We start from the raw sequence: 72089 nt of genomic DNA on the forward strand, positions 1-72089 counted from the left end.
ATTATCATACATGTCTGTACTTATACGTCTTTTAGAAATAGGTGTTATTCATGATAGCATAAATAAAATAAGTGATTAAAAACTATTACATCTGAAATCTATTATTAAAGCAGTATAACTTAGTGGAAGGGCTATCACATTTTGAGCCTAAAAACTCCCACTAATTTCCAATTGGAACCACAATACATATTTACTTAGTAATTTTGGCCAATCTATTTAGCTTCTTGCTTTTATTTCACTTATGTGTGAAAAGCACATTATAAGAAACTTCTGTTTGAAGAGTGAGGTTCTAATAAATGGATGAATATTAAGACAATAGTTTAAAACGACATTATTATACATTTCCTAGTTAATGGAGTTAATGCTTTCTTGCTTTAGTTCCTAACAAATTGACATCTTTAGGTCTTTCAACCTCTCTCTGTAGGCCAAAGTGGGGGTTTAGTGTTAAGTTGATGCATTAAGACTGATAAAAGCTGAATAATATTTACACGTTTCCTTCTTCCTTATTCCCTTATGCATCCTCCTGCCCCCTTCTACTCACTGCCTATTGCTACATGCATTGCTCACTGTGGAGAATGTCTGTCCACGTCATTAGGATGACGTTTGGAGAAAATGTCTCATGACAAAAACACTGCAAATTCACACATATTTTAGGGCAGTTATATTATTTTCATATTAAACTGTAGAAGAATGCAGCAGTTTTTAAATTAAAACAAAACTTTAACAGACCATGAATATGATGGCAATCATGAAATAGCAAGCTTCATCTGACTCTCTTCATCAGTCTGCTACCTAAGTATAATTAAGATTCATTTAAATGGTATGCCATTGAGCAGTTACAATATGTTTATAATTTTAAGTATGGATTTTTTGTTTTGCAGTTTTGTGACCACTGTCATTAATTTCTGCATGGTCTCAATATTTGCATTGTCCTTGAGTTTTCATTTAATAAAACTCTTAATTATTTCTGAGAGATAAATCTAAATTAAATGTAATAAAATGTTTTCCATGAACTAATCCTTATAAATAGTTATCTTATCTAATTCTGAGCTATAAAAAGATTCAGAAATAGTAAGGTAGCTACTGTAATATATCTTATTAATTTCTTCCTTTCATATACTCCAATTTTATACAATGAATATAAAAAAATCTGATATTGCAAAAATATATTTTATTGGATTAATTTTATATAGAGAGCAAATGCATGTGGGCTCAAGGCTTAATATTTAAAATGTAGTTTAGATTTCTTTTTATCATTAGGAATCTAGAGTTGGAGTTTTACAAGATATTCTCTATTATAAGTGATGCTTTATGTCTAATGTAAGAAGAGTTTCTACAGAACTCTACCTTGTTTTTTAAACTAGATTGATATCCTGGACAAAAAGCAAAGTAGGGAGGCAAGGGGGAGAAAGAGAGAGACAGAGACAGAGACTAAAGGATCACAATGAAACAGTAAAATATAATGTTGGAAAGTGAAATGATGGGTTAAGATATAACAGGAAAATTTGCAAAAGACAGAGAATAGGTAAATTTATTACTAGTTGACACTTAATAATGGAAGAAAAATGCATAATAACTGCATTTTTTCTTATCCAAAAAACAAATAATATATAAAATAGTGAAAAATCAATACAAATTTGTAGACATAAAATGGTAAATGAAGAGCATAGCATTTTGGTGCTAAGTTAATAAGACTTATTTTAAAATTAAAGATATATATTTGACAAAGGAGGCAAGAGCATACAATGGAGTCAAGACAGTCTCTTCAATAAGTGGTATTGGGAAAATTGGACAGATACATGCAAAAAAATGAAACTATAATAATCTTACAATAAACCAGAGGCAGCAATATCTCAGACAACTCTCATAGCAATATGTTTGCAGATACATCTCCTAGGATAAAGGAAACTAAGGAGAAAATAAACAAATGGAACTACTTCAAAATAAAAAGCTTCTGCAGGGTAAAAGAAACCATCAACAAAATGAAAAAGGAACCCGCTGTATGGGAAAATATATTTGGCAATGATACGTCTGATTAAGGGATAATTTCCAAAATATGTACAGAACCCATACAACTTAACAAAAGGAAGACAAAAAATCCAATTAAAAAATGGGCAAAGGACCTAAATAGACACTTCTCCAAAATAGACATACAGAAGGCCAAGAGACATATGAAAATATGCGCAGTCACTAATCATCAGAAATATGCAAATTAAAATGCCAATGAGGTATCACCATATACCTGCCAGAATGGTTACCATCAACAAACCAACAAACAACAAATGAAGATGTGGAGAAAAGGGAAACCTAGTACACTGCTGGTGAGAATGCAGACTGGTGCAGCCATTATGAAAAACAGTATGGTGTTTCTTCAAAAAATAAAATATTGAACTTCCATTTCACCCAGTAATCACACTTCTAAGTATATATCCTAAGAAACCTGAAACATCACTCAGAAAGAACATACGCACACCTATGTTCATAGCCGCACAATTTACAATAGCTAAGATCTGGAAACAGCCCAAGTGCCCATCAGTAGATGAGTGGATAAAAAAGCTGTGATACAATTATACCATGGAATACTATGCAGCAGTAAAAAATAAAGACCTCTTACCATTTGAGACAGCATGGAGGGACCTGGAGAGTATTTTGCTAAGTGAAATAAGCCAGTCAGAGAAAGACAAGTATCACATGATCTCACTCATATGTGGAATGTAACCAACAAAATAAACTGATGAACAAAATAGATCCAGAGTCATAGAAGCCTGGGACAGATTTTTGAATCTCAAAGGAAAGGCATGGGAGGGTGGGTGAGTGGAAACAGATCAACCAGAGAGAATTTGTATGAATATATGCATAACCCACGGATATAGACAATAGGATGGTGAATGCCTGGGGTGGAGGGCAGGGACAGGCTAAAAGGGTTCAATGGAGGTAAAAAGGGGATATGTGTAATATTTTCAACAATAAATATTTTTTAAAAATAAAATAAATAAAATTCTGAAACTACTCTGTATGATACTATAATAGTAGATGTCATTATATATCTCTTAAAACCCATGGAATAAAGAGTACTAAAAATGAACCCTAATGTAAACTATGAACTTTGGGTGGTAATGAGGTATCAATATAGATTCATTGATTGTAATAAATGTACCACTTTGGTGTGGGATGTTGATAGTGGGGAGCTGTGCATATATGAGGGTAGAGGCTGTATGGGAAATGTTTTTACCTTCCATTCAATTTTATTATAAATATAAAACTCCTCTAAAAAGTAAAGTTTATTTTTAAAAACTTAAAGCTATAGAAGAATAGCATCTACCTATCTACTCACCAAAATCCATATTTTCATTGGCAAAAATTTATAAGAGGATATTTATTATTACTTTCCTTGCAGATTGCAGTATCCATGGAAAGCCTAAGATTGAGAACTGGTTGTATTCTTGCACTGTTTAATCTGAAAATTATGTAACTGACCTAAAATATACATGGAGAATTTACAGTGACCAGTTAAACTATGCTATAGTATTATAAAACAGGTTTTGAGACTCCCTAAGTCATTACTCACCCAGACAATTTTAATTAGGAGAGTCTGGAGGTCTGACCTAGGGAAAAGAAAGAAACTACAGAGGCTGCAGAATAAGAATGAATTTAAAGAGTTACCAGGTACAAAGGTAGATGGATCCTTGAAGAGAACTTAGGCTTCTTCTTCCTACTTTACTTATAACATTGACACCAAGGGAGCACATAAAGAGTTTGGCATAAATCTTTTGGAATGTAGACATTACAGCAATTGTTATTTAATTGATAAGTAAAAATCTACAAACGAGATGCTGGCTGGCAAGAAGGGAACTACTTTGAGAACTGCCTGCACATTTCAAGTTTGAGCAAGCTACATGACTTGCATGCCATCTGTGAACATGATATAGACATTGAAGAAGGGATATGGATGGGAGTCATTTTACAAAGTACCACCCTCAAAACAACTGCAGTCAGAAGACTAGGCCATTGGAAGATAGGGCCTATAAGAGGAGGTCATAATAAGATGAGATGAGAAAGAAGGCATTGCCCATCCCAGAAAAAGGATTTATATAAGGAACCCAAAAATATCCCCTGTAAGTGAAAGCATCATCTTTGGTGCCTATGATCTGCCAGATTCCATCTCTCCTAATTGTATAAGTCCTTTCCCATTAGGCCTGACCACAAATGGACCACCGGCAGCAGCTTGAGAAAAGGGAAGGAATGAAACAGCACAAGAGAGACCAGTCATTCTTCTTCACACACTACCAGCGTCCAGCCTAAAGTAGCATCGCCCTGGGTGAAAGATGAGAGTTAGAAGTATTGAGAATAAACTGGATTTCTGGATTTCCTGAGACTTACCGCAAAAGCCCAGGATTTTATCCAGGTGTTTTTTTGTTTTTTTTTTAAAAAGGCAAAATAAATACATAAATACATAAATAAATAAATAAAATAAACTCTCCTACAAAAAAAAGGCAAAGCAGCAATTTAAAAGAATCAACTATGAAACTAAATAAATTTGCTTTAGTATCTTATTGAGAATGGAGACCATCTCCTTCAATGCACTAGGAAAAAAGTAAGGTAAGTATTTGTGAAGCAAGCAAACAAACACACAAAAATCTTTCAATATATTTTCAAGAATAAATAAAACTTAGAAAAAAATTTAAATTTATTTTTACTCATTTTACAGTGTTTAGGAATGGAAGATATATAACTAGTAATTAGCGTTAGTATCTGCTACCATAAATTTCCTCTGTGTGAAGACAAAAGGAAGAAAGGATGATTTTATTCAAAACCTTTGTAATAGGGCAGAGAGACCAGAACTTAGATTGAGGTCAACTCCATTGAAACAAAAGAGGGTTTTTAATAGCTGGAGTGGGAGGATCAGAGGCCACTTGTGTTTGCCATTGGCCTCATCCACACACAAAGTAAACTTTCTCATATTTTCATGTTAGGAGATTTCTTACAACTTGAATAAAGGCGCTCACCCAATTTAGGATCCTCTCCTCCCACAGAAACCCTGATCCAGGGGTACTATCTTCCTTAATAACTATACTTCAAAGAGATGGGGCCCAGGTACTTGAGAAAGATAATCCTGGGTGTTAAGACTGGCAGGAAACTATTAATAAACTTGACTACCACAAAAGTGGTAAAACATATAAAGAGCCAAAAAATAAATAAAGCTAAGACATTTTTAGCAAAAGACAATTTGAACAGATACATATTATAGTTCACTCTAAATTTTGTTATTTCAAATAATTATAATTTTCTTCTTAATGATGCTTTATAGTTTATGTTTCTACATTAATTAGTTTCCAAGGCAGTATATTCCTTTCCAAAGGTTTCCATAACAATGTTCTACAAATTGGGTGGTTTAACAGTCTGACAATTCTGGAGGCTAGAAGTTTGAAACCAAGATGTGGGCACTATGGGAAAATCTGTCACATGCCCTTCTCCCTGCTGTCAGTAATATTTGGCATTCCTTGATTTAAACACACCTCACTCCAATCTCCACATGTCTTCACATGCATTTCTCCCTGGGTGTGGCATAGAAGGACACCAGTGGTTGGATTTAAGTCCAACCCTAATCCACTATAACAACTTGGTTACACATGCAAATGTCCTATTTCCAAGTAAAATCATATCCATGGTATCAGGTGTTGAGATTTTAACCTATCATTTTAAGGGACACAATTCAACATACCACATAATATAAATATATACAATTTATACTGTAAAAAAATATTTTTCCCAAAAGGCAATGTTAGCCTTCTGTTTTGTGCCAGCATCACACTCAGAGCTCATGGAACATTTCCCATGTTTAATTAGTAAGGATACATAATGGTACATTAACCCACTAAAGCACCTTCTGAAATCATTCACCTTCACTTTTGTCTCTTGATTTATTGTTACCTGCGGTTGTCAATATATTGGGTACATTAGGAAGGTAAATTATCTCATAGTCTAGGCCAGCGGTTCTCAATCTGTGGGTCGCGACCATCGGAAAACACATATAGCATATCAGATATTTACATTACGATTCATAACAGTAGCAAAATTACAGTTAGGAAGTAGCAATGAAAATAATTTTATGGTTGGGGGTCACCACAACATGAGGAACTGTATTAAAGGGTCGTGGCATTAGGCAGGTTGAGAACCACTGGTCTACGCAATGACTGTACATATATTGTATGTACACATTTTCACACGCAAGAAAGGAGTACATATAAAATACCTGCCATGTGTTTAAGAAATGCTTGGAGAGTGGGAGGAAACTTCTAGAGATGATATGTTTAGGGCATAGATAGTGGTGATGGTTTCATAGATATGCACTTATCTCCAAACTCAGCAAGGGGTACATATTAAATGGGTACAGCTTCTTGTGTGTTAATTAACCTCAAAACAGTGGTTTTTAAAAATTGCTTTGGATTAGTCATTCTTGCATGTGCTATTTTTTCTTTCAAAAATAATCTAGAGTTTCTTAAAAGTATGATATCATTTAGTGTTGTTCATTGATGCAACAATGTCCCCATCTCTTGTAGCACACTTATTTCCATGCATTCTCAATCTCTACATGAAATGGTGCTGATTTATTCCGGGTGCAACTTAAGGTGTTTTTATGATATTATCATAATAAATAAATGTCAGTATACTTTGTAAGACATTTGTAAACACATAATCTTTCCAAACATTAGCTGAGTTACTGATCTCATATTCTAGAAATTTCTCTCACTGACATTTGCCAGAACAGGACTAAGAGTATTAGAATAAATTGTTCACAGACATGTTATTTTTAAATGTTTTCTCACATACAAATGTGTGGAAATTCTTAATAAGAAGCAGTGAAAGTGAAGCCTAATCAGAATAACAGGAAAAAACACTATGAGACAATGACTATTTCTGGTTAACTTTTCATAAAATGATATTCTAGAATAATGAAGGAAAATAGTTACTAGCAATACCATTTTATTTAAAAAAAACAAGACCTTTAACCTTAGACGCCAAGTTGTGGACCCAATGATGTGTCCTAAAAGTCCTTGCTGAAAGACTGCTGCCCAAACAGTCTACAAGGGGCAGAGAGCCTTGCATCTGGATATGCTGGATGCTGAGCAACAGAGAAGAGATGAAATCCCTGTCAATCACCGAGAGGTCTGTGTTTGCTCTGAATAGAGAGCTCTACTCACTCAAAGCTTGAGTCCCTTTGTCCCTTCGAGCCATTCTTTTACATCCAAACCTTGTGACAGAGAGAAGAAAATGCAGGAAGACCCATTGTAGAATTTGTTTTATAGTGCAGCTGTGCACAGATTTAGAAATCATTCTTTGATTTTTCAATTAACTCTCCTCTAAGGCTGATAATGCTTGAGGCTTGTGCTGAACAGAGATTAGAGACAGGAAATGGAAACTGCAGAATTTCCACCACTTATTTTCTCCTATGGTCAATATGAAAAAGTATCCTATTTGGTGAATGGAAACCTGATGTACTGAGAAACACAGCCATGTGACAAAATATAAATTAAATGACTTCTTTATACGTAAAGGAAAATTCAAGTTATGTTAAGGATTGGGTCCTCTCCAAATGCAACTGAAAGACAAGCCCCTATTTTTCCCAAAAGAAACATCTTCTATAGACAGATAAGAGGAGTAAAGCCTATTTCTTTATTTCACTTTTTATGCTACACGGCAAAACTTTTGGAAGCTAACAATTTTTATGATCCATAACTGCTAGAGTCGCATTGCCCAACCAGTACTCTGAAAACTCTTATTTTCTGAAAAATATAAGGAGCCACTAGCCACAAACTGCCAGTTTAAAAAAAAAAAAAATGTTAGTAACACATTTCTTCTAATAATTTGTTTTTCATGTTTATAATGTGCATTCACTACATGATCGGAAGTTCTCTGCATGTATTAATTCCTTTAATCTCATAACTTCGGAGGTGAGTGTTAAATAAATTAAACCAGGAGGCCATTACATTGAGGTGGCTCTGATCCTCATGGTGGCCTACAGAAGCAAACGAAAATCTAAGCCTGTAAATGCTTCTGGGTTACTAAATTGAAACCTAACGAAACCAATCACAAACCGACAACTAGGCTTTAGGTAGAGCCAATCCAATCAAATAAAATCTTTGCTTTGCTTCTTCCTCTTCTCTACAAAAGTCTTTCCCAAACCCTTGTGCGGTGGATCTCTCCTAACGACTTCTGGTTTGGTGCTGCCTGATGCTAGCTGATTGCTGCTCAACTAAACTCTTAATAATTTTAATATGTCTCAGTTGTAGCCTAGGTGATGTAACTTATCACCATTTTACCAAAAGGGTGAAACAATCGACCCCTTGGTGAAAGAACTGAAATTTAGATCAATGGATCAAAATAGACCAGAAACATGCCCACACAACATAGTCACCTGATACTTAATGAAGGTGCAAAGTTTGCCCGAATATCCTTATCAACCAAAGGTATAGAAAAATATTGAACCTCCAAATGAAAAACTTGAAACTTCATCTATCTATATATATAAAAGCCTAAGTGACCGTCTGACCATCCGACTGGTAGCTATGATGCACAATGACCACCAGGGAGCAGATGCTCAATGCCAGAGCTGCCAAGCTGTGGTGACTTGGCATAGCTGCAGTTCTTGGATGACACACCTGGAACCAAAGAGGAGGGAGCCCAATTCCGGGGTGCATCACCCGGGAACTGCCCTCTCGCAATCCAGGACTCCTCGGGGGATGTCGAAGAGCTGGTTTCAGCCTGATTCCCACAGACCAGGCTGAGGGACCCCACCAGTGCATGAATCCATGCACCGGGCCTCTAATAAACTAAGAAAACTCTAGAATGGAACAAAGGAGCTCTCTCTCTTGCTCTCTTGCTTCTTAGTTCACACTCCTGGCTTGCATTCACACACATGGCCCACAGCTGTGTGGACCCTACACACAATGAACTAATGGACTACAACTGATCTGATGCTAAACCAGGCCCAGTTCCATCATGGAATGGAAACTTTGAATGCTGGCTTTGCTTCTAGCCCTGATGAATCCACATCTGGATCTCTTTCAGGACTGGGACTAAGGGAAATGGGACTTTATAAACCCAGGGATATAATTCCATGCAAATAAAAATCACTCAAACTCCCATGCGGGTCTCAGAAAATTCTTTTCTTCAAGGCATCATAAGGACTCAACCGCAAGCCCCTAGTGGGGAAGGGGATCCCCACTTCTACCTGTGGATACTCCACTTTCACCAATAACACTTTCTGTTGGGAATGTACAAAAAGTTTTAAAATGTTGATTTTTTACTTCATAAAGGTAGAGGGTGCCATTGATAATTCCCCAGTAAACGCAATTTATGCAAACTAGCTAATATGAGAGATGAGACAGCAAATAAGTGATTCAAAAATTCTTACAAAATTCTCAGTTCAATTGTAAAAAAAAAACAAAAAACAAAAAACAAAACCTGAGAAAACTCCCTGACTTTTAACATAGGATCAGTTATTTATTTGACTAGTGCAAACTGACAGAAATTACATTATTTGACAGGAAGTTCTTGTTTATATGACTTAAAGAAAATGAAAAAAGAAATCAAATAACTCAAATAGAAAGTCTTTATTTACACAAGAGGCTTATGAAAATCCATGCTATGTTCTCAGTCAACGCAAAGCTCCCATGAATGTATATTTATGGTTATTTAAATTTTCTTTCTTGATATACATTTCCTAGAGAGAGGACACCTCAGCCTGATGATTCTATGTATGAATGCTGCAGATATAAAGGCTTTTGATTCTATTCACAAATATTTCTCGCTTTAGAGTGGATATATAGAGAGATAAAACAAAGCCCATAATTATGAAACAATCCAGAAATCAAACAAAATACAAAAGGGAAAAATGTTTTGCTGTGTCTCATATTTTTATTTTTTATTCTTTTAGAAATATTACTACTATTCTGTATCATTTTATTGTATTATATTTATTGTTTTAAACTTTTCTTTGGAGAATTTATTTATTTAATGTATTGGGATATCATTGGTTAATAAAATTATATAGGTTTCAGGAGTATAGTTTTAGAATACATCATTTGCATATTGTATTGTGTGGCCACCACCCCAATTCTAGTCTCCCTCCATCACCATGTAGGTATCCCCACTTTACCCTCCTCTCTCTCCCCCCACCCTCTTTCCCTCTGGTAATCATCATAATGTTGCCTGTGTCTATTAGTCAAATTTTTATGTGTTGTGTGTGTGTGTGTGTGTGTTTCAATTAATCCCTTCACCTTTCTAACCTGTATCTCATTTTTTAAAATAACTTTTTGTGGATAAAAAAGCATAATAAAATTAAATTTACTCATGATATATTCCAAGTAAGGTCACATTCTAAGGTATTAGGGGTTAGGATTTCAACATAAGATTGGGGGAGGGCGGTGCAATTCAACCCATAACAACTGTATTATATATTTTGGAAAAATATATAGATTCTTAGTGGTACAACAAAGTTGAAAATAAATTGCACTATATTTCTTTAGGAAACCAAAAATCCCTTTGCAGACCCCTTGTGGTCAGCCTGAATTCTAAGTGGTAGAATGCCTGAGGACTTCGTTGTAGCCTTCATTAAGTTCCTATCTTCCCTCTTTGCCTCGTTAATCTCATCACTGCTGATGACCATTAGCCTGCCTTTCTTAATATCATATTTTGAGGAAGTAAAAAGGTTCTCCTACCACAGGTATCTGTTTATTTTCCTTTCTGTCTCCTTTCTCTTTTTCATTTTTCAATCATTACCACTGCTGGTGACCATTGGCCTGAATTCACTCTGTTGCATATGTCTAAGTGTCCTTAGGATTAAATGAGTGAGCATCTGTGGGGCTTTTGTTGGTACACTGTGAGTGCTAGATGAGGTTGGGTGAATATTATTACTCTTTAGTATGAAAGAGCATTAACTTAAGTGATATTTAAAAAATAAAATTTAAAGGAGCTGTTCTATGAATTCTAAACTGAGGTTTCTCACTTCCTAGTATTTTTTTCTCCAAATAAAATCAGTGTAAAGAACAAAGTATTCTGTGAAGTCGATACCAGTAGATGTCACCTGATGTGACAAAATAAACAACACTAACAAAGTGATAATCACCAAAAAAGCAGAATGTGAGTCATCCATGTAAAGCAATGGAAAATTAGGGCATATAAAGAAAACCTGATGTAATAGTGCTTTATACAAACAGTAATAAAGATAAAGGGAAAAATCAGACCAAGTTTTCTCCAGAAAACCTTTGAAGGCCTTACAACACATGAACTTTCTAAATTGGTAAGATTATTAGTAAGGGAAGAGCTTTTGTGTCTACTTATGTTTAGGTTTTTAAAATTGATTAACAGATGAAATAATATAAAATTTTAGTTTTAGGCTTCTCAAGGATTCTATTCTCTGCACTGTACACACACACACACACACACAAACGTTGAGCTTGAAACTAATTGAAAATCAGAAAAATTGGCATACACACACATATATGTATGTGTCTTATTATTTAAAATTATGGAATGAAGAATTTTAAATTACATGTGGTTAATCACTAGACAGGACAGAGCCTCTTAGAAAAAGTTTTATTTGCATAGCAATATAGCTCACTAAAGGTTTCTGCCTCATATGGGCAAAAGAGAGGGGAATAAAAGAGAAAGAAAGTGAGATGCATGAGAAGAGATAAGAGATAAATAAGAGAGGAAAGAAAGAGAGAACGGGGCTGATATAAGAATGATGATTATGGGCTTGATGATGACAGAAAGGAGAATATGGTTAAACTATAATGTAAATAAATTAAACCATCTATGCCCAGACTTGCTGAGCAATTTATTTTCAGGTAAGAATCTGATAATGATACTGCCCATTTTAACAAAGTGGAGGAAAATATCTCCTATGTAAAACAAGGCCATTCAGATAACATGAAGAATAAAAAGAATAAATTTGACCTTTGGAATTCAATGTGCATGTATTTAAAAGATATATACTAGAGGCTCATTGCAGGAAGATTCCTGCAAGAATAGGGCTTCCTGCGGCTGGAGCAAAGCAGAGAAGGGAGTGAAACCCGCTGAGATGGGCTTCGCTCCCCCTCCCAGCGCTGTGGCTGGGTTTGCCCTCCCACTCCCAGCGCTCTGGCTGGGTTTGCCCTCCTGCTCCGAGCCGCTCTGGCTGAGTTTGCCCTCCCGCTCCCAGCCGCTCTAGCTGGGTTTGCCCTCCCGCTCCCAGCCACTCTGGCTGGGTTTGCCCTCCCACTTCCAGCCGCTCCGGCTGGGTTTCCCCTTCCACCTCCCTCCTCCCGCCTCCGCAGCCTTGGCTCTGTTCCTGTCTCCTCCGCCTCTACTTAACTTCCTTCTGTAACGCTTCGCTTCCATGTTGTCTTCAGTCTTCGCTTCCAGCCGGTATATGCAAATTAACTGCCATCTTTGTTGGCAGTTAATTTGCATATCACACTGATTAGCCAATGGGAGGCGTAGTGAAGGTACGGTAAATTACCATGTTTGTCTATTATTAGATAGGATAATTGAGCAGAGAGAGAAAAAGAAACCATACCTGGAGTACTACTTAAAGTAAGCCACCATAATCTTGCTGAGAATATAAAAATATGCCAGGTAACAGCAGATATACTACTCCTAGACATATAACCAAAGCCATATTGGACTCTATAGATCAACAAACCCTCCAGCTTAGTGTACCCATATAAATGAAGCCAGGAGAAATGAGTGAAGAAGCCATTCAACCAACACACACAATAAAAAAATGGTAAATCTTTGTTGTTTATAGCCATGTTTTAGGCTCTTTTGTTATGTAGCACTTGAAAACCATGCACTAACTGAGCCAGGCATAGAGTGAAAATAATGTAATTTATGGATATTTATTCTTTTTTTTTTTTAATATATTTTATTGATTTTTTACAGAGAGGAAGGGAGAGAGATAGAGAGCTAGAAACATCGATGAGAGAGAAACATCGACCAGCTGCCTCCTGCACATCTCCTACTGGGGATGTGCCCGCAACCCAGGTACATGCCCTTGACCAGAATCGAACCTGGGACCCCTCAGTCCGCAGGCCGACGCTCTATCCACTGAGCCAAACCGGTTTTGGTTGGATATTTATTCTTTAATAAATCTAAGTTGGCCACTTATTTTCACCATATTATCAGTTATACAACAATATAGAAAAGAGTGTTCCTACCTTCATAGAATTACAATAGGATCCAGCAATTTCACTTCTGGGCCTGTGGGGAATGGGCCGAAACCGGCAGTCCGACATCCCCCTGAGGGATGTAGTAGTGTGTGAAGTGGCAGGCGGCTGGGTAAGAGCCTGTGCCTGGGCCAGGTGCTGTGCCTCTCCTGCTCATCCTGGCCCCGCTGTGCCTGCCGCAGCCTCTTGGTAGACCTAGCGCTGGAGGGGCTCACGTCACTGCAGCTGTGCTCGCCAGCCATGAGCCCCCATTGGTCAGCTGAGCAGGGCTCCTGCTGTGGGAGTATACTGACCACAAGGGGGCAGCTCCTGCATTGAGCATCTGCCCCCTGGTGGTCAGTGCACATCATAGCAACCAGCTGGTTTTCCATTTGTTTAGTTGACCGGTCACTTAGGCTTTTATATATATAGATACATTATGTCCAACTTGATTTCTTTTTAGCTATCAAAATTCCTATTTAGAATTCAAAACCCAGTGCATAGTTCATTTCATCTTTAAACCACTCCCTGAATAAAGGTTCAGTGGGTTTTTCTTTTTTGAAGCATTTGTAACTCTGCATCTCCAAGAAAGCACTTAAAATATATATTGGATTAACGTGTTTAGATTTATTTGGTTTAGATTTTTTTTTTCTATCAGTAGACTAGGTTCCTTGGAATCCCAAACAATAATTTTCTCAAATATGTCTGACACTCAGTATCTGTCAGAGCATTTTTGTTGTTGCTATTGACATACCTTACATTTTTGTCTTTATAAAGTTCTATTTTTATTGAAAAATATTTGTACAGGGAAGCACTATCTACACTGCAGTTTCATATATATATATATATATATATATATATATATATGTATATATATATATATGGGTTTTTCACATATAAAAACTCCATTTAGGCAATTACATTTTACTTCAACCCTTATCAAACTGAATTCAGTCACATAATCAAGGAATGACTTTTGTAACCCCAAATCAAAGCCTTTCTTTTGCAGAAATAACACAGTCCCTGCTCTAGTCTACCCTGGTGACCCTTGCAGAAGCTTCATTATTTGTAGATGCAGCATGCGCTAGAGGAACGCAAGAATATGCTGGTTTTAGCAGTTCTATTGTGGTTGTTCTTTATCTAAGACTTTCTCCCTTTACAGAGTTTCAAAGATTATGAATCCCATACCTGTGGGCCAGCACAAGACTGAGCAGAAAATATAAGTCCACTGTTTAGGTTTTAAACTGTAGAAGTGACTGAACCTTTATTACTTATACCTAAGACACTTAAATCTATTTTCCAGTTTTTAGATTTCACTTAGGGCACGAATTACTGTAAAAAGTATTTTGGTAAATTAAAGCCTAGTGACCCCTCAAGAAGTTTACACGTTTTTCCTCGTATCCCTAGATTAGGACTAAATGACAGGGATACCAGTAATTATTATTAAGTGTTATTCATTTTAGATAACAATGCGATGAAATCCCTTATTCTATATTGCATAAATGCAAAATGTAGGACCATGTCTTTAAATGTTATTTTTCTTTTAGTCCATTGTTATATGTTTTGCTTCTCTAAGCATTTTTTTCTACCTATTTTTCTTCCACAAAGGAGCACTTTGAAAATTAGCTAAACTTATTTCTGTAAATATGATTTAGATTCCTTAGGGAGAAAGCACTCAGAAAATGGGGTATGTAATACCTTTATTCAGTAAATTTTTACATCAAATCATAATCTAGAGAGATGTTTATTGAGTTTGCAAAGTGCAGAAACCATAAATATGTCACCTTAAAATGAAATCTTATAAAAACAACTTAGGAGGAAATCAGCCACCATTAATATTACCTTTTATAAGCATCTATCTTACATTACTTTTAGCAGCTAGTGTCTATCTATATCTGCAATTCCTATCATATAATTGAGATTAAATTGATTATATTTTAATTTTTTATATTAGGGATTTTCCTTAAGACTATTATATAGTGATATCCCTTTCCTTTCACAAGCACAATTATTACAACTTCCTCCAGCTTTATAAACATTTCCAATTTATGATGACTAAAGAGAGAGCTTTCTTCTACCTCAAATTAAAATTATAGAATACACCTAAATATTCACTGTAGTATTAAAAAATCGTGAAGCTTATGAGCAAGCCTTATGCCTGAAAATTTCTCTATAGGTAAGACTGATGAAATCAGAATAAATGTAAAACTCAATGAAACTGACTAACAGCTCTATGTTAGCCAAGGAAAAGCCCTCAGAGAAAAGGAGCTTGAGCAGTGGCCAGAGAGATTTGGGGTCTGAGCCGTGGGCCTGGAGTAGTTGTGCAAACACCTGGCTGATCAACAAAAGGCTGTGAAGTCACTGACTCAGCTCCTCCTCTAAGAACAGCCAATACCCAGTATTTTCAAAGAGGCCAAAGCTACCGGCAGCTTCCGAAAGGGTCAGTTTCAAAATGGGAGAAGGGCAATGCCTCAGGTAACCTAGACCACCGTCAAAGCAAAGGAACTCTACACCCAGAATATCATCTCCCTAACAGAAAACCTGCATAGCACACATACAGCAATGGAGACAAGCAATTTCTCATAGAAATCTGTATTTTTCCTCAAGGAATAGAGATTATTGTCTGTGGATCTACAAGCACAATTAAACTATCAGTAGTAATCAAATAGGTGGTTATCTATAAACATGAATAGCCAATGTAGCTGGAAAATATATATAAAATGAAAATATGTTTTATATATCATTCATTTAAATGAGATTAGACTATCATCTGTTTAAATACAAAAAATTCATTTATCTTATTGTTTTTGCCCTTTTCCATGAGGAAGAAAAAAGCATGTCAATTATCTACTTGTGATTTTCAAAATAAACCTTATTACTGCTTAAAATGTTTCTTCTATATTTATATTCTTTTAAATTTATATTAAATTTCTCATATTATTTTCTCTTTTCAGAAAATAGAGGTTTTTAATTTAATTTTTAATATGGCTCCATATTAAGAAAACCGATATAAATTATAAACTTTTTGTAAAACTTAAAAATTACGCATAAAACAAAGATAGTGTGTCATTAGACTGTTGTTAAAAATAATTTTTGCAGGAATAGCTTTACTTAACTTTTTTCAAGAAAAAAAATTTTTTTTTTTCAGAGAGAGGAAGGGAGACGAAGAAAGAGAGAGAAACATCAATGATGAGAGAGAATCATTGATTGGCTGCCTCCTGCACAACCCTCCTGGGGATTGAGCCTGAAACCTGGGTAGGTGCCCTGACCTGGAATGGAACCTTAACCTCCAGCTTCATGGGTTGACTCTCAACCACTGAGTTATTTAGGCCGGGCAAGAATAACTTTATAAATGTTAAGTAGCATATACCTTTCCACAGCATATGAAGAGAAGGAAAAATTGCTCATTTTTATCTTGTGAGATATTTTTCACAAGGAGGTAAAAAAGCCTGTGCCCTTTCCAAATCTCAAAGTGCTAGCATTCATTAATTAGCAACGAGAGTCAAACACAATATGATTAAGAACCTCACAACCTAAAATATGGAAAGGGCAAGGGCAGAATCAGTCTATGAGCAAATGGATTCTAAAAAAGGGTATGCTTTATATATAAACCCTTTGAAAGTCTTGCTAAAAACTTAAATAGGTGGGTCTTATGAGGATTAATTTTTAACATTCAACCTAGTCACTGAATAGCCAAATAAACTTAAAACTTTGACAGTAGAAACTGGAGAAAGCTCAGTTTCTCTACATAAGACTTTGGAAGAGCTTTTTAAAGGGATGTTTTTGCTTTTATTCCTACAAGGAAAGAGTTAGAAATCAGGGATAGGAGAAAAAAATCAGAGAAGGAACTTTGGAAAGTTGAGAAATATTCAAGGAAGCTTGAACCTTGTGATAGAAATTGCCAAAAGAATTTCTAAAGCCGGGGATACTTCATAGTAAAATTCAGTAGGTCTTTCTGATGTTGAGGTTATAGTAATTATGATCACCTGGTTCCAAATCCCAGCTCTGCTCCCTAACTCTATGACCCTGGTAGAACCACTTAACGGTACCTGTCTGCTCAATTTTCTCATCTGTAAAATAGTGATAATACTAGGACCTACTTCAGAGAGTTGTTGTGAGGACTGATTGACCGAATGCATTTTATAAGCTTAGACCGGTGCCTGTAAACATTCAGGAGACGGGCATACTGCTTTTGATTCCATACATTCGCCTTGTGTGGATGGCTGACGGGGTTGGCACTTTGTAGAAGGTTTGGGCTAAGCAGACTGCCCTCTACTCCTCCCCTTGGCATCGGCCTAAAAAGAGAGGCTGTTCAGCCTCTGACTACGTTTGAAGCTTTATCTGTGTAGTAGCTCTTGTTCTTAGGTTCAAACACTTACCTCGTATCTCAACACTGAACTTTTCTCGAGCTAGCTTGTGTGATCCATGCTCCTTGTATTCCAAAATGCCATGACTACAACAGTTACATAACAAGAATGAGGCGTGCCATGTACGCTAGGCCTGAGATACTAATTTGCCATGTGTTAATTTGAGCTGACTGTATGCAGATATAGATGATTCATAAGTTTGATTTTTTTTTTCTGTACATTCAAGAATATTTCAATAGGAAGATGAGAAAATGTAAAATTTTGCAACACAGAAATTTCCAAGTGTTGCTCTTCTATTGAGTTCTGCTAATGTGTTATAGAAGCATGGCCATCAGTTTCACATTTTGCTTGATTTTCTGCTGATAATTCTGTGATTGAGCCCAGATGACTCTGCTAATACATGCAGTAGAGACAGGTGATACACATCTAATGATAGGTTATCCAAAAACAAACAAACAAACAAAAAACAACACATGTTTTTTAAAGATTTAGTCTAAGTTCTGTCTGTTCCCTAGCTAATTTGAAAAGGTAAGGGGAGCTGAGTATTGAGTTGATAATAATAACCACACCACTGATTTTGCTTTGGGCATCCAAACGTTAAAATTTCTGACACCTCATCTCTAAGAAAACAAATAAATATCACTATCTCCTAGCTAACTTGAAGACTACCATTATGTACCAGTACTCCTAAAGAAAATGAGACCGAGTCCAGCTGGTGTTGCTCAGTGGTTAGGCACCAACCCAGGAAACAAGAGGTTGGTTCAATTCCCAGTCAGGGACATGCCGCGTTGCAGGCTAGATTCCTTGTGTGTGTGGGGGGGGGGAGGGGGGGGGAGGGAAGGGGGGACAAAGGGTGCAGAAGGCAGATCGATTATTTTCTCTCATCACAGATGTTTCTATTTCTCTCTCCCTCTCCCTGTCTCTCTGAAATCAATAAAATTATATATACATATTTTAAAATGAAACCTAAATAGTGTTGATACAGTATTGATTTTCATGTCCTGGAGAATTCATAGTGATGAAGCACAAATCAGTGGCTGCCCGGGATTAAGGCTGGAGGGAAGTTTTGACTATAGAACAGTAACATGGAGTTACCTTGTGACAACATCCATATAGTGATTGTGGTGATGGTTATATGAACCAATACATGTGGTAAAATTTCATATGACTATATACCCCTACTCCAAAAAACAAAAACAAAGAAAAAACAGTACATGTAAAAATTGGTGACATTTCAATAAGTTTTGCAGCTAATGGCAATGTACTGATATAAATTTCCTGATTTTGATAATATACTGTGGTAACACAAGGTGTTATCATTGGGAATAGCTGAAAAATGATACAAATGAACTCTGTATAGTATTTTTTGTGTATGTGTGTTTTCTTAAGAATTTTTATTGACTTTTTGAGAGAGACGAGGGGAGAGGGGGAGAGAGAAACATCGATGTGAGAGTGCAACACCCATCATCTGCCTCCTGCACACCCCCACCAGGAATCAAGACCGGAACCTGGGCATGTGAACAAGCAACCTTTCAGTGTGTGAGAGGACACCCAACCAACTGAGCCACAATGGCCAGGGCTGTATAGTTTTTTAATCTCTTGTGAGAATAAACTATTTCACAATAAAAAGAAAGGATAAACATTTAGAATATAGGTACTAAAAATAATTTTATTTCAGAATAATTGGTTTCAATGATGACTTCTGGCTCAAATTAAATTTTAATATTAGTTGGTTATTAACACTATTTCTACTTTATGACAATAAAACCAAATTATAAGCATATGAACATTGTGTGTGGTGTGTTTTTCCTGTTTTCCATAAAAAGGTGGCAAAAGGAAGATGAAAGGTCCTAGATAATGTATAATGGATGATATATTACCAAGTGATTCATATAATGAAATAGTCCCTGGGTATGTAAAGAAGGAATTTGTGGATAATATCTAGAAAGCATCATGTTCTATCTCAAATTTTGCATCTGACTGTTACTTTTTATTTAAAACTAGAGACCTGGTGCACAAATACGTGCACCAGTGGGGTTCCCTCAGCATGGCCTGCAGGATCGGGCTGAAACCGGCTCCGACATCCCCTGAGGGATCCTGAATTGTGAGAGGATGCAGGCCAGGCCAAGGGACTCCACTGGTGCACAATCAGGGCCAAGGAGGGATGCGGGAGGTTGGCCAGCTGGAGAGGGACTGAGGGAGGGCTTCAGGGCATATCTGGCCTGTCTTGCTCAGTCCCCATCGGCCAGACCCCAGCAGCAAGTTAACTACAGGTCAGAGCATCTGCCCCTTGGTGGTTAGTGCATGTCATAATGAGCAGTTGAGGGGCCTTAGCATTTCATTAGCATATTATGCTTTGATTGGTTGAATGGCCAACCAGTCGGCTGGACACTTAGCATATTAGGCTTTTATTATATAGGACAGATTCCAATATTATTTCAAACTTGAAAGACCATACCCAGGGCCATAGTGTATATGTGTGTGTTTTCCCTTATCTGTCCAAACAACTAGAAAGAGGAAATGTCACTCTGCATAAAAGTAGCTCTGTGTGAAAAAGTCACAATTTTCTCATTGTATCTATATATGAAGAGATAATTATACATCATTATCCATTCTGTGCATAGAAGAAAAGTACCAGAATGTGCTTCAGAATAAGTATTTACAAGCATTTACTGCTCTTTCTTTCACTAAATGGTATCAATTCCCTGGACAAATCATTCAAGTTCTCATGTCTTTATCTGAATAATGAAGATTATGGACAACTTCTATTGTCATTTCCAGGTCTAACATTATATGATTATGTAACTTTAAGAAGAAAAAGTACTATGCTTAAAAGATTATGCTTTTTTACAATGAAGTTAAGTCTTAGCACTATTAACTATGCAACTGTAGGAAAATTATTTAATCTCTTTCAACTCTATTTCATCATTTCTAACACTGGTAAAATAATGTCTATTTCACTGATTTATTGTGAGAATTACATAAGATAGCATATTTAAAGTATATTGCATATAGTAGTCATTATGCATTATCATTATTAATGAAATAGATATCTGCTATGACAAACTGTATAAGCCAAGTTTTAACCCTTGAAATAGTTAACCTCTAGAAAATAAACTGATACTAGAGAAAAAACCATATCAAGTTCACTAAGAGAAAAATCTGATTTAATTAAAGACTTTTCTTTAATTTGGTAGAATTTGTTTTGCACTTCATTCATTTTCTGAAAAGCCTTTAAGCAGCACTCTGGCTCAATGAATTTTTGAGGAATGAAGAAGAGAAGTAAAAGCAAATGCCAACTAAAGAAAATATGTTCTTCATTGGGGAAAATAAATGCCAGGAGTTGTAAGCTGTCCCTTCACTCATTCAATCTATATAACTGCGCTGCAAATACTTGCATACAACTGATCTAAAACCCTGGAGTTACAGCAGTAAACAAAGCAGGCGCTACTCCCTGTTCTCCTGAGGCTTACATTCTTGTAGGGCATACAAACAAAACATGGAATCAATAAGAAAAACACATGATATAGTCAATAATGACAGGTGCTAAGGAGAAAAGCAATCAATACAGGGGAAGGGAACAGGAAAGTAATAAGGGTAATGATTTTTAATAACTAGTCAGGGAAGTCCTCCCTGAGAATGTTACATTTGAGTACAAGTAGGAAAGAAAGGAGGGAAAAGAGCAAATGCCAAGTCCTAGACCCAGGGAATTACTTTCCAGGCTTGTGGTCCAGGAGCTTTAACGAGACCACGATGACTAGAGCAGAGGAGGAGGAAAGAAGATGGGAGTGTAGGGGTAACAGTGGACCAGACCCCGTGGAGCCTCATATTTGTTGGTTGAAAATAAGAAGGCAACATCTACTTCAACGGATGCCAAGAGACTCCTGAAATGTCACACACAGAACAACACACAGACAGCTAAGTAGCTTGTCTATGTGTCATGTTTGTTTGATTAATAAAAGTCACTTGAAAATGGCTTATACATGATCATTATTTTGCTGCAGATTATTACTTGGGGAAAGCAAATGAGGACCTATTGGAACATAGTACTTTCTCCCTGGAAATTTAAGATGAGAATAAAAAGAAGTATAAAGAAGAATCCCTTAGCTTTGTCTCTAAGGTCCATGAATTGCCTGATGGGCAGGGTGCTAAAGAAAATTATCAAATGCACTGGCATTTTATTTTTATATTTATTAGTTGATATTCCATTATAGAATGATGGAAAAAATGAGGGCGCTTTTTTTAGAGAAAATTAGTGTGTGTTTTTTTCTCACATGGGTGCAGCTCATGATGGATACAAAAATAAATATGTCATGATTCAAGGCCCAAAACAAGTTTTAATCTAACTGACTGCTGTTATTTTTAGCCAAATAGGTACTATATATGGAAATACTTATGGAGAGCTTCAGTTGTTAACATTTGGAAAGCAGGAATTTTTTAAATCATTTCTAAATTTTTCAATTACAGCTAAGATACAACTTTTAATCTGGTAATTTAATTCATGGAGTACTTTAAATATATCCTCGTATTGCCTTTTTTTTTATGCCTTACCAAGTTAGTAACTTACACAGCTAACATGTGGCACAGATGGGGTCTGAATTTCGTTCATCAGAACCCTAAAATCCTTGTTCTTACTCTACACCAAAATCTCTTCCAGCTGCAGATGTGAAAAGAAGTGGGCTTCAACCATTGTCATTCTCATTAAGAATCAAACTGGCTCATAGAAACTGAAATCAAACTGATGGCTTCCAGAGAGAAAAGTGGGGGCAAGGATGAAATAGGTGAAGAGAAATATAGTCAATAATATTGTGCTAAGTTTGCATGGTGACAGATAATTACTAGATGTAGGAAGGTGATCACATTGTAAAGTATATAAATGTTGAGTCACTATATTTTATACCTGAAACCAATATAAAATTATCTACCAACTATTCTTAAATTTTAAAAGAGAACCAGATTTGACTCAACTGACTTATGTCATGGCAGATAGCCTCTTTTTATCTAATAACTTCAGAGTGTTTCTACTGAAACTACAGAAAAGAGGTTGATTGTTCAAGTTGGTAGAAAGTAGTCAATGGCATACGAGTAGCTCCAAGGGGTAGAGAAAGAGACCTAATAGAAAGAATGGGCGTGTTATTTTTCTGATATGATCTAGGGAGACTCATCAATCTTCTGAACCAAAAGACTGGGACACATATTTTAACCCCTAGAGTGCCAGGGAGCGCGATCGCTCTCCGCCTGCAGTGTCACTATTAGATGCTGGTAGTTCACTCTTTATGTGGGAAAAAAAAAATTTTAAAACCTTAACTCAAAATGCCTTGGCAATTTTAGCATAGTTCCTAGGATATTGGTTGGCACTCAAAGGGTTAATAAACAGGAGTCTATTTTTAGTGTAACACATTAACTATTGTAAGTGAGAACTGCAGAATTCTGCAGTAAGATACAGACATATGCCATATTTTAATGTTGAAATGAACAAAAGAATAAAAAACGTACGCTGGGACACATGACAGGTTAGAAAGAGAAGAATCAAACTAATAATCTAGAAATGGCTTTCCTCATTGAAGGATCATAAGGTCAGATAAACCAGCTGCCATTTGTAGCTGGAGAGCTAAATGCATGCACAGGCAGGTCTACAAAATAATAAATAGCAGGTTCAAAATTTTATGTTCTTAGCTTATAAAATTTTATAAGCTAAGAATATTTTGATGTGTACTGGATTATTATATCTATGAACAGCAGAGTGATGTAATTTAACTCCAATAGTCACCAGTTCCACAGCTTATGACTTATTTTATACATTATGTGTCATTTTGAAGACTTAATTCTGTTAATATGTTGGATTTTATTTTAAAATATATGTTCTTCTGACAGCTAAAATGGAGTGAACTTTTTTTCCATAAATAAAATCTGTGATATCAGATAGTTTAATTCAAAATGTCATCAAATTAAGTTTTGTCTCTTGTTGTGGATCAGAAATTCATGAATATACCGTTCTAAACATTTATCTAGAAATGTTTAATACAGAAGTTTTAAACCTATTAGTTACCAAACCAACAACTAACAAGTTCTTTACTTTAAATAGAAAGTTTAACAACTTTAAGAAGTTAAATGACATTTTAATCAAAGTAAAAAAATTCCTCTTAACAATGTAAAATAAATAGTATATTCTCAGGAATCTGGAAATTTAACTTTGTGGTGATAGTAACTGTTGATATTGACTGATATGTTTCCTACAGCTTCAAGTTTATTAAATCATAGTTTTGGTCTTTAGGTAGGCAAATGCATTTTAGGTGATTCAAAGAAAAAGTAGAATGTTCTAAAATGAGTGCTTTGAAATTATTTGTATCATATTAAAAGTTAAAAGGACATATTTTGCAAAATTTTCTTAAATGAGCCAAAGAAAAGTAATCCATCTCTGAAACTATGCACATAATAAAAACAGCCTACTATTTTCCATAAGTACTTAAATAAATCTCTAATATTTGCTTATACATCAATTAGATTCCAGAGTTTTAAGACATACACTGTCTTCTCTACTTCTACTATATCTTTACTATCCCTTAGAGAAATTGATGGATATACTTTTGGCCATAAGAATTGCTTTTTAGATTAAAGAAGCTAGTATTATACTGAATACTGTTTCTAAAAAGCAAACATTACAAATTTTATGTTTAATCATTTGGTTCCAAATGCATTGCTTTCTCAGGCTTTTGTCAGTGAAATAACTCAAATTATCAACTCTCTATGTATAACCTATTATTAAGAACAGCTAAAATGTTTCCTACTTTATATAATTTATTTATAAAGCAATCTAATTTTTATATAATATTTTATGCAGAAATGTTCTAGTAACTTACATTTTATAGAATAGGGAACCAATTAAGTTGTTACATTATTGTCTAAACAAAGATGTCCCTCACCTTTAACCATTAATACCACTATAGACATACTAAAAAGTCTGAAATAAATATTATATATGTAAATACTAAATGTATATATTATTCACATGCATATATGCAAAATTCATATGCTCACACAAACACATTAACAATAAAAAATGCTGGCAACAGTGTAGAGACACTGGAACTTCTGTACATTGCTGCTGGGGGAATACAAAATGGTACCTCACTCTGTAAATTAGTTTGGCAGTCCCTAGGAAGTTAAACTAACAGTTAACAATATGCCCCAGAAACCCCACTGCTATGTTTTCACACCAGAGAAATAAGAGGCCATGTTCACACAAATACCTGTATATCAATATTTACAGCATCTTTATTCACTTGGGAAATTTTAATTTTATGTATTTGTGAAATACAAATGTCTGTAACTGAGTAAATAGATTTTTAAAACTATTGTACATCACCTGACTCGGCAATAAAAAGGAACAAACCATCGGTGCATACAGCTTGAATGAAACTCAAGGCATTATGCTGAATGAAGAAAGCCAGTCTCAAAGACCCACTGCATCTAGTATATGGCGTTCTCCAAGGGGGTGACTATAACTGGAGCACAGATCAGTGACAGCAAGGGTTTAGGCGCTGGAGGAGCAGGTGACTATCAAATCTAGCAAAGAGGATGTTTGGAGTGATGGCACTGTTCTCTATGCTGACCTGTTCTATATATCGTGATAGTTACACAAATCTAAATAGTGTTAAAACTAAAAGAACTATAACCTAAAAAAAACAAACTAGCCAATGTTACTATGTGAAAATGTAAAACAATCAAATCAAATACAGCCCGGCTGGCATGGCTCAGTGGTCGAGCATTGGCTTATGAACCACGCAGTCATGATTTGATTCCCGGTCAGGGCATATGCCCAGGTTGCAGGCTTGATCCCCAGTGCGGGGTGTGCAGAAGGCAGCCCGTCAGGGATTCTTTCTCATCACTGATGTTTCTAACCTCTATCCCTTTCCCTTCCTGTCCTGAGATCAATAAAAATATATTTTTAAAAAAATGAAATATATATGCACATATTATATTATATACACATGTAAATACATGTGTATACATATAGACAGTTACACAAAGATTATAATGCTAGTAAATAGTGAGTCCAAGATTAAATATTGTTCTCTGATTCTGTGTATAGCACAAACTTGATGTATGAAATATATATATATATATATATGATGGACCTATAAAAAAAGAAGAAGAATATGCTAAGGGTAATGTAATATATAGAGTTGATACACAGGGATATGAAATTTGTAATGTAAAGTGAAAAGAATACAGAGACCTATAAATAAGCAAAATAAAATGAAAGTCTAGGACAATAAATAAAGAATTCTATTATTTTTTCATTAGCTCCCTTCTCCAGAGAAGCTAGACAAGATAAAGAGAATACACAGAGTATATCAGTCACTGCCATGAAAATTATATGAATTACAAACTGTTTTTTCCTGAGCAAAAAACAACTTATATAATATAGAGATCAAAGAAAAAAGAATGGGTCAGAAGAATTATAGTTAAAATTAATATTTCAAATGTATGTCATAGAGATATTTGGTTGTTGTTTTTTAATTTCTGTTTTCTCCCTACCCCTGAGGATATAAATAAACAAATCCTGAAAAATTCTCCAACCATTTCTAAATCTAAAACATAATGATTTCTAAAGAAGCAGTCTAGAGACTGCCAAATAAATTTCCCAAGGTTCTATTATTTGGTTCGACATTAATGTGAATTTAAGTGTGGCTAAGAATTTTATCTATGTGCAACATTAAGGAAAATACCCATTTAAGAGTGTAAATTAGATAAAAATACTTAAGAAACCAGATTATTAGGTTTCCTGCAGTTAATACAGAATTAAACTTGGCTGTTAGAATTGACTAAAATGTTCAGGAAAAAAAATGTTTCTGAGTCTACTGACTTTCCCACTGCGTTCTATTTTTATTCAAATGAACAGAACATTGTAGGATGAGAAAGCAAACAACAAGGATGTAGGACTAGCCTTTGACTATTACTACAATAAATCCACAACTGAATTTGCATCACAGCAGGAACATCAAGTAACGAGGGAGGTCTCAGTAGAATAGAAGAGTGACAAGGGTTCTGTAGCTCAGTTTGCTCCTCTGTACCAGAACATAGATAGCGTCAGTTATCCTAATGCTGTCTGCCTACTAAGTAAGCGGTTCCAGAATTTGAAAAGGAAGCCGGAGATGGTGGGATAGGAGCATCCAAGTGATCCAAGTGACAGAGTCAAGGAGAGTTTGATGCAGGATTTATGGTTATTTATGACATTTAGTGACTTTCTCATCTAAGACAAATCACAGAATCTCTCTAAATGTCATTTCTTCCCTTAACATCTATATATCTATATCTATATCTATATCTATATCTATATCTATATCTATATATAAAAGGCTAATATGCAAAGTGTCTAACTGCTTGACTGGTAGCTATGGACACGCACTGACCACCAGGGGCCAGATGCTTAATGCACAGGTATGAAAACATGGAACAGACTGATGAATCTCAGAGGGAAAGGGGGAGGGGGAAGGGTGGGAAGAGATTAACCCAAGATCTTATATGAATACTAGAGGACTCGGCCTGGCCTGCAGGGATCGGGCAGAATCTGTACACTGGGCCTCTGACATCCCCCAAGGGGTCCTGGATTACAAGAGGGTACAGGCCAGGCCGAGGGACCCCACTGGTGCATGAATCCATGCACCGGGCCTCTAGTAGGGAAATAATAGTAATCCTTACCTTACAATGCTATTGAGAGGATCAGTTATAATTAATGGAAAAACACTGTCAATTACAAATAAAATATATGTACTTTATTTGCTTTTTAAAAGGTAATCCTATTGTTTAAAGAGACGCAAATACATTTAATAGGAATTTTGATTATAATATAACTAGAAGCCTGGTGCACAGATTTGTGCACATTGAAAGGAAATTAATTAGATGGTGGCTGGCAGGGTGGGACTGTGTGAGATGGGCCAGACACACCCTGGAGCCAACTTCTGATGGTCCCTCCCCGGCCAGCTGCACCTGGGATGGCATTGGGGCTCGAAGGGCATCTGCAGAATGAGCAGGGTCCCTCTGGCAGGTGGGGTCTCTTGGCTTGGCCTGTGGGGATTGGGCTGAAACCGGCAGTCCAATAGCCCCAAGGGGTCCTGGAGTAAGAGAGGGCACTCTGTAAAGTTGCTGTCGCTCAGCAGCTCCTGCGTTGAGCATCTGCCCCCTGGTGGTCAGTTCATGTCACACCTACTGGCCGGTCAACCGGTCACTTAGCCTTATATATATATATAGATAGATAGATAACAGTGCATACAAAAGAACACAATAATAGAAAATAAAAAACTTTCAGTATTTAATTATATATTAGCACACATAATCTATAGTAAGCAAAAGGTTTTAATTTGGTAACACTTTAGATAATAATAATTAACACTATAGGACTTCACTTAAGTCTTTGGGATTTTCTAACGAATTAGCACATCCCAAAGACAAAATGGTAAAATAACGTACCCTTTCAAAAATTGACCTTAACCACTGGGACCATTTTAAAATTATTCATAAAAATTTTGATTTAGGGAGATACATTTCATTAAATGCCAAGTAAACAAATTGCAGTGAGAAAAACATTTCAGAAATAGTTGGCTAATGTGGACACACCTTCTGATATTCACAAAAAGCACTTAGTCTGCATTTTTTTCTCTTAAATCCTATGTGATAGTGATTAAGATTTAGTTTCTTATCTTAACTCACTTAATGATTCCAAATTCTCAACCAGACATACTTTTCCAATTAAAATGTTAATCAAATTAGATACTATCTTTTATTAGTAGCAAACTTATTCAATTAATATTTATAAGGTGGACTAAGTTTCCAGGGGGATAAATATAAAGAATAAATGATGAATTCTTCTTTCAAAGGGTGATACATGAGTGTGGACTGCAAGCTGAAAATAACCTAAGAAAGTTTCATGGAGGAAAATTACTAAACTCAATACTTAGACAACAGGTGAGCAGAGATCATGCTGCACACACAGTTTGAGTGAATGGTATAAACATCTCAAAGGCAGAAACATACAGGATTTACTGAGAATGACAGGCTAGTTTAATGACTTCGAGAAGGTGGTTGGGGTCAAGATTCCTTAGATTTTGGAATGCTAGGTTTAGGTGTTTTGACTTGATGCTGTTCTCAAAATAGAAAGTCACTTGAAATTTCTGAGAGGATGACAGTTTTGTCAGAGGCATAATGAAGAAAATAGAAATGTAGATATCAGTTAATTTTTTCTTTTCTTTTTAATGATGCCTACTATTGCAACTATAGTAGTATTAGTAGAAAGAAAAGCGAATATTTGTGTAAGAAATCTGGAGGAAATGGAGTCATTAGGACTTGCGAACTCTGGAGTTCAAAGAGAAGACACAACTAACCCCAAAGAAAAAAAGCTTTCAGGTATAGGCATCTCTAAGAATTGAGATATTAGGAAGATGAACTTGTCTGAGTGTGTGAAGGGTGTTATTTTTAAAAGCCTGTTGAATTTGAGGAAGCAGCACATTTACTTGTAAGTGGGAGTTTCTGGGGAATCACTGCAAATCAGGAAATACAGACCAAAGCTCCAAACCAAACAAAACAAAACAAAAAAACAGTCAGACTAAAGAATAATTTAAGAGTTCAGGGCACAGAAGTGAGAGTTGAAGTTGTGGACCTGAGTGAGATCTCTGATGGAAAACTAACAAAGAGAATGTTACCCCTGAGGAACTTGGGAAGTGTAGATACAGGAGAGTTCCAAGAAAATGCATCAAAGAGATTTATATAATTTAGGGGGAAGCAATATTTTTAACAAGAATGAAATGACCAATTGTGTTGCCCTCTACAATGAGGTCCAAGAAAGTAGGAGAAAAGTGGATTGATAACTAGAAAGACTCACTGAAGAGATTAAACTCACAGAAGTAGGGATGAAAACCGGATTAAAAGAAATTAAAAAGAAACTGTGCCAAGGCCGGTTTGGCTCAGTGGATGGAGCGTCGGCCTGCGGACTGAAGGGTCCTGGGTTCGGTTCCGGTCAGGGGCGTGTGCCTGGGTTGCAGGCACATCCCCAGTGGGAGATGTGCAGGAGGCGGCTGGTCGATGTTTCTCTCTCATCGATGTTTCTAGCTCTCTATCTCTCTCCCTTCCTCTCTGTAAAAAATCAATAAAAAAAAAAAAAAGAAAGAAACTGTATTTCATGAACAACTGGATGCAGCAAATCATATATTATGCTTTCTAGAATGGTTGCTATTGAAACTTTTAATTAATCAGACAATTCTTGAGTGAGTTATACCAGCCAGAAATTGGAATTGTCATAGAAGCCTACATTACACACAGCCAACATTAAGGACTACATGCTCTGGATGTTGAAGTAGGATAGGTTGGGGGCATGGAGAGCAATGAGTGTTGTGAGAGCCACAGAGAGCCCACCTAGTCTGTGAAGGGAAGGTTAGGCCTTTTAGAAGAGGCAGCCTGGGAACAGAAATGAAATACTGCTTTCATTTTCTTGGAGAAGTGGAGGTGAACATGGGAAAGGATGAGTGCTTGATGTAGGTTAGGTATCACAGAAGAGAGCAGAAGGAGGGAGGGTAGGAAGAAGGGAGAGAGGGAGGGAGGGAGGGAGGAAGCCATCATACAAGGGACTTTATTTGAGTCTGAGGCCCAAATTAGCATGACTTTAAGCAAGCCAATGGGAACAAAAAGAAGAGCTGCTTAACAGAAAAGTTCAGGCCTAATGACAACATCCAACCACAGTGATGTTAAAGCGAACTCTTCTCTGAATTTGAAGGTATCTAACTAATAATGTCTGCATGGCAGTAGGAAACATTCCTATCACTGGACTATACCACAAATAAAAATTGACTAATTAAAGTGCAAAGTAGTCACTTGAGAGTCACTTGCCTACACAGGTAGTTTACAAAATAAAAGAAATTCAATATAAGTTTCCATCCAATTATTTAATTTGTTAGTGCTTCAGAGTTCTGAAAAAAGACAACTTTAAATATTGATGTGTAATAGGAATAAATATGTCAGTATAGCTGTGCTATATATTTTCTTGGATCCTGAATGATATATCAATACCCATAATTTTCAAGAATTACTGCCTGGGGGCAGGGGGGTATTACCAATTTTAAAAACAAACAAACAAGCAAACTATTTTTTAAAATCATCAAGAGCTGGCAATAATAGACATGGTTTCTTTTTTTTTCAATACTCACTCAAGGATATTTTTTCCATTGCTTTTTAGAGAGAGTGGAAAGGAGAGGGTGAGACATAGAGAAAACCAATGTGAGAAAACCACATTGATTGGTTGCCTCCAGCATGCCCCCAAACAAGGCTGGGAGCCTGCAACCAAGGTACATGCCCTTGACCAAACTCAAACCCGGGACTCTTCATTCCATAGGCCAACGCTCTATCCATTGAGCCAAACCAGCTAGGGCAAAACATGGTTTCTTGAAATAAATCATCACATTTAAAATTCGTGACCCAAAACTGTTGCTCTTCTCACCTGTGAGATTGGCACCCACTAGCACAGTGTGTGTTGGGGGAGAGATCCTTTTTATAAGATGTTAATTTTACTCACAGAAATTAATTGGCTGAAACATGAAGTGAGTGTATAATTTTAACATCTGTGTAGCTTTATTAACTAAAAAGTCAGGTGTTGAAATGCATTTAAAGCTCTGTTATTCTGTTCTCTGCTGGTGTAATGTGGGCAGATTCTCACTTGCTAATTGCATTGTGTATTAAAACAAAAAAAGCAGAAAAACTAAATTGAAAGAAATAAAATATCCTTTGTCAGTACTTTTGTGGATGGAAGCTTATGCCCATAAAAAAAGATATGGCACTTGCTATTACAAAATTAGCTTTGTCCTCATCAGAACCCCATGGCCACAAATTATTATGACAGAATTATCTCCTCTTTCAAGCCACTGCTTTCTATTGTAAATAAAATCTCCTACTGCTCTAACATCAGCATTCAGCATGATGAGATAGCTACTTAAAGATGCCGACCCAGAAACTCTAGAAAACCTTAACAGACCTCGACTCTTGTCATATTCGAAAGCAACTTTCCAAAGTGGAATTACTGACACCACTTAACAAGAAAGTCAGGATCGCCGGGTTTTCAGACTATCCATGATCGCAAATTCTGGCTTTAGAGTTATCCCTTCCTTTCCTCCTTACTCCATTGTTAGATGGTTACATTAAAAGACTGGGTTTCAATTCACCAGTTATTTCTAAAATTTATAATGATGTTTACTTGTGAGAAATGGTGGTATTACAACTAATATTCATAAATCTGATTCCTCAAATATATTAGAAATGCAGTAGTTTGTACCCCCTACTGTTTATATACAGTAGTTTATAAACCCATATATTTGCTATGAATTTTAGACACGAAAATATATTTCTAAAATTCCTGTTCTATGACTTTGGTTGGAATGCCATCCTGTCCACCAAAAGGTGGTATTTTCAATTTCTGGTCAGGGCACATACCCAGGTTTTGGGTTTGATCCCCAGTCAGGCATATACAGGAGACAACAAGCTAATTATCCTCTCTCACATCAATGTTTCTCTCTTTCCCTCATCCCCCCCCTTACCCTAGCTCTCGCTCTCCCCTGCCTCTCTCTAAAATCAATTTTAAAAAATAATTTAAAAATATTCCTGTTTTGATTTAGATTTAATAAAGAGTTGTGTACCTAAGTGTTATATATATTTATCAAACTAGATGTATCTTTATACCTCTTTATTTCAAGATTTTAATCTTGAGAATCTTTCTGATATATGTAAAAGAGGATACAATGTTTGCTTGGAAATGTAGTTTATTAAAAGGTAAAATGAGAATAGCAATTCTTATATCACATGACAGCAGCTAGAAAAATCATGACCATGATGTTTCAGTAAGTGTTTTAAATCAAAATACATGAATAAGGATGAGAAAACAAACACTGCATCACTCTAAGGGAGAGAACATATTCTGATTTAAATTGATATGAAGGGTCTTGAGGACATATCTAAGAATTAAGAGAGATAAACTCAATACAAAGATAAGTAAAAAAGACATTTATTAGTTAAGTGAAGGAAGAATGGCAGAGGAGTGAAAGCTGGTGACCAGTTTGCAGCTGAGGTATTGCTCCTGAGTGTTAGTGACTCGAGTCACGGTCATCAACAAGGCAGGCTATGTGGTGCATGCCTGAAACAGAGGCCAGGTACAATCAAGACAAATAAGACATCCATCATGCTTTCAATACCCAGAGACTCTGGGCTGTAAATTACCTCTGCCTCAGACTGCAAAGATAAAAGGCTTAACTGCCCTCGGAGAAAATATTGCCACGTGTGGACATGGCTCAGGAAGAAGTCTTCCCTTGCTCAACACATTGGAAAAATGCTTCTAACTCATGCAGATGAGGAATGACCAAAAGGCAGAGGAGTCTTCCCTAATCAGGCCACTAATATCTCTCAGGTAGATCATTTTGATAGTTTCCAATTGAACGCAATTTCTCTACACTGCACCATGAAAGTGTATCTCAACAAAAGAACTCTAAGTCATCTGATACCTTTTCTCTTCTCAAAACTCCCCAGCACCTCTGAAGTATATTTGAAATGTAATCCAGTATCTCAGCTGCTGCACATTATATTTTCACAATATCTACCATTTCATATACTCTTCAGCAATGTGATCTTGCCACTTTCCCACTAAGAGGTTGCATTCATGAATCCATCTCTCCATTCCCTTGACTGTGGGTTGCTAGTGACAGCTTTAAACCAATACAATATGGCAGAGATAATGATGTGCCAGTTGTAGAAGCAGCCCTCACCTAACTTGGCAGTTCTCCTTCCTTCCTGCTTCTTGAAAGGCACGATTCTGAAAATTTTATTCCTGGAACACTCCCTCTTAAAACCCAGAGCCCACTTTAGAATAAGCTTAAAACATAAGGAAGCCACACACAGGCTTTCTGTTTGAAAGTCCCAGATAAGCATCCCACCAGTAGCCAACACCAATCCAACCAAGAAACATCTACACAGAGCCCAGAGGAATCTTCAAATGACTGAAGGTCTACCAGACATCTATGTGTACTCAGATAAGAAACTGCAAGCAAGATTAATATCCCTCCACAAAAATAGTGACATAGGAGAAGCCAGCTTCCTTGTCCCCAACAAACATCAACAATTGAACACTTATCCTATATAATAAAAGAGAAACATGTAAATTGACCATCCCTCCTCTACACTCACCAGCCAATAAGGAAGGAGTATGCAAATTAACTCCTTATTGACAAAGATAGCAGGTTAATTTGCATGCACAGGCACCAGGCGGAGAGCAGAGAGGGGGAGCTGGCAGCTAGGAGGACTTGGCAGAGTGGGAGGCCATGGGATGGAAACAGAGCAGGAAGGGAAAGCCAAGAGTGTGGGGAGCACCAGGAATTCTGGGAATAGTAGTTTTGGTGGCAGCCCCAGGACTGGAAGCAGAGGCCCAGAGCACAGGGAGCACCAGGAATGCTGGGAATAGTAGTTCTGGTGGCAGACGGATCTCCTAGACACTAGAGCAGTGGTTCTCAACCTGTGGGTCACGACCCCTTTGGGGGTCTAACAACCCTTTCACAGGAGTCGACTAAGACCATCCAAAAACACATATATAATTACATATTGTTTTGTGATTAATCACTATGCTTTAATTATGTTCAATTTGTAACAATGAAAATACATCCTGCGTATCAGATATTTACATTACGATTCATAACAGTAGCAAAATTACTGTTATAAAGTAGCAACAAAAACAATTTTATGGTTGGGGGTCATCACAACATGAGGAACTGTATTAAAGGGTCACGGCATTAGGAAGGTTAAGAACCACTGCACTAGAATGGAAACCAAGATGGCGGCATAGGTTAACGCCGGAGTTTGCTGCCTCGAATGACCACTTCAAAAATACAACTAAAAGACGGAACGGACATCATCCAGAACCACAGGAAGGCTGGCTGAATGGAAGTTCTACAACTAGGAGGAACCAAGAATCAGAGGAGGCGCAGTGCTGAAGTAAAATACTAAGGTGCGGAGTGCGCGCGCGGCGCGAGCTGGTGGCTGAGGGCGTGGTTGTCTGTTTCAATCCGGAGGGAGCCTCAGACTCAGAGCTCCAGATCCGGGCGAGTCTCTAGGGACCCAGACTCAAATGGGAGAAGCAGGACTGTCTGGCTACGGTCCCTCTGAGGTTTGCAGCGGTTGCTGGGACAGAGAGGCAGAGCCCCTGGGGACGGACTGAGAGCAGCCATAACTGCTCCCTCCTCCGCCCTGTTGATCCCGTGGGACCCACCCCGCCCAAGCCCTGAACAGAGGCATTTGCCGGATAGCCTCAGGCAAAGGCTAGATTAGCACCTCCCTAGAGGACACAAGTTCTTCCACTGCAGACACAGCTGATTATCACAGCCAGTCGGCCTGGAGGTCAAATCCCTCTAGTATTAACTATAACAATCAAGGCTTAACTACAACAAGACTGCGCACAAAGACCACTAGGGGGTGTACCAAGAAAGCGTAAAAAAATGCGGAGACAAAGAAACAGGACAAAACTATCAAGGGAGGATATTGAGTTCAGAACCACACTTTTGAGGTCTCTCAAGAGGCTTCTAGAGTCTGTCGATTAACTTAATGAGATGTACAGGAAATCTAATGAGACCCTCGATGGTGTGATAAAGGACCATCTAGAAAGTAAGCATACACTGACTGAAATAAAGAATATTATACAGACTCCCAACAGCAGACCAGAGGAGCGCAAGAATCAAGTCAAAGATTTGAAATGCAAAGAAGCGAGAAACACCCAACCTGAAAAGCAAAATGAAAAAAGAACCCAAAAATACGAAGATAGTGTAAGGAGCCTCTGGGACAGCTTCAAACATACCAACATCAGAATTATAGGGGTAACAGAAGATGAGAGAGAGCAAGATATTGAAAACCTATTTGAAGAAATAATGACAGAAAACTTCCCCCACCTGGTGAAAGAAATAGACTTACAGGTCCAGGAAGCGCAGAGAACCCCAAACAAAAGGAATCCAAAGAGGACCACACCAAGACACATCATAATTAAAATGCCAAGAGCAAAAGACAAAGAGAGAATCTTAAAAGCAGCAAGAGAAAGAGACTCAGTTACCTTCAAGGGAATACCCATACGACTGTCAGCTGATTTCTCAACAGAAACTTTGCAGGCCAGAAGGGAGTGGCAAGAAATATTCAAAGTGGTGAATACCAAGAACCTACAACCAAGATTACTTTATCCAGAAAAGCTATCATTCAGAATTGAAGGTCAGATAAAGAGCTTCACAGATAAGGAAAAGCTAAAGGAGTTCATCACCACCAAACCAGTATTACATGAAATGCTGAAAGGTATCCTTTAAGAAGAAGAAGAAGAAAAAGGTAAAGATACAAATTATGAACAACAAACATGCATCTATCAACAAATGAATCTAAGAATCAAGTGAATAAATAACCTGATGTACAGAATGAACTGGTGATTATAATAGAATCAGGGACATAGAAAGGGAATGGACAGACTATTCTTGGGGGGGAAAGGGGAATGGGAGAGGTGGGAAGAGACTGGACAAAAATCGTGCACCTATGGATGAGGACAGTGGGTGGGGAGTGAGGGCGGAGGGTGGGGTGGGAGCTGGAAGGAGGGGAGTTATGGGGGGAAAAAAGAGGAACAAATGTAATAATCTGAACAATAAAGTTTTAATTAAAAAATAATAATAATAATAAAAAAATGAACCACTGCACTAGAGCAAAGTGAGCCTGGAGCAAGTTACTGTTGCAGTGGGGGATGGAGGGAAAGAAAAGGTGAGAGACATCAGTGAAATCAGAGTGTCTAGGAAAAACTAAAGGGAAAATATCCTAAAACTTCCAGGAAATCTCCACCTATGAAGCAAAGAAAAAAAAGCCTCTATTATTCTGTGAGCAACAAACCAAACTCAGTTGGGGTTTCAGACAATTTGCTCATATGATTGCAAAGACAGACAGAAACTCCTGGATTGGAGAGGGATCCCCTGAGGGCTCCCAGATTGGAGAGGGTGCAGGTCGGGCTGAGGGACCCCCGACACCCCGCAGTGCACGAATGTCATGCACCAGGCCTCTAGTCTGCAGATAATGAAACAACTCTGAGAGACCTCCAGCATCTCCTTGTGAAGTTTAGCAACACTGTGGAATACAACATACACACACACACACACACACACACACTTGCATAAGAAGAAAAGGAAGACAACTTCCTTCTGTCTGCATCATCCCATCAAACAAGCCAGCATTGTTCAGGTGAGAGAAGAAACTTACCAGCCCCAAGGAGTTCCTCTCACCAGAAAATCAAGAGCAGGCTGAACAATCAACTTCTCCAGCCTCTCGGGCAGAGTGCGGAGGTCCCCTTTCTGTTTCATGCCACCCAGACCAGCAGAGCTGAGCTGCATTGAACTGGCTAGAAACAAGGAAGCAAAGCAGAGGCTATTATTAGCAGACATGCAGCGGGAGCTATTGCGGTTCACAGAAACCTGCTCTGCAGACAAATACAGCAAATGTCCCACTGAGGAAGCCAATGAGCAGCATAACCTCCTCAGATCCTCTACAGAGCTCCCCATCTTTTGCCTCAGATAAATGCCTTTGCTGACACCAGCCACCGGATACCCTTCACACTCCCTTCTTCCACCACCCGCACCAGAGCCCAGGACCCATGTTGTTAGCCATCCAAGGTCTCGGCAGCTGCACAAGTGTAAGACCCCAGCCACTTGAGTCCCTCCCTGCCCCCCAAAGCCTAGGACCCACCCTTATAGCCATATCAGGCTTCTGCAGCTGCAGTAGTACAAAATACCAGCCTAGGCACTCCCTCTGGTTCACCTCAGCACTGTGCTCTGATTGCGGCTAGTCCCTCCAGTTGAACACCTGCCAGAGGTGCCTATCTGGCCTCCTCTGCAGTGTGCACACACGAGGTGATGGTGGGGAGGAGTGTGCAGCCGCAGAAGAGCACATGAACAGCCAGGACTCCCACAGATGCTTGTATGTCTAGATCAGGCTTTGCCTTTTGTCACTAACTTTTCCCACCACTTTTCCCACGTATATCTAGTCCCAAAAGCTATGTACCTACACATGCCCATCCTAACCCCAACTTTCACTGCAGTGCACATGCCCAGTGCAACAGTGTGCAACCATAGGAAAACACACTGATAGCCAGGGTCTCCAGAGATGCCAGTGAGCCCATAGTTGGCCCTGGTCCTTGCGACCTGCTCTAGTCCCATCATTGTAAGTGTGTCTTAAACTAGACCTTGCCTTTATTTAGGCACCTGCAGTTGACCCCTACAGCTGAGTGTGTATGTACCACAAGCTCCACCACCAGCACTGCCTCCTCTGGTTTCTTGTAACCAGACCTGAAGGCAACACTTAGGTCCCAACAGCTCTTAAAGCCACTGTGTATCTCCCCCACAGTGTTGGCCAAAGTCCATATTGTGGACCACAGTGGCCTAAACTGAAGAGATATAATGCCCCTCTAGATTCAGTGCTGAAATCCACATCTACACATGGCACCCTGAACCACTAGGTTAGGGGTCACAGCATAAATCAGCATTCACAGATGAAAAGCTTCCCTATCAAAGTCCATAAAAGTTGGAAGACATGACTATTTCTCCCTTCAAATGTAAAGACACCCAAGGCTACAGGGGTCACAAAGAATCCAGAAAACATGTGTCCACCAAAGGAACAGAGTAAGCCTTCAGGAACCAGACCCCCAAAAATAGAGATTCAGTAATTACCAGAAAAAGAAGTCAAACTAACTGTTCTACAGATGCTCTGAGAGCTACAAGAGAACACAAGCAAACAATGTAATAATGTTAGGAAAACAAGATAAGAAAAAAATGAGAAGTAAAACAAAGAAATAGAAAAGAAAAACAAACAAAATTTGGAGCTGAAGAATACAATGAGTGAACTAAAGAATTCAATGGAGCCGAAACCGGTTTGGCTCAGTGGATAGAGCGTCGGCCTGTGGACTGAAAGGTCCCAGGTTCGATTCCGGTCAAGGGCATGTACCTGGGTTGCGGGCACATCCCCAGTGGGAGATGTGCAAGAGGCAGCTGATCGATGTTTCTCTCTCATCGATGTTTCTAACTCTCTATCTCTCTCCCTTCCTCTCTGTAAAAAATCAATAAAATATATTAAAAAAAAAAAAAAGAATTCAATGGAGGGTTTCCACAGCAGAGGGTTTCAACAGCAGAAGAGAGAGTCAGTGAACTAGAAGACAGATAAACTGAAATTGTCTAATCAGAGAAGTGGGAAAAAAAAGGAAAGGAATAAAGAAAGCTTACAGAAATTATAAGTTACCTCACACACACACACACACACACAAATATGTATAATTGATATCCCAGAAGGAAAAGAATGGGGAAAAGGGGTAGAAAGCATATTTATAGAAATAATGGCAGAGAATTAAATACCCCAATTTCAGCAATGGATAGGTCATATAAACAGAAAATAAATAAGGAAACTTTGGACTTGAACCATACTTTAAATCAAAGGGAACAAACATGTATACAGAGCATTCTACCCAACAGTATCAGAATACACATTTTGCTCAAGTGCATATGAAACATTCTACAGGAAAGGTCACATAATAGGTCACAAAACAAGCCTCAGAAAATTTAAAAAGATTGAAATCATACCTAGTATCTTTTCTGATCATAATAGATGTCAATAACAGGAGGAAAGCTGGTAAATATTTTTTAAAGTAGTGACTAAACAACATGCTCCTAAACAACTACTGGGTCAAATAACTTAAAAGAAAAATTTAATAAAATAGCTTGAAGCCCTGACTGGGTGGCTCAGTTGGTTGGAACATCATCCCTGACACCAAAAGCTTGTGGGTTTGATTCCTGGTCAGGGCACATACGAGAGCCAACCAATCAATGTTTCTCTCTCACATCAACCTCTCTCTCTCTCTCTCTCTCTCTCTCTCTCTCTCAACTGAATACCATCCCTTTCAAAATTCTAATACCACTTTTCAGAAAAGTAAAAAGAACAATCCAAAAATTGTATGCAGCCACAAAAGACCTCAAATAGTTAAAGCATCCTGAGAAAGAAGAACAAAACCAGAGGTATCACACTCCCTGATTTCAGACTATATTACAAAGTTATGGTAGTCAAAACAGTATGGTCTAGCATAAAAATAGACATGTAGACTAAAGGAACATAATTGATAGCCCAGAAGTAAACCCCCACATAGTTAACTAATATTTGACAAAAAATCCAAGAATACTCAATGAGGAAAAGACGGTCTGTTCATAAAATGCTGCTGGAAACTGGATAAATACATGCAGAAAAATGAAATTGGACCACTATCTTATACCACTCACAAATATGAAGTAAAAAATGAATTATAACTTAAACAGAAGACCTAAAACCTTAAAACTTTAAAAGGAAACAAGTGCCTTCACATTGGTCTTGTCAGCAGTTTCTTAGATATTACATTGAAAGCACAGCAACAAAATAAAAACAAGTAAATAATCATGACCATATCATACTAAAAACTACCACAAAGCAAAAGAAAAAAAAATCAACACAATGAGAAAGCTCCCTATGGAATAGGAGGAGAAAATATTTCCAAATCACATATATGTTAAATAGTTAATATCCAAAACATGTAAAGAACTCATACATGAACAAGAACAACAACATATAATATATATTAGCAATAATAATAATAACAAAAATCCAATTTTTAAAAAATGGACAGAGGAACTGAATAGCTAATTTTCTGCACTTATCATTGACTGGCTATAAGTCAGAGATTCCCATGACCTCTATTTTGGGTTTCATTAATTTCCTAGAGTGGCTCACAGAATTCAAGAAACCCATTTACTTTTTACTGTTCCAAAGTCCGTGGGCCCAACGGCCATAACTCAAAACTTCAGTTTGCAGTACAGAAAGGTTTATTGCTCATGAAGGCACCTACTGAGAAAAAGGGAGACCTAACCTTGAAACCCATCTTTAGAACGTACAGAGTTCAGGCTTCTTTTATGTCAGGGAAGGGAATATGGGAGGGGCAAAAGATGATTGATCACTGCAGACATCTGGTTCCAGCAGGGGTCCTAGGAAGATGGCTAACTCTACTTGATATGAATCCAGTCAGGAGGTTCTGCAAATCTTTGATAAGTAAGGGGCTGTTTTTGTAAAACTGAGGCTGCAAGCAGAATTCTTCCAATGATTAGTATGTATGTATGTAAGACTAAGCATAGGCTATTAGCCTGAAGGTCATGGGAACAAAGCAGGCTTGAATAAAGTGGAGTCAGAGAGACCAAGCATTAACTTTGTTACACACTCACTGGATTACTGAATTAATACAAAGGAGACTAAAGAATATGAACCAACAGCCACATGGAGAGACACAGAGGGCAAGGCCCTAAACAAAAGAGGTTCTGATCTCATGGAATTTGGGACCCAGACAATGGCATGTGGAAGCTTTGTGGTTCCCCCAGGTCTCCCAACCTTATGTGTAACTCGGGAACAGCCAGATAGATGGGATGATAGGGTGAGGTATGGCGATAGGGCCGGGAGCTTCCATGCCCTCTCTAGGGGTAACTCTCCCCAAATCTCCAAGTATCCACCAACCCAGAAGCTCTCTGAAACCCACTCTTTGCAGTTTTATGGAGTTTTCATTATACTGGCATATGATTAGACCTTGGGGACTAATATTCAACCTCCAGTACCCTTCTCTTTCCCAGAAGTCATTGGGACAATTTTCCTCTTCTTCCATAATTTGGATGGTTTTCCTGTCTTAGGTGGTATCCAAAAGCCATCTTATTAACATAAGAAAAGACACCTTTCGCACTCCATCACTTAGGAATTTCCAGTTGTGTCCCTGTACACTATTCATATTTATGATTCCAGATAAATAAGCATTCGTACTTAACATTTCACTGAAATGATTTGTTTCTTAAAACCTTCAAAGTATTGCTTTTTTATACAAGGACATGGAAATCTGCATTTAAATGAGAATCAGTGAGGTGTAAGGTTTTCCCTGAGAGATGAAGGTCATGGATTTTTCTTTGAAACAGGTTCAGGGGAAATAGCTCTAAGCCAGAAAGTACTCCACTGGTTTCCTCTCTGCATTGAGTTTGAGGAAGGCTGGCCTATATTACAAAAGTATGTGCACCACCGGCAAGATGTTTGGCAGGCAAGACGTTTGCTATTTCTGAAGCATATGTGTGGCTTTCTGTTTCTAAGATGCCAGAGGCTCTTCTCATTGCCAAAATTTCTCCTTTGTCAAGCTCCATAGGAAACTGATGTAGTCCATGCTCAAAAGACATCCAATACAAAGCTATGAAGCTGCCATTGACTTCAAATCTCCACTGGAGGGGGAAAAACAACAACACTGTTATAGGATGTCAAGCCAGTCTTAAAAAATTATGCTGATGTTATGCTTATGTTATAACAAAGGGCTAAGAATTCAGCTTTTAAAATATCCCTCTAGTGATGGTAGTTCTGTGAAAGAATGGAAGACGCCACTAAAGAAAGGCTACTAGCTATTTCTTGTTTTTGTTTTCTAATCCCTTTATACTTTCCCTAAAATGTAATATCATGCTGTTTTTGTTGTTGTCAGAATTAGCTAGTTAATATTAAAACAGGAAGAGAGCAGAGGGGCGGCCAGGCATTTAAGAATGGTCATCTGGGTAGCTTCACCAGGAACAACTGCCAGTCCATCCCTGAAGCTTACTTGGGAAAGGGATCAAGCAAAGGGGAAGGTGGGTGCATGTGCAGTGAAGCTGGGGTGACATAGGGAAGGCACTCGCCTGTCAGTCTAACCTGAGAAAAAGATAATTGGCCAGGGGGTGGAGCCACTGCAAGCATGGGAAATCTTGGAAGGTTAAAATCCTCAAGACAAAGTTTTCTCTCAAGTAATTATCCAGATAATACTTAACACACAAGAAGCTAAAATTATAGAAAATTTGGCTGAGAACTGGAATGCATGAAAATCAATAAAAATAAATGAGTTTAATAGAGAAGAGAAGAAAGAATATAGTCATGCACCACTTAATGACAGGGATCCGTTCTGAAACATGCATCGTTAGGTGATTTGGTGGTTGTGCCAAAATCATAGAGTGTACTTATAAAAATCTAGATGACATAGCTTACTACACACCTGGGCTGTATGTTATAGCCTATTGACCCTAGGCTCAAGTCTGTATAGCATGCACAAAATCAGACAAGATTAAACCAAGCACAAGAGAAAATGATGCAATCATGAGATGTGGCAAACATGCCATGTACAAGGCTGTTGCTAGTGTAGCATGATGTACTGTTTCAGAGCAAAAACTTTTCATAAGTAGAAATGGTTCACTCTAAAATAATGACACAAGGTATAGCATAGTAAATACATAAAGCAGTAATATTATAATTTATTATAATTATCAAGTATCATGTACTGTACATAAATGTATGTGCTATACTTTTATGTGACTGGCAATGCAGGACAGTAAGTCTGTTTACACCAGCATCACTATAAACACACACATGACGCACTGAACATAATGCATTGTGAGTAATGCATACCCCACATTACCATGGCTATGATATCACTAGGAGGTAGGACTTTTTCAGCTCCAATTTAATCTTATGAGACAACGGTTGCATATGTGGTCCATCATTGACTGAAATATAGTTATGGGGAGCTTGACTATAATGTGCTAAAAGAATATTTAAAGAAAATATTCAAAATGAAGGCCGGGTTTAAAAATAGGTAATAAATACTAAAGAGAGGATGATATAGAGTATTAGTAAGTAGCCCAATCTGGATACTTGGAGATCCAGGAAGGTAGGAGAGATGCAGTAAGCCTGAACAAATATTTCAAGAAAAAATGCTTAAGATTTTTCAAAATTGATGAAAGATAGTTAGCTACAAATTTAAGAATTCAAACAAGAATGAGCTGGGGGAATAAAAGAAAGATTAGCATAGACAAACTATTAAATAAAGGCAAAGAACATACAGGGCAGTCAGGAATTAAAAGGCCAAGATATCAGAGAAAATTAAAAAATGTCTGAAATATGTTCAGCCTTCTCTGAAGCATGTGCATCAATTCTTAAGAGTGGACTGAGCAACCAAACAGAATTCATAAGCCTCATGTCTTTTTAGAGTCATGGGGAAAGGGAGAGAAAGTTGAAGGTCAGGGCCACTAAGGCAGGACATTTGAGAGGACAAGATACGTAGGAAAAAGAACTGTAGAGAAGTGAAGATAAATCTGTATTAATCTTATTTTTCCTCTAAAAAGGATTTTTCTGTTTTCTTAGACTGTGCATGAGGCTTTTAAGCAAACATTGCTTAAAAATGTTTAGTAAGAAATTTCATTACCCATAAGCAAAATGTATCAGCTAATATGCAATGAAACTAAGAGCCTTCAACAATTCTGTTGTACTGGGAATGCAAAGATTAGAGTTAAGAGACCATAAGTTATTATTTGAGACCTCATATAGGACACATCCCAGGAGCATGAGAGAAGCAAAAAATGATATACCTTAAGAAAATAGAATTATATATAAACCCTCATTGTAGAAAGATAATATCCACCAAAGAATAGCCCTTTCCAATAGAACTTTCTTTATTGTGGAAGCTGCGTAGTCCAAAAGTGTAGCCACTAGCCACAGGTGGCTATTGAACATTTGAAAGGTGGCTCCTGTTGCTTAATTTTTAATTTTATTTCATTTTCATTCTTTTAAATTTAAATAGCCATACTTTACCGGAGAGTTGTTGTTGTGTTTGTGGTTTTGTTGTTGTTGTTTGTTTGTTTGTTTGTTTGTTTTGTTTTGTGTGTGTGTGTGTGTGTGTGTGTGTGTGTGTGTTTTGTCAAACATTGTCCAGCATTCAATCAAAAGTTATCAGATATAATAACAGTAATAAATGATGATAACTAAGAGGTGTAAAAGCAGATAATAGAGTCTACCAGATGCTACAGGTTCTGTAGTGTTCAGGTATGTACACTTGAAAGGAGATTAGCCAAAGAGACAGGAGAGAGTATGGAAGCAGGATCGGAAAGGACAGGAGTTGAGCAAGGGGTATCATTTTAAGTGGAAGCCCTATCTCAGTCTGATGTCACAGGAAGCTCTAGCATGCAAATTGCAAAGAGTTTGTCCTACTTCAAAGAAAGAGCTGTGCTTTCATATTCAATTTCTGATAAGTCACTAGATACAGGTGAGGCTGGAGGGACAAACATTACCAAGTATTCCTGGCTCTCTCCGTGTCTGAGCAAAATCAAGTTATCTGAAGAAGTTGCAATATGAATTATTAGGCTTGAAGTACAGAGAATCTGGGGGATGGACACAGAGAACTAAATTAAACTTATATCTAAGTGCTGACTGCATCATCTACAAAAATCCACATGCTGACAGCAACCACTAAACTAGCATCTCTCAAATGTGATACCTAATAGGTCAGCAACATCCAGGAACTTGCTAGAAATACAAATTCTCAGATCAGCATTCTCCATCTTGTCTTTTATCTCTCATATATATTATTAGGCATTGCTTAAAAATGTTTAGTAGGGAATTTTATTACCCAACGCTTCCTCAAATCACTCTCTAACGTCTGTTTTTTTTCCCTTGCTTATTGTTTGCATCAATGTTTCCTTACGGGCCAGATTACTTTTAATTCAATACCGGATTTTTGATATCATATTACTTTGATCTTCCTCTGTCTCACTTTTCACTTATGCATGAGCCCCTCTATCTATTTCAAGTAAGAATTTGAAACCTAAACTATAATGAGAAAAACTGAGAGAACAAAGGTTAGGAAAGATGAACCTGGTTTTAAGAAAATTAGAAAGTGCAAAAATCTTAAAGGAGGCATCACAGGTGTTGGCAGCTTCTGAAGCAACAGAGGGCCTGACCTTTGGGGAGATGCTTGAACAGCCCTGGCAAACCCCCACATCCATCATAGACATATGCCACAGGCCTGCTGTAAGCTTTCACTTGGAATAATGGCTTATTTGTTTCATTCTACTTTCATCTCATGCAAGTTCTCATCAGCTAACTCTAACAGAAACCCTGTGGCAGATAAGCTTGGGAATGTAATTTCTGGTCTTCCAAACCTTCTGACACAGAGGGAAGTTTAGAATGTTGGAAGGAAACTGTGTATGAAATGAAGTAACTGGACACCTATCATGCTTATTTTTCTACTGGTTCCTGAAATACTTTCCTTTTCATCATCTATAACCTAAGTGTGGGTGTTAAGCTAAATGTATAGCTTGAAATGCTCCCTAACAAATATAAACCTTGCATAAGGAGGAGTATGAAGGGAGGAGGATGCTGATGAAGCATAATACTAATACTATGTTTAGAAATAAAGGCGCCGAAAAATATACCAGCTCTGATTGGATTATTAGTTATTAGTCACATCACATGGGAAATATTTCCTCCTCTCTTTAGCATGCTGCCTGACACACAGACATATATTTTAAAATGTTACTGTAAGTCCATCATTACATCATCAAATACTCAGGTTTGCCTATTCTGAGAAACACAATCTCAATTGTAACAGACATGTGGTGCCCATTTAGTTACAGCACATGAATTCTTTTTTTAAGTCACAACTTCGTAAAGATAACATAGAGTTGATGAGAATGGCTGAGCCTATGCACTCTAAAAAGAGCTGCAAATATTTTGTTTTATATGCTATGGGCCTTTATATTAAAAAAACTACTGTTTCTTTCTGCCCAGATGTATTTCTCCCTCACTCTTGCTACAGTGACAAATTAGTAAAAATTTCTCTTTATTTCCAAAAAGGGGGCCTGTTATGGTCTATCAAACTGATGACATTTCATAACACAAGAGAAGGAAACTAACTACATTCATGGTTATGCTTAAATAGAAATGTAAAAAAAAAAAAATGTAAATACAACACAGGAGACATCGTCAAGCAATATGTTAAAAATACTTTCTAATCCATTATGGGGTTACTGGAGGAATGCACCAGTGGTTGTTATTGTTTTCAATTTACCACCTTAACATTAAACAGACTACTGCATGTAAAATTTTAGATACAAAATTAAACATTTAACAAAATTAAACATAAAACCATAATGAAAAAAATAAACTTTTCACAAAGTAGGGATACAGAAAAAAATCCCCAAACCAAATAAAAGAAATCTAGCAAAAATCTAAAATAAACACAATACTAAAAAAGTAAAAATATTTGCATATCCTCTTCTCTGTGGTTCCCTGGACTCAATTTTAATATGTCTGTGTCTGGGTAGGGGGCGGGGTGGGTAGAGGGAGCTTCCCACATAACAGCGATTAGTTCTCGGACGCCAGCAGGGTGTCTGAGAATCCAACTCAATCCTGGCACTATCTACCCAAAGGCAGCATCAGAATCATACAGGTTGGGGGCTCAGTCCTCCCAGACTGCCCCAACATGCCCACTTTAGACATCAGTCACAAGTCCAGGCTACCTGTGCTTCTGACTGACAAGCTACAATTTGTAGGTCCCAACAACCCCCTCCAACTCAGGAGGACAACCCAAATCCAGGTTGCTACCTGCATTTCTGACCAATTGCCTATAAGTTAGATGTTCCCATGATCTTTTCCTTATGTCCAATTAATTTGTTAAAATGTCTCACAGAGCTCAGAGAAACCTTCTCAACACTGGGTTACTGGTTTATTGTGAAAGGATATAACTCTGGAGCAGCCAGATGGAAGACATGCATAGGGGAGGTACGGGAAAGGGCACAGCACTTCCATGCCTCTCCAAGAATGCTCCTCTCCCAAATCCCCATGTGTGCACCGACCCAGAAGCTCCCCAAATCCTGTCCTTTAAGATGGATGGTCATAGGAATCCTCATTCATAGGCATGACTGATGATTAAATCATCTCCAGCCTCTCTCCCTTCCCCAGAGGTCAAGAAGTGGAACTACCAAGTTCCAAACCTCTAATTCAGTGGTTCTCAACCTCTGGGTCGTGACCCCTTTGGGGGTCGAACGACCCTTTCACAGGGGTCGCCTAAGACCATCAGAAAACACATATATAATTACATATTGTTTTTGTGATTAATCACTATGCTTTAATTATGTTCAATTTGTAACAATGAAATTGGGGGTCACCACACCATGAGGAACTGTATTAAAGGGTCGCAGCACTAGGAAGGTTGAGAACCACTGCATTGCCCTGGCCACGTAGCTCAGTTGGTTAGATTGTCATCGTGATATGCCTAGGTTGTGGGTTTGAGCCCCAGTTAGGGCACATAAAAGAATCAAACAATGAACACATAAATAAGTGGAACAACAAATTGATCTTTCTCTCTCTTTCTCTTTCCCTCTCCTTTACTCTCTCTCTCTCTGAAATCAATCAATTTTTTTCAATTAAAAATATGTTACATAGCTATAGACATCATAAAAACTCTTAGTAAAAGCCATAGTACTATTTCAGGTTGAGAATCTCCAACTTTAAATAAGATAGTAAAGTATTAAACCTCCTGCTCTTCAAAATGTACAAAAAAGTATTAAAATGAAATAGTCATATGGTTAATTTTGGTGGGAAATGTGTAAATACACATGCCTATCCTAATGCCTGTCAATCAGTGTGATTCAGCCCTTTAATCTACCACCAGGTAAAATGAAGGGTGCTACAGAATGAAGCAGAGATGAATTCAAATAAATGTTTCATCTTTTAAAATCAGACAGGTTCTGATATTTGATGATTAACTTATAAACATTTGCCAAATACATTAAGCAATTACCTAGCAATCTTAACATTTCATCAGCAATTAAAAGTAGGTTGGGAAAAAAGGTAGTTTAGTTTTCATGTTACCAAAAATAACTTTGAATTTCAGACAAGATGAACAACTATGGAGGTGATTACAAAAATATAGAAAATAAATAAGGTTGTCTTGAAGTTCTGGATGGAATTGTACATGAAGCTGAGAGATTGGAGGAAACGTAATGAATTGAATAAAACTCAGTCATGGACTTGTTTTAAGGAGGTGTTGGTGAAGGTTACGGAGGCACCTGGGCTGATGATGGCCATGTTATCTCAGATAGTCATTTAATCTTTTCAAGATATCTGGGATTTCATATTATTGCTGATTTTCAGGTGAGGAACTTAAAACCCACACAAATAATATGGCAAGGACAATATCTCACCTCAATTCTAATTCCAAAGTATATTTTCCTAAAAATGTGGCATCTGTTGGCTGCATGTGTTGGGAGAGACAGGGTAAATGGGGGGAAACAATTTTGCACTTAGGATATTTTGATCTAAGAAAAGAAATGTGGGCTATACTGTTAAATGTTTATATATTGTAGTTATTCTAATATTATGGATTTATCTATATTAATGGTCATTAATTGCAAACCTATTAAGTTGAAGTAGTAATTTGATTCCAAAGAAAGAAAATGTGAGATAAAATTAGGTTTAATGTCAAATAGTAATTAACTGTTAAGAGTGGAGGATTCGGAACTGGCAATATCATGAGGGTGAACCTACTAATAGCTAATTAAGCTGAGTTATGAATTCTGGCCTTCAATTGAGTCTTGTGGTCTGCTATTACTGAAACAGTACCCTCATTTGAAGACAAACTGGTTATCATCTTTAGAAAATGATTTAGTCACGGTTTTCATAGATTTATGTAAACCATGTCTGTTTAATTATTAAGGTCAGAAAGTTTAAGAAAACCTAAGTAATCTGTTATGAAAATTTAGAATTTAAACTGAAGAAAAATACATTGTTTTTTTATTCTATTCTATTTCATGTAATTTCTAAGAATTTTGAGAACATTTAAAAGTTGAGGAAGGAAACTTTTTAGAAATCCATGTCTCTTGTGTTCCCATATGTGCATATAAGTATATTATGTGTATATGTATGCTTTTATGAGTATTTGAATGGATGTGTGTATATATATTGAATATATATGTGTATGTATATGTGTATATATTTAATAAAATACTCATGCATATACATATATGTATATATACATATATAAACACATACACAAACATGTATTAAATAATTATGTGATTTGTTCTAGGCATTTTTAACACACTTAATTTTAGAATATTTTTAGATTTGCAAGAACATTATAAAGATAGTTCAGAGAGTTTCCATGTATTCTATACCCAGTTTCTTCTATTTTTAACATTTTAAATTATATGGTGCATTAGCCAAAATTTCTGAACCAATATTAATACATCATTAACAAAAATCCATCATCTATTAAGATTTCCTTAGCTTTCTACATAATGTCCTTTTTCTCTTTCGAGATTCCATGTAGTATATTACATTACATTTTGTTGTGTCTCCATAAGCTCCTCTTGGCTGGGACAGTCTCTAGGCACTTCCATGGCTTAACCTACACAGCAACCCTACAGGATTTAGGCTCATTTTATAAATGAGAAAATCATGGCTTTCAGGAATATTGAATAAGAAGCTATGGGAGTTTAACTTTGGTAGATCTGATTTTTTAAAATGTTTTTATTGATTTCAGAGAGAGGAAGGAAGAGAGAAAGAGGAATAGAAACATCAGTGCTGAGAGAATCATTGATCGGCTGCCTCCTGCAAGCCCCTACTGGGGATGGAGACTGCAACCTGGGCATGTGCCCTGACTGGGAATAGAACTCTGACCTCCTGGTTCATACGTAGACACACAACCACTGAGCAATACTGACTGGGCTCGGTCTATCTGATTTTGATGTCAGTTCTTATTATACCTTAGTCACACTTATTTATATACTTTTACCAAAACTGCTAAGAGCTAGTACAATGAAGGAATATTGGACTACATCTAATCTTTTAAAAAGGCACAACATAAAGATATATGCCAAAATAGAGTAGTGGGATACAGGTTTTGTAATTAAAAAACATTTGATTGTGTATTTAACATAATATACACACTAGTGTTAGCATCACAGATTGTGGGTGATCAGTGATGATTCCACAAAGTCCTGAGATCTTCTAGCCTCTCTTGTCAGGGGAACCAGACACCCAGAGCTACGGCAATGAGTGCTGAAACTGAAGACTCCGTCTCTTCTTGGCTTTGAGTTAATGGGGTAACCTATCTCAAGAGGACCCACAGGGTCTTAGGCAATGAGCACTTTAACGGTGATCCTGAGACTGGTGACTTGGGTTCTTTCCTTTCCTGAATTTCTGGATGCTATGGTCTGAATGTCTGTGTGTCCCCCAAACGCAGATATTGAAATATTATCCTCCAGATATGATGGTCTTGGGAGGTGGTTCCTTTAGAAGGTGGTAAAGTCATGAGGGATAAGCCCTAATGATTAATCCTATCTAATAAAGATTGAATATGCAAATTGACTGTCACACCATCACAAAATTGCAGTGCCCATAGCCACAAGATGGCAGTGCCCAGTCCTCTCAGCCCTGCCTAAGTTCCCCAGTCCTTTCAGCCCAGCAGGAGGGGGGGTGGCAGGTGTACGGTGCGGCCGGACCTGCCCTCAGCCCCCCAGCTGCCCAGGGCTGGCCCGAGGCACGGACAAGCCTCGGATGTTGGCTGCCCTGTCATCCTGGGCCAGCCTGAGGCACAGGCAAGCCTCAGATGTCAGCTGCCCAGCTGCCCAGGGCTGCCCAAGGCTTAGGTAACTAGGGCCGGCTAAGCCTTGTGCTGCTGGCAGTGGCAAAAGTAGAGGTGTGATGGGGGCATTACCTTCCCCTGATGACCTGGTTGCCTCCCACCCCTGAGGGCTCCTGGACTATGAGATGGGGCAGGCTGGGCTGAGGGACGCCCCCCACCAGTGCATGAATTTTCATGCACCTGGCCTCTAGTGCTTCATAAAAGAGAACCCACAGTGATCACTTGCTTCTCCCACCCTGAGAGCACAAGGAGAAGGTTCTGGCTGTCAACCAGAAGAGTGTTCTCATTGGAGTGCAACCAGGCTGGTGCCTTGATCTTGGGTTTACCAGCCTCTGGAACAGTGTGTAATAAACTTACGTTGCTTATAAGATACCTAGTCTGTGCTAGTTTGTAATAGCGGCCTGAACAGACTAAGACACAAACTCTCCAAAGATTCTGACATATTCTAGAAAGGATTAAGACTCCTACCATATGACCGAGAAAGAATATCTTGCCAGCTCTGTGAGTCAGTTATAAGCTTATTAAAGTAATACAGATATGAAGGTCATTTTCCTTGTATCATATTATGATGCACAAATATTTTATTTTGATAAAATTATAATACTGACATTGAAGAAGATATTTATTTCAGTATCTTTCCAAGAGTATGTCATAAAACATTATTAACATGCAAAAACCAATTTTAAGGGTCCTTGCAATAGTTTTTTTAATATATGATTAGTATGGAAAAATATCAGAATACAACACAGGTATTAATGATAAATATTGTTTTATGAAGCCTACATGTACTTATTAAGGATAGTGTTTAAGGTATTTCATAACAGGAGGCATAGATGAAACAAGATGAAAAATCACTGCTTTAATACCATTTCTTTGTTTTAATAACTCTAGAGATGTAAGATTCACTACCTATCCAACAGCCAACTCAATGTTGAAGTAATTGGAAATAAACATAAGAGCATTGTCCTTTTTATGAGCTGAAATGTACTTTCCTATTATTTGTTTCTTTTTTATGCTGCCCTTTTAAGCATTGAACAATATGCATAATCTTTCTACTTCATTTTAGTTTTTTAATTTACTTGAAAAGTTATTTTCAACATTGTCTTACCTTAGCTACGTGTTTATATTTCATTTGATCATTTATAAAAACAAAGTATTTCTGTCTCTTATAATCCTAAGTGTTCTTGCTTTTCTATATTCAATAAATATATAATTGTAAAAAAAGTTACCATGGTTTCTCAGCCAGAGTGGCTCAGTGGTTGAGTGTTGACCTATGAACCAGGAGGTCAAGGTTCAATTCCTGGTCAGGGTATATCTCTGGGTTGTGGGCTAAATCCTCTGTGTAGGACCTACAGGAGGCAGATGATCAATGATTCTCTCTCATCATTAATGTTTCTATCTCTCTCTCCTTTTCCCTTCCTCTCTGAAATCAATAAAAAACACATTAAAAAAAGTTGCCTTGACTTACAAACTAAAGGCTTTGTGGTATCTATCAGAATTGTCTATCATTGCAGATGCTTACACACAGTATTAAAATGTGAGCTATTAAATTATGTATAGCTATTAATCAGTACAGGCAATTGGAGGGAAAATACATATTCTCTGGAAAGTAGTGTGAATGCAGCCTCTTGTGGAAATCACAATTGTCAACATTATCATTTGCTGTCTGGATCACACATTTGACCCTATAGAATTTGCAGCTTAGAATGTGTTTAGTGAAGACCCTGTATATACCTGAAAGTTGAGCAAAAAGAGAAGCTGGAACAAATAGAGAATTACCATACAAAACCTGACTGTCAGTTCCAATTTAAATCCCTCTACTCCTGTTACTCAGGGTTAAGCAGGGACACCTCAGAGCTGCTGCTACAGGCAAGCAATTCCAGGTGTGGTAAGTAGCTGGGTCACTTGACTTCCCAAATATCTTTATTTTGTAGCTGATGGACCATGGCCCACTTTCCACAGCCAAGCTTATCTCTGCGGTAAGACATCAATACAATTTAGTGCAATGGCAATTTTTATTGGATCAGTTACATGCAGGCTTAATAGAGCAGAAGTTTTGACATTATAATGACACATTTACATCATAAAAGTTACAAAAAATTCTGTCTATTGGCCCAAAATAATTTGACATTTCACTCTGCTTACTCGAATAGGCCAAATTACCGATTTTCTTTTTAATGTTGAAGGGATGATTCCCTCCTCATTAATTAAATCTCCAGAGTCTTTGGAATTAGGCTGTCAGGTTTTATAAACAAAGCAAAAGGTGTTCTAATTTCTCATGATGAGTATCCCAGCTTCTTACTATCCACTGAGTTCTGATACCATAATTATTTCTTGCCCCTGTGTATAGAAAAATGAAACATAAAGAGCGTGGTCAAGAGTATATTTTTGCTTTGGACTAACTTTTTTTGTTGTTAATCCTTACCAGAGGATATTTCCCCCCATTGTTTTAGAAGGAGCAGAGATAGGAGGGTGACTCTTTGTGCTGTATGCATGTAATTGATAATAATAATAAAGAGTTAATTTTGCCCTGTCCAGTATTGATAAGTGGTTAGAGCATCAACCCGTACACTGAAGAGTCTCTGCTTCAATTCCTGGTCAAGGGCAGGTACCTGGGTTGCAGGTTCTATCTCTGAACCTCTTTGGGGGGATGTGTGAAAGGCAACCAATCGATGTGTCTCTCTATCCTCTTTCTCTCTCCACCCTCCTATCTCTACTCCTTCTAAAACAATGGGGGGGAAATATCCTCTGGTAAGGATTAACAACAAAAAAAGTTAATTTTTACAAAAAAATATCTTGCTTAACGTAGTTTATTGGATTATATTGTTACATAATGAAATATGAGAAAGACTTGTTTCCTTGCAAATTGTTATGTAAAATCTTCATTTGGTTCCCTGCATTGCTTGTTAGTGGAATGATAGGGTTTATATTCACTTTTTTATATTTCCATTCTCTCCCTTTCTCTATTTCATAGCTCTCTCAACTGCAGGCTATGCCTTACATTTCTATGTGGTTTTACAGCTTTATTTCCTCTCCCACAATCCCTTTTCACTCATTAACAATATATTTTTTCTCTCTATGGTAGTAAAGGGAAAGGCATTTTAACCTCTTTGGGATCAGAGTCATTTTCTTTCTTTGCATTCAGATGAAAACTGATTCCCTACTGTGCAGTGTTATGAAACTTCCACTGAAAATCCATTAAACATTTCCTTAGGAGCGGAGAAAGAGATAGGTTTACTCTTTAAATTATTTCATAGCCATAGTCCCCTGGGCTGTAATACACTTGAACTACTTTTTTTTCTTTCAAATCTAAGTAAAAATGGAGATCTTTAACTAAGAAATTATTCAAGAAACACAGGAAGATAATCCAAACAGTTCTTTCATGCTTGCTCCTCTAATATTTTCTTGATATTCTTTAAAACATGAAAGATTCTATCATTTCAAGATGATTCTGCTCTAATGGGGGACGGTGGGGGGGGGGGGGTGTGCTAAATGACATGTTTGGCTACTATTTCTAATTTCCTTAATAAAAAATTCATTGATTCCCAGGGCATCATGAGATATGAAAAATTAGTGTGACAAGAGAAGAAATAGTTTCCATAAAAATATATGAGAATTAGAAATTAATTAACCATTAATACATCTTAAATTATAAGTTTTCTTAATATGGCTCTAACCAATGTATGATTGCTTCCGTAGCTTCAAAAATCTTATATTAATATACTCAAGTCAGATAAAAATAATTTCAAATTATTTACATATAAGAATCATTACAGACTAAATAAAAGATAAATAGAAAATCCTACTTCAATGTGGATTTTTTGAATCAGTAGATACTAAATACATAGTTGTGCAACTGCAAATGTTTTTTAAAAAAACATTATATATTATTTTTTAACAGTCTCTTGGGTTATAAATCCTATTAGGTAAAAATTGCTAATATGGTCTACCAATATCTTTATACAAAGTAAAAATGAAAAATTATAAGCAAAGGATTTCTAGTGCTAGTTCCATCATCTAAACACCTTAAAAGTTTTCATTCATACCCTTACAATAAGAAAATGCTAGAATTTCAATAATGTTTTGAAACCATTAAAAATCTAAGGTTATAGGCCAAACTGCCATCCCCAAATCTGAAGACACAGGTTGATCTAGAGCAGTGGTTCTCAACCTTCCTAATGCCGTGACCTTTTAATACAGTTCCTCATGTTGTGGTGACCCCCAACCATAAATTTATTTCCGTTGCTACTTCATAACTGTAATTTTGATACTGTTATGAATTGTAATGTAAATATCTGATATGCAGGATGTATTTAGGCGACCCCTGTGAAAGGGTCGTTCAACCCCCAAAGGGGTCGCGACCCACAGGTTGAGAACCGCTGATCTAGAGAATTACAGCCAAATATGCTAGCCTTGAGCAGAAACTCCTGGAGGAGAAAAGGATAGGAACATTTAAATAGTAAGTTTCATAAATCCTTGGCGGCTCAGTGTAGACTAGCATGAGAGTGAGAAAGCCCTGCAAACCATAATCTTAGGAAGGCCACCATGCTTTCTAATGGATTTCGTCCTCGGGAAGCCCAGCGGGTTCTATGAAGATTTGAAAAAGTACCCTCATACCTCTGGCAGGGAAAGGGAAGAGTAATCATTGTGAAATACCCTCAGAGCCTTCTCTATAACAGAGGCCTACTCTTCAAGAAAAAACACTTTATTGGAGCCTATTTTCATCTGGCAGCAGGGCATTTCTCCTATCCCAGCCTGGTATATTTGTGAAGATTACAGGCCCAAGACACAGGGTTATTAAAACACTAAGATTTAATCTGAAGATTACAGAGCACTCCCATTTATTTTACTATAAGAGAAACAGGCTCTGAGCCCTGGCCAGTGTCAGTTGCTTGGGCATCATCCTGTGCACAGAAAGGTTGCTGTTTAGATTCCTGGTCTGGGCACATGCCTGGGTTGTGGGCTTGATCTCCAGTACGGGGCCTGCAGGAGGCATCTGACCGATATTGCACTCTCACACTGATAATTCTCTCTCTCTCTATCTCCCTTCCTCTTTCTCTAAAAATCAATTTTTAAAAATAAAAAATAAAAGAGAAATAGGCTCCCATATAATAACAGTAGATTACAATGGAATGAGCTGCAAGACACAAACATTCTCGGAAAAGGAGCTCTTAGAGTAGTCAGGGTCAAGAGATAAGAAAAAAATAAAAAACACCAGAAGAATTTGAGACTCTGTAATGTCTGACAGCATTAAACATTAAAATGAACCCAAACCCTAGAAGCCTATTTCATATAAAGCCTATTTTCATCAGTATCTGATAAAATAAGTCTATTTTTTGTTTCAACAGAAATAATTACAATGCATGCCAAATGGACAAAAACATCTAAAGAGCAAAGCATTTATCAGAACCATATTCACATACGCCATAGACCTTGGATTAGAAAGGGGATTTAAAATTAAAATAACTGTTTAATACAGACATTATGAATATTAATAATTATACAAGTACTCACTTTAAATATGAATATTTTAAATACACCAATTAAAGTCAGAGAGTATAAGAACAGACTTAAAAAAATCAAACATATGTTAACTAAAATAAATCAATTTTAATATATTCAAATAGATTAAAATTTCTAAAAAGAAATACCATGCTAACACTAATCAAAAGAAAGAAGTACACATATGTAATAACTTAATCAATAAAATTTTTTTTAAAAAAAGAAAGAAGAAATGGCTATGTTCATTTCACAAAGGAGACTTCAGAACAGGAAAGATTATCAGGGCTGCAAGAAGAATTAAATTATAAAAATGTACCATTTCTCTAAGAATACATAATTTTAAATGAGTATGTAGCTAATTACAAAGTATCAAAACTAAATACAGTACCCATAAATTTAATCACATATAAGATGAACCAATTGCTAGAAAGATAAAAACTACCAAAAACTCACACTAAAAGCAACAGATAATCATACCATACCTATACTTATTAAACAAACTGAATTAAAAAATAATAACTTTCCAAATAAAAAGCAAAACAACAAACAACCCAGATGGTTCTGATTAATTCTATCAAATATTTAAGAAAGAAATGGTAGCAATTTTCTAATTTCTTCCGGAAGTTAGCAACAGAGGAACACTTGCTAACTCATTCAAAATAGCTCTAATAGATCACAGGAAGCTGACTTCAATACAAATAAGATTATCAAGGATAAAAGGGCATTACATAATGATAAATGCATCAATTTTCCAAGAAGATATTCTAGGGTAATATTACTTTAAAGTCAAAATGAGTAAAGTATCTTACAAGGAAAAAAACAAACAAACCTATGTACTAATTTGTAGCTGTATTGAATTGTAGCTACAAAAATCATCAAATAAAATTAGCAAATTTAATCCAACAATGTATGGGACCACTAACATATTTAATGTGGTATGAGAAGAATCACATGGCACAAGCAAGTATGTCTTATTATAGGTATGCAAGACCCGTTTCAGGTTTGAAAATCACTCACATTAAACCACCACATCATCAAGCTAAAGAAAAAAATATCAGATGATCATACAATCGATCCAGCAATTATTTGACAAAACCCAATGCCCTTCTGTGATATAACCTTCAGCAAACTAACAATGTGAGAGGACTTTCTCAACTTAATAAAGAACATTTACCAAAAAAAAAAAAAAAAAAAACTACAGTTAACATCATACTTAATGATGAGAAAGTTAATCTTTTTCCCCTGAGATTAGGATCAAAAAATAAAAATGGTATGTTCTCACCACTTTTATTTCAACAATGTACTATAATTCTAGCAAGTGCAATAAAAAAAAACACAAAATATCCAAGTTGTAAATGGATAAATAAAACTATTTATGTGCAAATAACATGCTTGTATATGTGGAAAATCCCAAAGAATCTAAAAAAAATAAATAAATAAATCAAGGTTCCAAGTCCTCAGCATACAAGGCCAATATACAAAAGCCACTTGTTTCCTACTCACCAGTAGTCAGCTCAGGCTGCCTTAACAAAATATAATAGACTAGGGTGGCTTAGATAACAGAAATTTTTTTCTGAATGGAGATTGGAAGTCTGAGATTCAGGATGGTCAGGTCCTAGTGAGAGCTCTCTTTCTGACTTGCTAAAGTCCCCCTTCATGTTGGGTATTCATATGGCAGAGATAAAGGGAGGGGACAGAGGGAGGGAGAGAGAGAGAGAGAGAGAAGAAAAGAGAAAGGGAGGGAGGAGGGAGGGAGGGAGCATTCAAGTGAGTGTGAGTTCTTAGGTGTCTCTTCTTATAAGGACATTAATCTTATTAAATCAAGATTCCATCCTTATGACCTCATGTAACTAAATTATCTCCACTAAGGGTCTATCTCCAAATAAAGTCACATTGGGGTTGGGGACTTCAGGATATGAATTTTGTGGATACAAACATTCTCTCCATAACAATCAGCAAGGAAACATTGAGATTTGAAATAATAAAATACCACTTAGAGCCAAAATAATGAAATAGGTATATATCTAACTAAATATGTACAGGATATTCATACAGAAAACCAAAACACTGCTGAAAGAAATCAAATAACATCTAAGTGATAAATGGAAAGATAGTCTGTGTTCACGGATTGGAAGACTCATTTTTGTTAATAATTCTTCCTAATTTTATCTGTAGATTCACTGCCATCCCAATCGAGCTGATTTATTCCCAGTTTGAAAGGCAAGTTTCGCATCTTAAAAGCATGCACTGTAAACCGCATCAGCAGGCTACAGAATAAAATTATGTGAGCATTCCAATGGATGACAGAAAAGCACTTGGTGAAACTCAATACTCATTTGTGGTTGAAAACAACAAAATTTCAACACGTTTTTTATACATATTAAAATACTGGTTCTAAAGTTTATATGGAAAGTTGAAAGACCTAGGAAAAAATATATGAAGAATTTATACTAACCAATTTTCAGAAATAATACAGTAAAAGCTATAGTAACAAAGACTGTGTGGTATTGGTTAAAAAAAAAATAGATACATACATAAATGGAAGAATATAGGGAGTTTTGAAATAATCCCACTCAAATATTGCCAGTTGGTTTTTGACAAGGGCACAAAGGGCATTCAATAGAGTCTTTCAACTAATGGTAGCAGAACAACTGGACATCTGCATGCAAAAACATGATTCCAGACACAGACCACAAATTCCCAATAAAGTAGAATAAAAATGGATCACAGACTAAATATAAAATCAAAACTACATGATTTCTAAAAGAAAATATAAGAGAATTTCTTTGTAACCCTACATTTGGTGATGTCTTTTTGGACATAACATCAAAAGCATGATGTAGGAAAACAAAATTGATAAGATGGACTTTAGTAAAATTAAAAACTTTGCTCTGTGAAACACACTGTTGCCCAGCCAGTTGCTCAGTGGTTGAGCATCAACCTATGAACCAGGAGGTCACAGTTCAACTCCCAGTTAAGGCACATTCCAGGGGTTGCAAGCTCGATCCTCAGTAGGGGGTGCACAGGAGGCAACCGGTCAACGATTTTCTCTCACCATTCATGTTTCTATTTCTATCTCCCTCTCCCATCTTCTCTGAAATCAATAAAAATATATATTTTTTAAAAATAACTGTTAACAAAATGGAAGGTGAGCCAAGACTAGGAGGAAATATTTGCAAAACACATATTTCATTAAAGACATATACTTAAAATCTGCAAGTAACTCTTAAATCTCAATAAGAAAACAACTCAATTAAAAAATGGGCAAAAGATCTGAATAAACATTTCATCAAAGAAGACATGCAAATCTCAAATAAACATATGAACAGATGCTAACTATCATTTGTCATTAGTGAAATGCAAATTATTACAACAATGAGCTACCTCTGCACACTTGCTGGATGATTAAAAAAAAGACAATACTATTTGTTTTCAAGGATACTGTGCAACAGGAACTCTCATTTATGATGCTGTAATTGTAAAAAAAAAAAAAATACAGCTCCATTGAAAGACAGAAATTTCTTGCAAAGCTAAACATAATCCCATCATACAATCTGGCAGAAATACTCCTAGATATTTTCCCAAAGGAGTTGAATATTAAATCATGACAAAACATGCACATAAATATTTACAGTAGTTTTATTCAACTTTGACAAGAAGTTGAATCAATCAATATTTCCTTCAATAGGGCACTGGATAAACAAGTACGCATAAATAGAATATTATTCAGCAATAAAAAAAAAGAATGGCTAATAAGCCATGAAAAGTGATGAATCTTAAATGTACATTGCTCATTGGAAGAAGCCAATTGGAAAAAGCTACTTACTGTATGAATCCATCTATCTGTCACTATGGAAAAGTCAAAACTATAGAGATGGTGAAGATATCAGTGGTTGCCCAGATTTGGAATGGAAGGTGTTAAATAGGTAAAGCATATTGCAACTATGTGGCAATGAAACTACTGTGTATAATACTGTAATTATTGTATACATGAACAACATGAATTTGTAAAGGTTATAGAACTTTGTAGCACAAAGATTGACCCTTAATGTATGCAATTTAAAAAATCATTTTGGAGGTCAGTTGATTACAGGATGGAAGGTAGGATAAAGCCAAAAAAAATTAACTGTATTACAAATGTCTCAAACAATCTCACTGAAGGAGGTAGGGGGAAAGAAGCTGGCCTAAGTAATTTTGGAAGTGAGTGGAGCTTATAAGATTAAATGCAATTAGGACACTTTGTAATCACAGTACTCTAGTTGAGTTGATAAAGTTATTTCCCACAGAGGTAAGAGTTAAAAATTCTGAAATTGGTATACATGTACAGCAGAACTGAACAATTAAGTAAATGGATGGCAGATGGTTGGAGCCAGGTTCTTTACTGTTGGAGTGGGAGCTTATAGCAAGAGGAGGACAGAATTATCAATGTGATAATGGATTAGAATCAGAAAAATCAGTATGAACTCACGATTAACTTAATATAGAAATAGATGGATACATATATAAATGATTATGTAGATATGTGCATATACATGGGGTACTATACATACATATATTTCCTTGTCCTAGCAACTGATTGCCAAGAAGCAACAACACCCCCGTAATAAAGAGCGCCCAAATGCCCACATTATGATTTTTAATATTATTTTTCAGTGAAAAGAACCAAGGCTTCTTGGAGAAGTGACTGACTCTAGGACTGGGGCAGTAAATATATAAGATGAACCAGAGCATCTTGTGGTGCCAGAAACAAAGGAAGTGTCCATAAAAACCTCAAGGGATGCCAAGGAGACACAGGACTCAACTTAACAAGCTTATGGTTGGCAATGTGTTAGTTAAACATCTGAGTTAAATCTAACTAGGTGTTAATATGGTTAAAATATGAATATAAAATAAAATGGAATATTCTAGTAAATTTTTTATACTATATAAAAATTATTATTGGTAATAATAAATAATAGTAATATGACCATTTATTAATAGGCATTATTGAAATAATGGAGTGCCAGAAGAATTAATGGATAAAAATAAAGAGCTTAGATAGGCTATAAATGTAGAGAATCCATGAGTGTAATTTAATGTATCAAATACAATTTTTTTAATATATTTTATTGATTTTTTACAGAGAGGAAGGGAGAGAGATAGAAACATCGATGAGAGAGAAACATCGATCAGCTGCCTCCTGCACATCTCCTACTGGGGATGTGCCCGCAACCCAGGTACATGCCCCTGACCGGAATCGAACCTGGGACCTTTCAGTCCGCAGGCCAACGCTCTATCCACTGAGCCAAACCGGTTTCAGCAAAGTATTAAATACAATTTTTAAACATTGGATTTCCCTCAAATACTACTTACACAAAGCAAGCATAGATTGCCACACAGACAGATGATAATAAATAGGTAACTACATAGATAGGCAAATAGGTAGGTAGGTAGGTAGGTAGGTAGACAGACAGACATATAGATGGAGATAGCATATTTTCTGAAGTTTTTGTATAGTAAGGTAAATACTATCCCTACAACAAAGAAACATTGCTAACATTTTTAACATGCCTCTTCCCAGCCCAAACCCTCCCTCTACCTTCCCACAGTGATGGTCCTTAGTATTCTGGAATAACATACAATAAGGCAGAAATTATTTAACTGGTAATATTGGGAGCAAGACCCTACCCACCAAAAGGTATGAGAATTCTGATATAAAATCTCTTGTTTGAAACATAGGGGAACAAGTGAGAGATAAATTCAGATTTTGTTTTTAGTTAATTAATTTGAACAAGTTATTCTTGAATTGGCTAGATTAAATTATTAGCTATTTCTCAGAAATAATTGCTTCAGGAAAAAAGTTGTTTCAAGGACAATAAATGTGTATTATTTTTCTGCCAAATTTGCAGATTCAATTATGCAATAATTATATGTCATAGTTTTATGTTTTATGTAGGTAACAAAATAGAAACCAAAGTTTAATCCCTGGGGTCTTTGAGAATATTTTTTCTTTAATATGGATAAATACATATGTGTTAGCAGAATTTCACAAGCACTGCAGTAATTCATTTTTCCAAATGATGGCTTTTAGATTTTTATTTATTTATTTATTTATTTTTTGCCATTCTGGTTGTTCTCTCTAAATGTTTTCTGCTGCTCTCTACACAGCAAGCTGTATTTCCTGTTAAGAAATGCCAGGCACAGGAGCGCGGTTACGATCCTGAATCTTTACACTGATATTCTATTTTGCTTTGTTTTGTCCTGCTTTGTTTTCATGAAGCTCTGAAAATTTCCGTAGCTGACAAAAAGTGCCTTTATGTTTATCTTTTTCTACCCTTGTTGGGGTCACAGGTCCTTCTCTGCCAGGAACTGGACCTTCATGGACGCTGGGTATTAGAGAAGATATGAGAAGCCTGGGTAAGAGAGTCTTTATTGTAGCTCAAGTAGCCATTGCTACCAAGGAGCCATCAGACAAAACAGTTCTTCAAAGCAGTCCCATACAGCAGGCAGCCACACACCAGCTGGTTAGCATTGCATCTATCCTATAAAGTAGCCTCCAACATAGGAGCTACATAAAGCAGCCTACAACAAAGGAGCCGGTATAGGAGCCAGCGACCTGCTGGTGAACAATTCATCTTTCCTACTGACCGAGTACTGGCTGGTCAGTAACATACTTTATACCAACTTAGACAAAGAGGCTTCTTGCCCAGATAGTGACATCAGCCTCTGGGTTATAGAAGGGCACACATATGCAGTGCAATATAGTAAGATAGCTGTGTCCTTGCTTTTGCACCTGCCTCTGGCAAATGAGCCTTGGCCTTGAACATCCTGCATATTCTAAGGCCCCCACAACCCTCCATGTGTGTTATTTTAAAAACACCATGTTTAAAATTAATTGTCTTAGGTTTTTTATGGCTGAAGAGGTGAAAATTGCTATTCTTTTCAAGTTTAAGGCTATGATAGAGGAAAGTAAATTAAGAAAACTTCACATAGCTTTGTTCCATGAAGAGTGTGATAAGGTAGATTTGATTCCTTCTCTCAGTCTCTCTCAGAGGAGAAACACTGAACTTAACAGTCTGTAATGAACTCTCAATGCACTATTTAGCGCCATAAACATGTACATTTGTTTTTTAAATTTCTTCTGTCAGAAGTTGCTTAGAGTGTCCTTCTTCCCTTTAGACATAAAATGTTCATTCATTATATGTGTTTCCATTTCTGAGCAAAATTCAACATGTGCTTAAAGCACTTCTGGGACTCATGCTATTAAATTACTTGAATTAGGAGCAGGAGTTTTTAAAAAGTGCAAAGTTCTTTATGTTTCCTTTTCCTGTAAACATAGAATGCTATTTGTAAAAATGTGCTGTTTTTCCATTTAAAGGAAAAATAAATGCAATAGGCAATGGAGTAAGGGACATATTTAAACAATATAAAACTTTATTAGTTATTTTTTAATGTTATGAAATTTGCAGTTACTTTGTTGTTTTTATGAAAATGCTTTATTTCACTTTGTGAAATGCCTTTTAATTGATATGTGTTCAGAAAAATCATCTGACAAGTGTACATGAAAATAGTGTATATAACAAGACAAAATACAGACACTCCCTAGAAAATGTAAAGAAGGAAAAGTACAGGGCAAGACATCAAAGTTAACTTTAAACTCAATTCCAGAAAGCCTGACAAAATTTCATGTGTCAAGTTGCTATTTTAAAAGTTTACTTTAATTTAAAGCAAAGCTAGAATTTTAGTCAAAATATGATTTTATATACATATATTTTGAAACAACAACACAATCTGTCACTCTGTGAACACAGTGGAAAGAAAAACAATTCCGTGAGAAAATCAAAATGAATTCAATGTTTTGATGTGGAAAGCTAGATATGTGCTACTGAAAAAATATGTGATGAGTGTACTATTGCAACAGGATTACATTTGTTTCTCAAATCAATAACTTTATAATCACATTGTTTTATAAGTTTATAAATCATAACTTTGATTTAATTAAGATTTTAGCAACTTTGATATTATCAGCAAGGTAGAAAAATAAGGGAAAAATATACAAGTAGCTGCCTGAAGAAAATTTTAAATGTTGCTCCAGTGTCCAACTCAAAAGGAATGTGTGAAAACGGGGATTTAAATGAGCAATAGATATGCCACTGACTTTTTATTCACTCCACTATTGATGGGCACTTGGGTTGCAACCATATATTGGCTATTGTAAATGATGCTGCAATGAGCAAAGCGGTGCATAAATTCCATACGAAAAAAATATTACCATGTTAAGTGAAATATGTCAGTTCGATAAATACAAATACCATAGAATTTCACATATATGTGTAATCTAAAGAACAATATAAATGAACAAATGGAAAAGAACACATTGATGGTTGCCAGAAGGGAGGAGGATTGGGGGATTCGGTGTAAAGGTGAAGAGATAAAGAAACACAATTGGTAGTTATAAAATAGTCATGGGGATGTAACATACAACATAGGGAAAATACTCAATAGTATTGTAATAACTATGTATGGTGTTGGGTGGTAGCGGAAATAGCAGGAAGAACACTTTGTAAAGTGTATGATTTTCCAACCACTTGAAATGAATACAAAATAATATTGAATGTCAACTGTAATTAAAACATAAAATATAAATAAATGAGCAATAAACTCAGAAAAAAATTCTGAAATTTCTAGATTAAACACTAGACTTTCAGTTATTTTGGTTATTCAACAAAATAGGTAAATTAGGCCTAGATTAAATGGTGTTCTACTACCATCTATCAAAGATTATAAAGAAGACCAGAAAGAATGAAACTATTTCCAAGTAACCTAACTACAACCCAGAAGAAAGATCAAAGCAATTATAAGAATATAGAAATATTTTCCACACAAATCACAATGTCAGGCATTCAATCAAATTTATCGGGCCAAAAAAAAAAAAGAGAGAAAAAAAGGCAGGAAAATACAACCCATACTAAAGAGAAAAATTAACAAACAAAACTGATCTAGAATGAAGGAACCAAGATGGCGGCATAGGTTAATGCCAGAGTTTGTGGCCTCGAACAACCACTTCAAAAATACAACTAAAAGACGGAACAGATATTATCCAGAACCACAGGAAGGCTGGCTGAGTGGAAGTTCTACAACTAGGAGGAAAGAGAATAACATACCGAGACTCAGAGGAGGCGCAGTGCTGAAGTGAAATACTAAGGTGCGGAGTGCATGTGGAGCGAGCTGGTGGCGGATGGCGCAGTTGTTGTTTTCAATCGGGAGGGAGTTTCAGACTCTGAGCTCCAGATCCAGGAGAGTCTCTAGGGACCCAGACTCAAACGGGAGAAGCGGGACTGTCTGGCTTCAGTCACAAATCGAAGGCAGCTTTCTCTCCGAGGTTTGCAGCGGATGCTGAGACTCTGAGTGGCAGAGCCCCTGGGGACGGAACTGAGAGCAGCCATAACTGCTCGCTCCACCCGTCCTGTAGATCCCCAGGGACCCACCCCGCCCAAGCCCTGCACAGAGGCATTTGCCGGATAGCCTTAGGCAAACGCTAGATTAGCACCACCCTAGAGATCCAGCACAGAAGCTCTCCCACTGCAGACACAGCTGACTTTCATAGCCAGTTAGCCTGGAGTGCAAATCACCCCCAGTATTGCCGACAACAATCAAGGCTTAACTATAACAAGACTGCGCACAAAGACCACAAGGGGGTGCACCAAGAAAGCTTAAAAAAATGTGGAGACAAAGAAACATGACAGAAATGGAGGATATAGAGCTAAAAAACGCACTTTTAAGGTCTTTCAATAATTTTCTAGAAACCGCCGATAAATGTAGTGAGATCCTCAAGAAGTCTAGTGAGACCCTCGATGTTGTGATAAAGAACCAACTAGAAATTAAGCATACACTGACTGTAATAAAGAATATTATACAGACACCCAACAGCAGACCAGAGGAGCGCAAGAATCAAGTCAAAGATTTGAAACGCGAAGAAGCGAGAAACACCCAACTGGAAAAGCAAAATGAAAAAAGAATCCAAAGATACGAAGATAGTGTAAGGAGCCTCTGGGACAGCTTCAAGTGTACAAACATCAGAATTATAGGGGTGCCAGAAGATGAGAGACAGCAAGATATTGAAAACCTATTTGAAGAAATAATGACAGAAAACTTCCCCCACCTGGTGAAAGAAATGGACTTACAGGTCCAGGAAGCACAGAGAACCCCAAACAAAAGGAATCCAAAGAGGACCACACCAAGACACATAATTAAAATGCCAAGGGCAAAAGACAAAGAGAGAATCTTAAAAGCAGCAAGAGAAAGAAACTCAGTTACCTACAAGGGAATACCCATACGACTGTCAGCTGATTTCTCAACAGAAACTTTGCAGGCCAGAAGGGAGTGGCAAGAAATATTCAAAGTGATGAATACCAAGAACCTACAACCAAGATTACTTTATCCAGCAAAGCTATCATTCAGAATTGAAGGTCAGATAAAGAGCTTCACAGATAAGGAAAAGCTAAAGGAGTTCATCACCACTAAACCAGTATTATACAAAATGCTGAAAGGTATCCTTTAAGAAGAGGAAGAAGAAGAAAAAGGTAAAGATACAAATTATGAACAACAAACATGCATCTATCAACAAGTGAATCTAAGAATCAAATGAATAAATAATCTGATGTACAGAATGAACTGGTGATTATAATGAATCAGGGACATAGAAAGGGAATGGACTGACTATTCTTGGGGGGGCAGGGGGTGTGGGAGATGCGGGAAGAGACTGGACAAAAATCGTGCACCTATGGATGAGGACAGTGGGTGGGGAGTGAGGGCGGAGGGTGGGGCGGGAACTGGGAGGAGGGGAGTTATGGGGGGAAAAAGAGGAACAAATGTAATAATCTGAACAAGAAAGATTCAATTAAAAAAAAAGACTCAGAGACAAAAAAACACACACACACAAAAACAAACAAACAAACAAAAAAAAACTGATCTAGAACGGACTGAGTTCTATAATTAGAAGACAATTATATTAAAACAATTATTACACCTGAATTCAATATGTATTCCAAATGTTTGCTAGAAGAAAGGCTGAATATATTAATTAGGGACAGTCATAGAATATAACAACAAACACACACACCAAATTGAATTTTTAGAGCTGTAAATTACAATTTCAGAGATTAGTGAATAGTAGAAATAGCGATAGAAAATAGCCAAAAGTAAACATAAAGGGAAAAAAATTAAAGCATCAGAGTACTGTGGGAGAACATCAAGCTCATGTAAGTATAATTGGATTGTGAATGGAAGCTGGGAAATGGTGAAGAGGGTCAGAAAAAAAAATTAAAAAGTAATGGCCAACATTTTTCCAAATCTGATAAAAAAAACATAAACCGATATATCTATCCCCTTATTTTAGAGGTCTAGAGATATTGAGACATTCATCTATTAATATCCCTTAGATCACCAGTGGTAGATTAAGAATAATATCCAGAAACACATCTACTACGCCAGGTAATTTTCATCACATCATGGCATCTATTCTATAATATTGATAGTGCATCACATGAAATCATATTTCATATGATCCAGATTTAATCTGTTTGTTTTACTCAGTCTTCTTAATTTAATAATCAAAAGAGTCTAGGTGAGAGAAAGATGGCTTTTATGTGAAAGATGATAATAAATTAGAGAAATCCACGGGATTTTTTTCCTATAAAAGAGTTTAACTGAGGAATCAGTATTGTAAGAGCAATATATATTTTTATAATGATAGCTGCCACTATTCAAAAAACAAAACAAAACAAAAAACAAAGAAACAAAAAGCAATCTTGTAAAACACCAGTAGTTTAAATTCACAGACTCTGAAGCCAGACTTGTTTGAATTCAGTTCTCTCAATTATTAACTGAGCTATGTTAATTATGTTAATTATCCTTTCTGTTGAATCAATTTCCTCATCTTTAAGTTGATAATAATGTTGTCCACTTGAGTTGAGATGAGGATTAAAATAATTAATATTTATATAACAGGTAGAATAGTGTCTGGCTCCTGTTAACCACTGCATAGGTTTGATAAATGACAGGTGGATGACTTGACATCTTATTTAATGTTCCCAACTTTTCCCCTCTGGAATGTGACATTTTTTAATACATTTTATCTCATTTCCCCCTTTTTTTGCCTCTCATATATCCTTTTGCTTTTAAAAATTACGTTAGTACAGATAATATAGTTATAGAAAATATATTCTTATATATTTCATAGAGTGTTATGCATCACACCTTTTCATTTAATCTTTTATTATGAATATTTTATATCTTGTTAAATCTTTTAAATTTATTTTGTTATAATTATTTATATTCCCACTATCTTCTTTTGAGAGACTTCTATTATAAATAATGCTGTAATAAATGCCCTTATGATAGATGCCTTTATACCTTCCTTTTTTGCTCACAGTACTAATCTAACGGCCAGTGGTTGGGCTGAGGGTTGTTAGCCTTTCTCTACTTTGCCTCTGACTTCAGCAAGGCCTCTACCTCCCAACATTCCAGCGCCCTCTTCCCTAAGTGAGCCTCTCAACCACACTGGTTCTCCGGCTGCTGTTGCTCCTCCCAGTCCTCACCTAACACCTAAAAAAAAAAATTGCCTGCAGAAGCAACTTATTCTCACCTACTTTATAGACTGTTACATAGACTCTTTTTTAAAAAATTTAATTTGTTGGGCCCTGACCGGTTTGGCTCAGTGGATAGAGCATCGGACTGCGGACTCAAAGGTCCCGGGTTCAATTCCGGTCAGGGGCGTGTGCCTTGGTTTAGGGCACATCCCCAGTGGGAGGCGTGCAGGAGGCAGCTGGTCGATGTTTCTCTCTCATCAATGTTTCTAGCTCTCTATCCCTCTTCCTTCCTCTCTATATAAAAAAAATCGATAAAATATATTTTTTAAAAAAATTAATTTATTGGGGTGACATTGGTTAATACCACTACATATGTCCTAGGTATAAAACTCTATAACACATCATCTGTATATTGTATTATGTGTTCACCACCCCAAGTTAGGTCTCATTCCATCACCATTTACTCCCCTATGCCTTCTTCTATCTCCTCCCACCCCCTTCCCTCTGGTAATCAGCATGCTGTTGTCTGTGTCTATGAGTTTTTATTTTTTGTTAATCCCATACCCCAGGAATAGGGATTTTTTTTTTCTGCCAAGGCCATTTGGATAGTTATAATATCATATGCGGGCCATACAGAATTGTCAACTTAAAAATTGGTCAAACATTTAAGTAACTTACCCCTAATGCCTTGGGAGGGCCAGACCAAATGATTTCAAAATATAGTCTGTGGGCTGGACCTTCTCCACCCTGGCTTAAGATTTTACTTTGAGCACTGCTATTCTACTGAATCTGTACTATAAAACATCACAAGTATCAAATTAACACGTTTTTCAATTTGGTATTTATGATACCAACATAACAACAAATACCAATGGCATTTTTTCCTCTGTAGCATATAAAATTGCTGATTAAAACCCCACCACCTCTTTCTCAATATCCTATCCCGTGGTTGGCAAACTGCGGCTCGAGAGCCACATGCGGCTTTTTGGCCCCTTGAGTGTGGCTCTTCCACAAAATACCACGCGCGGGCTCATGCACAGTACGATTGAAACTTCGTGGCCCATGCAAAGAAGTCAGTTTTCGGCCTGGGCGAGTCTATTTTGAAGAAGTACTGTTGATATTTGGCTCTGTTGACTAATGAGTTTGCCGACCACTGTGACCTATTCCCTTGGATTTTATGACTTTCTTAAAAATGATGTCTTTCCTCTTGTCGGTGACTGAAAACTCCACTAAAGATGCTTATATTTGATAGGACAAGAGTACCCAGGTCTGGGCAGTTCTTACTAAATGCTATTCTTGTCAACTGTTAAAATGTAGCACAGTATTTTGCACACCCACCAATAACCTGATGAGCTTGATGGGAAACCAACTAGATAAGTTTAGCCAACTGCAAAGAAGAAAGCAACATGTTATTAACCAAATAGAGTAGGTAAGCAACGGGGAAGCCTCCCTCTGAGGAGACAGAGCTTTGGATGTGAATCCTCATCCCCTTAACTTGCAGCAAGTAGATAAAACTACCTAACAGCAACATCTCGTTCCTGAATAGAACACAAGTGCCAAACCCCTTGAGTTCGGCAACAGTTTGAGTAAACAGTGACATGCATGTGCTTACATAGCCTAAATGTCTAGGTTATGCAGCTTCAGGAACACAGAGCTGAACCCAGGGCTGAAGGATTAACAGGAACCTTCCTCTTACTTTTCATGCTGGCTCCTTGAAGTGGGGTCTTCCATTGTCAGTGGCACATTGTCCAGCCACAGCTCCACACGTGACACTTTATCCTCACAGCAATTCTACCAAAAAAAAGAGTCTCTCTTCCACGGCTCCACTGAATTTCTGAAACGAGTGTCTCACTGGCCTGTTTTTATTCGCAAGCAGCTCTCTAAAGCAACCATGTTGCCTGGGTGCTATAGATTCACACGTTTTGATGAATATACATCTTAATCAAAATCTATGCAGCATACAAATAGTATATTAAGTACGCATAAAATTATTTCCATGTTCATGTATTTAGCAATATGTTACTTTTATTCCATTCCCATGATCCTACTCCAGGTTCCATCACTCTCACGGGGAATATTACACTTCTCTTCATCGGTCTCCCTGGCACCTGGTCCTAACTGTGCATTTCTGCTGTTTTACTCTTCCTAAAGCTCCATTTTAAACGGGTCACTCTCACTGCTAATACATTTTCAAAGGTCTCTCATTAACTATTAAAGTCTACCCAACTTAGATTTCCATTTAGATCGTTTCATAATGTGGCCTTAAGTAATTGTCTGGTATTTGATCACAACCCCCAGCTGCCTACTCGTGACTGTCCTGTGAAGTTGAAGTTCTTTTCATCTGAATTAAAACAAAGACCTCCAAGCGACCTTTAACAAGCCACTTGATCTTTCAGCGCTTTGGTAGTGAGGACAAATAAGAGATGAAGCACTGCATATTGTTTGATAGGTTGCACCGTTGAATTCCTCAGTGCAAAGATCTTGGGGCTCCTTGGATTAAACACATTTTATGAGCGCAGAATATTGTGTCCACTGAGCCAAAAATAACTGCCGATCAATAACTACCCTAGATTCCTAATTGAAAAACCTGGGTGCCATTTAGTAGACACCATTCATTGTTGTGTTTTAATTTCCTACATGAGATTAAACTTTTATTCTTTACCTTTAAAATATCTTTACAAGTTTTATTGCCGCCATATTGTGCTATCCTTTGGATAGGTGGGTTTTCATTAAAAAACATACACCATTTAATCAGTCCTCTTCAGCAAGCTCTGAATTGTCTTACGGTATTGATTACAATATGGCTAAACAAATCCCTTGAGAAGAGACAGAAAACCAACTGGGACTTCTGTATTTTTCCAATTCTAAAGAAGCTCTATTTTTCCGTCTTTGCTTTTTG

This window comes from Myotis yumanensis, unplaced genomic scaffold (genome assembly GCF_028538775.1).
Source record: "Myotis yumanensis isolate MYYU_CA2020_CCGP unplaced genomic scaffold, mMyoYum1.0.hap1 SCAF_12, whole genome shotgun sequence".
In the NCBI taxonomy this organism is placed as follows: domain Eukaryota; kingdom Metazoa; phylum Chordata; class Mammalia; order Chiroptera; family Vespertilionidae; genus Myotis; species Myotis yumanensis.